Source organism: Rhinoraja longicauda, chromosome 10, assembly GCF_053455715.1.
Source record: "Rhinoraja longicauda isolate Sanriku21f chromosome 10, sRhiLon1.1, whole genome shotgun sequence".
Classification (NCBI taxonomy): Eukaryota; Metazoa; Chordata; class Chondrichthyes; order Rajiformes; family Arhynchobatidae; genus Rhinoraja; species Rhinoraja longicauda.
The window spans coordinates 38,070,112-38,142,200 of record NC_135962.1 but is presented as its reverse complement, the minus strand read 5'-3'; the positions used below and the strand labels follow the sequence as shown (position 1 = coordinate 38,142,200).

Sequence of the window (72,089 nt, the reverse complement as noted above, 5' to 3'; positions counted from 1 at the left end):
TTGTAGTGTGGGAGGAAACTGAAGATCTCGGAGAAAACCCACGCAGATCACGGGGAGAACGTACAAACTCCGTACAGGCAGTATCCGTAGTCGGGATCAAACCCAGGTCTCCGGCGCTGTAAGGCAGCAACTCTACCGCTGCGCCGCCTTCCCGCCCACAGGTATCTTTGTTTATCTTTCCAAGTATCAAAGCAAAAGTAGCTATTTACTGCAACATGTAACCAATGAAACAGCATCTTGAAGTTTATATTTTATAGAATACATGCAGCAAGTCATGTTGCAGCTTCATAGGATTTTGGCAAGAAGTCATGTTTTGAAATTTGGTCAGGGTGCATTTGGAGTATTGTATGCAGTTCTGGTCGCCTCAATGCAGGAAAGTTGTGGGTGCTTTGGAGAGGACGTAGAAGAGGTTTACCAGAAAGCTGCCTCAATTCGAGGGCATTAGCTAGAGGTTGGACAAACTTGGATTATTTTCTCTGGAGCATCAGGAGACCTGATAGAAGTATATAAAATTAGGAGAAGCAGAGATAGGGTAGACAGTGATGACCTTTTTCCAAGGATAGAAATGCCAAAGACTCAAGGGCATAGCTTTAAGGTGAAAGGCGATGTGCGGGGCATGTTTTTTACACAGAGTAGTGGGTACTCTGAGCACGCTGCCAAGGGTGGGGGTGGAGGCAGATAAGATTGTGATATTTAAGAGGCTTTTTGATAGGCACATGGATACGCAATAAATGGAAGAACATGGATCTTGTGCAGAGTGATTCGTTGAACTTGGTATCATGTTCAACATGGATATTGTGAGCCAATGGGCATGTACCTCTGCTGTACTGCTCTATGCATCTATCTATATCCTAGTCTCCTTCCAAACCATGATATTAGAACCATAAGCTGCTTGCTGCGTGATGAAGGCGAAGCTCTGTATGTTCTTGAGGAGAACAGCTGTTCCTTAAATCCTCATGCAATTTATGCTGACAAATATTTTGCTTTACATTGCTTCTCCTTATTCATTAATGCCTTGCGTGTGGATATCACTGTCAATTGTAGATGAATTGCCAACCACAGCATCAAAGGTGTCTGAATTGCTAATTCAGCAGACCAAAGGCCTGGTGGATCAAGAAAGGATCTAGATTAGAGCCCAATTTTCCCTTGCCTTAACTGGTTTATAATGTAGGTGGCAGCAAAGTGATGTCTCTCTGAGAAATTATTTGCAAAATTGGATTACTCAAGCTATATTATTATGGACTAAACTGCCAAGTGGTAAAAGTCAATATAATTGTAATTTTGCTCAATGATTAGCCTCTCTCTTTCAGGGCTAATTGTCTTTGGCAGCACATCTTCCCAGCTCGATAATGTAACAGTGCAGAGCAGCTGATTTTAATTTAAAGTTCAAGGAGCTTCAAGGCATTCAACATGTTCTTTGTGTGATGAAATACTTTGTTACTCAAAGCCTTTCCTTCCTCTAACAGACGATGCCCAGAATTGTGCATGATACTCCAGCCAAGGCAAAAAAAACACTGCAATTGACATAAAGAGAAAGTACAAGAGATGCTGTAATCTTGAGCAGAAAACTAACTGCTGGAGGAGAATTGAGGAAAAGCAATTGCTAGAATTTTGCATGAAACACAAAGTGCTCAGCAGGCCTGGTAGCACCTGTGGAGGGAGTGGATGGGTGCAGAATTGGATTGGGACTCTTCCTCAGACTTAAATGGCAGAGGACATTTTGGGTCAGGACCTTTCTTCAGTCTGAAGAAAGGTCCTGCCCAGAACTTTTCTCTGTCCATTTCTTCCATGCTGTCTGATCCATTGAGTCCCTCCAACACTTTGTGTTTATCTGCAAATTATATAACATATTCCTCTATTTATGTACTCTGTACTTCTATTTGTGAATCCTGAGATCTGAGATTGCACACGCATTGCTGCATGCTTGAAGGGACCATGGGAATTAACATATTCTATCAGCTTCAATATGTGTCCACAAATACTCCCAGTAGATCTCTTCTTGCACGTATGAATGAATGAATGAATGAATGAATGAATGAATGCATCAATGAATGATACTTTATTATCACATGTGACATATCACAGTGAAATTCTTTGTTTTGCTATGTGCCAATGTAGTCCACCTTGGCCCGACCTCCAGGGACTCCGATCTTGTTCTGCCCTGGCTTCCCTGTAGGCCGGGCGTCATCAGCCACACGGGGCACCCTGTACATATTGTGGGAGAGAACAGTTAAGTTTACAGGTGACATAAAAATGAGTGGTGATGTGGACAGTGAGGAAGCTTGTCTAAGGCTACAGGAGGATTATAGGTCAACGATTGGAAAGTTGGGTGGAGCCCTGCCAACAACTGCGAGGTGATGCATTTTGTAAAGTCAATTTTGTCGGGCACAAGGAATGTTGATGAACATTGAGATGGGTCAAAGTCCGTAAAGTGGCAACGCTGGCCAAGAATGTAGTGAAGAACCCATTCGGCATGCTTGCATTCATAGGTCAGAGCATAGAACCTTGAGCATGATGTTACAAAATACTTGTGAAGTTACACTTGCAGGACTGTGTGCAGTTCTGTTTGCCACACTACAGGAAGGAAAATTGTGCAGGAAAAAGTGCAGAGGAGATTTAACAGAATTTTGCCTAAATTGGAAAACTTTAATTATGGGGAGATATTGGACAGGCTGGGCTGGTTTTCCATGGTGAAGAAGGCTGAGGTGTGACCTGATGATTAAATGTGTATGATTACGAGAGGCAGAGATGAGGTCAAATTATTTTCCCTGTGGTGGAGGCATGAAGAACTAGGGGACATAGGTTTAAAGTGAAATGAAGGAGTTTTAAAGAGTATATTTTTTTTACATAGAGTGATTGATATCTGGAATTCACAGCCAGTGGAGATGTTGGAAACAGATACAATCCCTACCTTTAAGAGGTATTTAATCAGACAATAGGAAGGCATAGAAGGATATGGTCCAAATGCGGGCAAGTGGAATTCATGTAGACGAGCAAAAAGGTCAGAATGGACATGGTGGGATAGGTTTAGGAATTCTGGTATCAGTAGTTCTAGAGGATAGAAGCAATATATAGCTAATAGTGAAAAGCATTCAGAAGAAGGATCCCAACCCAAAACGATATCTGTCTGTTCCATCAACAGATGCCGTCTGGTTACTGAGTTCCTCCAACACCTTCTTTTTAGCCCAAGATTTCAACATCTCCAGTTTCTTGTGTCTCCATCAACATTCAGAAACCTGAACCTGAACCTGAAGATGAATATGTAACAAATCAACAATAAGTAATTGCAAGATCAACATATCTGGGTTGGACGTGAAGTAATTGTTTAGACAGGAAAATAGTTGCTCAGAGTGTTGCTAGAAGCTACAGAGAATGGTTTTAGATTACCAACACTCTGACATTAAACACCATATTTAACTTACGGTGCGCCGTGCAGATGGCTGTACTGATGAGAGCTCCAAGTCAACTCAGCAAACTTGTGTGGATTTACTTTTTACTACTTGCTCTTTTTGCACATACTGTACTATCAGTATGTTCAGTATGATCGACAAACACTTTTGGGGATAGGAATGTCAGCCAACGCGGATTTTAAGCCAGCTATTGATAACACAGACGACGGCCTCCCCTGGGTGTTTTGTCTACCTGCACGGCGGAGGAGGAAAGCAAAGAGGAAAGCAAAGAGAGGGAAGCGTGCTGGCGCTCTGTGCAGAAGCCGGCAAAGAAGTAACAAACCCCCTCTGCCCAGCATTCTGTTAGCTAATGTGCAATCCCTGGACAACAAATTAGACGAGTTGCGCGCACGGATGGAACACCATCGGGACATTAAGAACTGCTGTGTTCTGGCGTTCACGGAGACATGGCTGGAGACCAGCGTACCCGACTGCGCCGTCACTCCGGCAAGACAGAACGAAGGACTCAGGCAAGTCGAGAGGAGGGGGAGTGTGCTTTATGGTTAACTCTTCGTGGGCCATGGATGTCTGCGTTTTAACTATACACTGCTCCCCGGTTCTGGAGCTGTTGACCATTAAAGCTAGACCTTTCTACCTCCCCAGAGAGTTCAGTTCAGTCCACCTTACTGCTGCTTACATCTCCCCACAGGCTGATAAATCTCTAGCCCTGGACGAACTGTACGGGATTGTAAATGAGCTGGAGAACTCCCATCCTGAGGCTGCATTCATTGTTCTGGGAGACTTCAACAGAGCCAATATGAAGAAGGTTCTCCCAGAATACTTCCAACACATCACTTTTCCCACTAGGGAAGAGCAGACCATGGACCATTGTTACACCCCATTCAGAGACTGTTATAAGCCCCACCCTCGCCCTGCTTTTGGTAAGGCAGATCACTGGTCATCAACTCGGTGAAAGACGCTCTTTGGTCTGCCCAATCCTTGTTGACCTCCCAGTGGAGCGAGCTGTCCGTCAAGGAATGTTGCCGACTGGCCCACTGCAGACTGCAGGAGTACGTGCTGAGGGATGCACTGAAGCTCGGTGCAGCCAACGCTAAGGCCCTGTGGGGGAGGACCACAGTCTAGGGTCCTTCCGCTGCTGGACATGGGGGGCAGGGTGTGGTGGAGAGAGACGCCCCTCCAAATAAGGGATACTGGGTAAATGTCTAAATGTAAGTAAATGTCTAAGGGAATGTCTGTATCAAATGTAACCTCCGGAAATGTCGGATGGGCTTGTTTAAAAAATATGTTTTGTGAATGATATTTATTATTTGAATAAAGAATTTTTTGATTTAAAAATAAATAAATTAATTAATTAATTAAAATTTAAATTTAAAAATTTAAAAATTTAAATTAAAAAAAAGATCACTGTTCCATTCTACTGCTGCCTGCATACAGGCAGAAACTAAAACAGGTAAAACCGGTTTCCAGGGTTATATAGAAATGGAAGAATGAGGTTGATGAGGCCTTACAGGACTGCTTTGACACAACTGACTGGCAGATGTTTGAAGACACAGCAGAAGGCAATATCAACAAATACACACTCTGCCTTAAGCTACATAAGTAAGTGCATCGATGATGTGGTTCCAAAAGCCACCAACTGGGTCGGACGGGAAATCCGTGCTAAACTTAAAGCACTGACTACTGCCTTCAACTCAGGCGACCTCAACGCCTACAAGGTAGCCAGATGTGACCTCCGGAAGTCCATCAGGAAAGCCAAGCATTGTTTGATTCTTTTTACTTTTGAGTTCCATACTTCTTTTTCCTTGCTGACTGTTCACTGTCATTGCATGTGTAAAATTTGGAGGTGAATTTCATCTGCAAATGGAGTCTTAAAAGTGGAGTCTGTTAATCAAATTACTCTACTGATTCCAAAAATGAGACAGTAATTCTTACAAATGAACCCACTTGTGGAATCTTTATTTTAATTCATGTCTTTAAGTGGTGAATACATTAATGAGAAGTAGTTACGACAGCAATACTAGTTAGATAGGAATAATATGTTTATACACATGACTCTGAATCAGTCTGTGGTTTCCACCTCCTTCAAAGCATCCATCATCGTTCCTGTTCCAAAGAAACCAGTAACCTCCTGTTTAAATGACTACCGTCCTGTCGCACTGACATCAGTCATCATGAAGTGCTTCGAACAACTTGTCAAAACTCACATCTGCTCCTCTCTCCCTGACACCTTGGACCTTCTTCCATTTGCACATAGACCAAACAGGGCCACGGACGATGCCATCGCCATGGCAATACATACTGCGCTCACCCACCTGGACAAAGGAAATACATATGTGAAAATGCTCTTTAGTGGCTACAGCTCGGCATTCAACACTATTATTCCCTCAAAACTCATCCCCAAGCTCCTTGATCTTGGACTGGAGACCTCCATCTGCTGAGGGATATTCTATTTCCTGACGGGCCCCAGGTGGTGAGAATTGGCAGCCACATCTCTTCCTCAATGATCCTCAACACAGGCACACCACAGGGCTGTGTGCTCAGTCCTCTCCTGTACTCCCTGTTCACGCATGACTGCACTGTTAAGCACAGCTCAAACTGCATCCTAAACATCACAGACAACAATGAGACAGCCTACAGAGAGGAGGTAAAGGCACTAAACAGCTGGTGCCAGGAAAATAACCTCTCTCTCAATGTCAGCAAAACTAAAGAGATGATGGTGGACTACAGGAGACAGCGGGGGAGTGGACACCTCCCCTTCCACATCGGTGATGCTGAGGTTGAAAGGGTCAGCAGCTTTAAGTTCCTCGGTGTGCACATCACTGAGGACCTTTCCTGGACACTGCACATGGACACAATAATAAAGAAGGCCCGCCAGCAACTCTTTTTCCTGAGAAGACTGAGGAAGTTTGGCATGAACGCCAGCATCCTCGCAAACTTTTACAGAAGCACCATCGAGAGCCTGCTGACAGGCTGCATTACAGTCTGGTAAGGGAACAGTTCTGCCCACAGCCACAAATCACTACAGAGAGTTAGTGGTGAAGATGGCACAGCACATCACTGGCAACTGTCTCCCGGCCATTCAGGACATTTTCTACCAGCGGTGCCTGCGGAAGGCACACAGCATCATGAAGGACCACAGCCACCCAGCACGCAGGCTGTTCTCCTTGTTACCGTCAGGCAGACGATACAGGAGTATGGCTGCGCGTACCACCAGACTTAAGAACAGTTTCTACCATCAGGCCATCAGGCTTCTGAACTCATTAACACATTTCAAATCATATATGGTGATTTTTTTTAACATTGTCTTTTTACCTATTTTTAATATTGTCTTTTTACCTTATTAATGTCATTTTTTAAATCTTATTTATCCTTGGAATATTACTGCTGAGGTGACCCGTTGTCTTGTCAAATACATTTCATTGTACCAACCTACATATGACACATATATTATTATTATTATTATTATATATAGAGAGGTACAGCACGGAAACAGGTCCACTAGACCATACTGATCATCAACAGCCATTTATAACAATATTATATTAGTCCCATTTCTTATATTCTCTCTGCATTTTTCATCAGCTTGCCCCATCTACAAACACTCACCTACGAACTAGGGGTGATTTACAGCAGTTTATTGACCAACAAACCCGCACCTCTTTGGGATGTGGGAGAAAACCAGGATGAGTACCGGGAGGATACCCACACGATCAGAGGGAAACATGCAAACCCCAAATAGATAGCACCGAGGTCAGGATCAAACCCGGGTCTCCGGCACTGTGAGGCAGCAGCTCTACCAGCTGCACCCTATGTCCAGATTATCATTGGTCTATATGTACTAGAATATAGGATCTCAGCCAGGCCACAACTGCTTCAGAAGGATTTTTTTCACATGATGAGACTGCTCCTTTTAAACCTTTTCAGAGCTTGAGGACTTTCATAGCGCTGAAGTAACTTTAGTGCTGGTTCATGAGAGAGAACATCTAGAGAGGACAAATTACAATTCACCTCAGCTACCTGTTGGAATTCTTATTGCACATGCACATATTATTAATAAAAGTACAAATAAAAAAAACACAAAATAGAAATATTAAGTATAGCTATTCAATATTTCTAATTGGTGTAGTTGGTAGAGCCAGTGCTTCACAGCGCCAGAGACCCAGGTTTGATCCTGACCTCGGGTGCTGTCTATGTGGAGTTTGCATGTTCTCCCTGTAACCATGTGGATTTCCTTCTGGTGACCCAGTTTCTTCCCACATCTCAAAGATAGGTGGATCAGAAGGTTGATTGGTCTCTGTACATGGTTGGCATGGCCTCGGTGGGCCAAAGGGCCTGTTTCCTTGCTGTATCTTTCAATTCTATTCATAAGACCATAGACATAGGAGTAGAATTAGGCCATTCAGCCCATCGAGTCTGTTCCACCATTTGATTATGATTAATCTATTTTTCTCTCTCTACCCCATTCTCCTGCCATGACCCCATAACCTTTGACGCCCTTCAGATTCAGTTAATGATTGTTTCAACAGTGCATCAGCTGAACCAATAACTCGCAAGATTGCAGCTGACAGATTCAAAGAATTCACTGTGGTAATAGCCATGTTTTCTTTGAAATGCTATCATCACTAACGATCTGCCAAATGTGCTCTAATGCTGATGCTGCACAGGGCATTGGGAACATATCTGGGTGCCATCTTTCTAACTCGCGATGACTCACTGATGACTATCTGGTCACCTGTGTTCTGCTGAATGTTTGTTTTGGAATTCTCACAGGTAAAATCCCTGCAAGTGTATTTTTATATTTATTTTTAAACTGGTTCTTCTGGATGCAATTCTAAAAATGTATAAAATGACAGAACAAGCAGTGGAGATGGAGGATTCATTGGCAGGTGTTGACCAGGAGAAACCAGTGGAAGTCAGCGGAACCATCTAGGCTACACCGCTACATCGGTGAACCCATGGACGTCCCTGGCCAGGACCTGCCCCGAAGGCAGTGGATAACCCTCAATCGCTTGAGGACGGGCGTCGGACGCTATGGAGTAGCGATGAAGATGTGGGGTCTCGTGGACAGTGCCTTCTGCGAGTGTGGGGACATCGGGAGCTCCGGCAGCGGCAGCGTGTTTGCCCGCACCGGATCGCGGGGCTTGGGTCGGCCCGCCGCAGACATTTCACCGTCCGGCGCGGCCTGAAATAGGCAGTGGGATTTTTCTTTGCTCGGCGGGGGCTTCAATGTCGGCAGCCATGACCGCCCCGACGTGCAGCGGCAGCGCATTCGCCCGCCCCGGATCGCGGGGCTTGGGTCGGCCCGCTGCGGACCTTTCACCGTCCGGCGCGGCCTGGAACGTGGCAACGACACCAGCCTGACCGCAGGAGAAGACGGCAGGGGAAGAGAAAAGACAAACTGGCCTTCCATCACAGTGAGGAGGGGACTGGAGGAGACTCACTGTGATGGATGTTTCTTTTTTTTGTGTTGGTTGGGGTTGTGTAATTTGCTTATTTTACTGCTTTTATTGTTGGACTGTGGGTGACTAAATTTCGTCCAAAGAACTTGTTTTTTGGATGACAAATAAAGATATCCTGAATCCTGAACACAGACAGTGGAGCATATAGTCACTAGTTGCCCCAAATACCGGCCACCGAATGGTGAACGAGGTCTGATTGACCTGGACGATGACACGTTGGCCTGGCTCGCCTCAACGGAGCTGCGGGTCTAAAAGACATGCGACAGAAGAAGAAGAAGACTGATCACCACATCGCAGTATGAGACAGACCTCATCAACCAGTTATTCTTCCAAAAAATATTTGCATGCTTGAATGGAACAATTTGAAAGCAATGTCCAATTTTGATATTATTTAAGGTTATAAATTCATGGCAAGAACATTAAACACCATTTATCTGCTTCATAACTATTCATTAAAGAGAATGATCACAATTAAAATCAAACAGTCAGGCTGACGTGTCAAATCACAACATATTTTCCTTGACTTATTTATTGAAAGATACAGCATGGAAACAGACCCTTTGGTCCACCAAGTCCACGCCGAATATCGATCACCTGTTCACACTGGTTCTATGTTATCCCTCTTTCGCATCCTCTTCCTGCATATTAAGGGCAATTTGACAAAGCCAATTAACCTACAAATCTGCCAGACTTTGGGATGTGAGAGGAAACTGGAGCATCTGGAAGAAACCCACGCAGTCACAGGGAGAACATGCAAACTTCGCACAGACAGCACCCGAACCAGGGTCTGTGATGGTGTGTGGCAGGGGCTCTACCAGCTGCGTCACTGTGCTGTCCTGATATTTTATCCAATATCATTACATATTGGAAGGCTGAAGATGCAATATGAACTGCTGTTTCTGTCCTCTTTTCAAAAGAATATATTGATTATTTTTGACATACACTTCCTTGGTCAGTTGAGTATCGCGTAATGAAATGCATAGATGCAATAGCTATCTGCATAGATTTCCCGGCTTGATGGGACTGTGGTGGTTAAAGATTCCACATGGTGGTAGCAAATTACCTCGAATTGCCGGAGGTTTTTTTACGCAAAGTCCAGAAATCTGTAATATTTTTACAATTCTCCACCTGACCTACTTCAAAAGATTGAGAAATCGCCAAGAAAACTTTACTCAGAAAACTCATGTATTTTAATAATATCATATGCTGATGCACAATTATTTTTCTTGGGTGTTGGGTGCCTGGGATGAGCTCCCAGGGGTGGTAGTGGAGGCAGATATGGCAGTGGCGTTTCAGAGGTGTTTAGATGGGCACATGCATATACAGGGAGTGGAGGGTTATGGATCATGTGCAGGCAGAGTGATTAGTTTATCATGTTTTGTACAGATATTGTGGGGCAAAAGGGCTGTACCTGTGCTATGCTGTTCTATGTCCTATGCTTGCTGCAGCCGATTGGACTGAAATGTCTGAACACAATGTCAAGCATTTTATTCGTGACTGGCAAAAATATTCCCTTATTGGAGGCAGCATCTCTGGAGAAAAGGAACAGGTGACATTTTATAGACAATAGACAATAGACAATAGACAATAGGTGCAGGAGTAGGCCATTCAGCCCTTCGAGCCAGCACCGCCATTCAATGCGATCATGGCTGATCACTCTCAATCAGTACCCCGTTCCTGCCTTCTCCCCATACCCCCTCACTCCGCTATCCTTAAGAGCTCTATCCAGCTCTCTCTCGAAAGCATCCAACGAACTGGCCTCCACTGCCTTCTGAGGCAGAGAATTCCACACATTCACCACTCTCTGACTGAAAAAGTTCTTCCTCATCTCCATTCTAAATGGCCTACCCCTTATTCTTAAACTGTGGCCTCTTGTTCTGGACTCCCCCAACATTGGGAACATGTTTCCTGCCTCTAATGTGTCCAATCCCCTAATTATCTTATATGTTTCAATAAGATCCCCCCTCATCCTTCTAAATTCCAGTGTATACAAGCCTAATTGCTCCAGCCTTTCAACATACGACAGTCCCGCCATTCCGGGAATTAACCTAGTGAACCTACGCTGCACGCCCATTTTGGGTCGGAACCCTTCATCAGACTGAAAGTAGAGGGGAGGGAACTGGAGGTAAGAAAAGGCCAGAACAAATGAGTTGCTCCAGAACTTTGTGTCTATCCATGGTCATGTTAGGGAGTCCTCCAATAAGGGAATATGTTTGCTAGTTATGGATAAAATGCTTGACATTGTGTTCAGATATTTCAGTCCAATTGGCTGCAGCAAGCATAGGACATAGAACAGCATATTTTCTATGTTATGGGCAAGATAGAACTTCATCAAAGGCTCTCTGTAGGAGAGAAATAAGCTTCAAAGTTGATTTAAATGCAAAAAATGCCTCGAGATTACTTTAGAGTAACCTGGAAAACAGATGACGTGACCAAAGTGTGCAGCAACCCATTGTTGAGATCGATTTATCTCCTTTTTCGAATGTCCATACATTACAAAGCTTTGTCAACTTCTCCATGGAGGACAGACCTTACACAAATACTCTCAAGACCAAGATTGACACAAAATGCTGGAGTAACTCGGCGGGGCAAGCAGCATCTCTGAAGAGAAGGAATGGATGAAGTTTTGGGTTGAGACCCTCCTTTAGACCACACCCCACCCATACAATAGTCATCATGCCCCCTCCTCTGGGAACATCCACCATCCCCCCTGAGGACCTTGACTCAACCTCCGTCCACTCCCCAGCCCTCCTCTAACCCCAACCCCCAACCTTGTCGTGTCTTCACCATCCCCCCTGAATAAATGTTAAAATAACATTCCTTCGCTCCAGAGATGCTGCCTTTCCTGCTGAGCTACTCCAGCATTTTGTGTCTATCTTTGGTTTATATCGGTTTAAAGTTCCTTCCTACACTTCTCAAGACCAAAGCTCTTCACCCATGCTTTATCACCTAATATCACACCCTGAGAAGATCTTGGTAAATAAGGAGAATTAAACATATTTTTAAGAACTAACTTTAGCTTAAGGGTAGATATTGAAAACAAAATCCACTTTCTCTCAGCACAACACCACAACCTTCATCCAACTGCAGGAAAGGGTGTTTAAAGACAATGACTTCAGACACAACACCACCAGTAGTCATAAGAAATCACGTTGAGCTAGTTCCTCCATTCATCAATGTCCTGGCTTATCATTAGCACATTACAGCACACCACCTCAGCACATTATCCTGCATTATTACAATACCCCTTGATTGTCAATGTGAACGCAGCTTTTCTCCAGGATTTTACGGATGTCTATCATAGTCATACAGTCATGAAGCTGAAAACCACAGAAATGGACCCTTTAACCCACCTTGCCAATGCTCACCAAGTTGGCATGGGCCAGTCCCATTTGCCTTCATTTCGTCCTTAGCCCTCTAAATTCTTCCTATCCATTTATCTGTCCAAAAGTCTTTAAAAAACTGTAATTGTATCTGCTTCTATAGTTTTCTCTGGCAGCTCATTCCAATGTAGACAACCCTCTGAGTGAAAAAGCTGCCTCAGCCATCCTTCTTAAATTTCTTCCCTCTCATCTTAAGCCTTCGAATTTTAGAATCCTCTACCCTGAGAAAAACACTTTGACTGTTTGCTTTATCCATGCCTCTCGTGATCTTGTACACCTTAATCAGGTCACCCCCTCAGCCTCCTACATTCCAAAGAAAAAAGTCCCAGCCTGTCTCTATAACTCAAGCCCCCAAGCCCAGGTGACACCTTGGTGAATCTCTTCAGCACCCTTTCCAAATTAATGACACCCTTGTAGTGGCCTGGCGGAGGCCAGAGAAAAGGCAAGACGCCAGGCAGTGTTTAGTAAGATTCTTTTATTAGGCTGTGAGCTCCTGCCCACAGCGTAGTTCTCCTAGGGATGAGATACGCCTTCCCTTGGTCTGGCTTTTAACCCCTTTCGCCTGTCCGTCACGTAACGAGGGGGCTGACCCAAGGAGTGGCCTGATCCGCCACAGGACCCCCCCCAAGAACCGGAGGTACAAAACGGACAGGAGGGCGCACGAGGCGACCAGCCCGGGTGCGCACCATGACCGGCGCAGGGACCGGCGACTGACCAACAGGTGGAGGGGTCGTAGCAGACACTGGAGGGGGTAGCTTGGACGGGGGGCGACCGCGCGGGCGGGGCTGTGCAACCGGCACCGGCCGATCAATGTCCACGTGTGCCGGCTTCAGCCGTGCGACCGAAACAGTCTCTCTGCGACCCCCCATGTCCAGAACGAATGTGGCCGAGCCGTGTTGCAGGACCCGGAAGGGGCCCTCGTACGGCCGCTGGAGAAGTGATCGGTGTGCGTCCCTGCGCAGGAACACAAACTGGCAGTCCTCCAGAGCGGCAGGGACGTGTGGCTGGAATGTCCCATGACGTGACGTGGGCACAGGTGCCAGCCTGCCCACCGTCTGCCGAAGACGTTGCAGGGCGTCAGAAGGCTGCTCCACTCGACCCTGCGCTGGTGGGATGAACTCCCCGGGAACCGTCAAGGGGGCCCCGTACACCAACTCGGCGGAGGAGGAGGCCAAGTCCTCTTTGGGTGCGGTGCGGATCCCCAGCAAAACCCACGGCAGGGCGTCCACCCAGTCTGGGCCCGTGAGCCGAGCCTTCAGGGCAGCTTTCAGCTGGCGGTGAAAGCGTTCCACCAACCCGTTCGACTGTGGATGGTACGCCGTAGTGTGGTGTAGGCTGACACCCAAGAGTCTTGCCATGGCTGACCACAGTTCCGAAGTGAACTGTGGCCCCCGGTCGGATGTAATGTCCAGTGGCACCCCGAACCGGGCGATCCAGTGCGCCGCCAAGGCCCGCGCGCAGGTGGCCGTCGAGGTGTCTGCCAACGGAATGGCCTCCGGCCACCGCGTGAAGCGATCTACCACAGTGAAGAGGTGGGTCATGCCCCGGGACGGCGGCAGCGGCCCCACGATGTCCACATGAATGTGGTCGAAGCGCTGCCGAGGGACACGAAACTCTTGCAGAGGCGCACGCACGTGTCGCTGGATTTTTGAAGTTTGGCACGGGATGCAGGTGCGTGCCCAGTGTGCGACCTGCTTATGCAGCCTGATCCGCCACACCCTTCCTTTAGCTAGATGACCAGTTTCGAAAGAACTCCATGAGTGAGTCTTCGAAGATTTCCCGGATAGAGAATTTCTGAGGTTCACCATCCATTTGATCAAGATCACCACCCAAACTCTCTACGTTTAAAACAACATTTTCTGCTATTCCTTCCCTTCTATGGCTGTCAAAGCCATGGGTAATCTTTAGTGGCCACTTCAAAGTATTGGATAAATACCACCAACACTGTCTTCCCGAATCCTCCAAATTCTCTGGCCAGATGGGAAACCAATGTCAGCATCTTCTCCCAAACTAACATCTCCAGCACTGGAGTTCAGATCAGCTTCAATGGGCCATGTTGCCCACATCTCTCTCACCAGTCTCCTAACGCAAGAACTCTATTCAAAATTCAGTCACAGCAAATGACTACACAGAGTGCAGTGAAAACTTATAAAAATCTCTTCCCTCGACGGAGATGCGTTTTTTCCCATATCGTATCTCTGTCCGTACTGCGGCCTAACATTGTGGAGCTGGCAGCCTCTTGCTGGGGACCGACTTCTGGAGCTCCAACTGCGGGAGCCGGCAGGACTTAACATTGTGGAGCTGGCAGTCCCTGTCGGTGATCAACCTTGGAGATCCAACCGGGAGCCTGCAGACTTTAACATCGTGGAGCTTGCGGTCCCTGCTTAGTGACCGACCTCGGGAGCTCCAACCGCAGGAGCTTCGACCGCCCCGATCGCGGGAGCTTCGACCACCCCGAAGTGGGGGGGCTTCGATCGCTCTGACGAGGGAGCTTCGTTCACCGGCTGCGGAAGGTTCGATCGCCCCGATTGCGGATGGTTAGATTCCCCCGACCGTGGGAGAATAAAGAGGGAAGCAGATTAGACTTTATTACCTTCTATCACAGTGGGGAATCCGCTGTGGTGGATGTTTATGCTTACTTTTATATAGTTGTGTGTCTGGTTGCTTTTTTTTTGTATGGCTGTATGGTAATCGAGTTTCACTGCACCTTAATTGGTACACGTGACAATAATCAGACCTTTGAAACCTTTGATCTATCACAGGAAACTGAATAAAGTAAGGAAAGTAAGGGAAAAGAAAAATGCTGGGGCCATGACAGAGATCTGCATATCCTCTTAAAATATAGGGTCCCACGATTGCTCATGCTAGCAGAGGAACTCAGGTAATTAACAGGGTTAAAAGTAGGTAATGTCCTTGGCGGATAGTATTAAGGAAGACCCCCAAGGCATTGTATAAAAATGTTAGAAGCAAGGGAATAGCTCAGGAAAGGGTAGATCCACTCAAGTAGATTTATGCATGAAATCGGAGAACATGGGTGCAGTCTAAATGATACTTTGTTTCAGTGGCAACAAAGGAGAAGGTCAAGGATGATGATGAGATTACAGTGGGTTACACTGATTTTATCAAGTGTGTCAGAATTAATAAGGAGGTGCTTTTGTCTTGAGAAACATTAAGGTGGTTAAGTTCTCAGGACCAGACGGGATCTATCCCAGGATACTGAGGGAAGTAAGGGAAAAAACAATGCTGAGTACGCAGCAAAGATCTTTGCATTCTTTTAAGCCACAGGCAAAGTGACATGAACATTGTTGGCTTATGATTAACGAGGAAGGTTAATAAGGCTACAGCAAGGTATGGATCAGATAGAAAATGGGCCCAAGCATTGGCAGATGGAATTTAAATGCTGATAAGTGTAAGGTGAGACATTTTCAGAAGTCAAGTAGGGCTCGGATGTACAAGTCAATAGTTGCTTGAAAGTGGCAACACAGACCTGTAGGATGGTGATGGTGGCATGTGGCATGGTAGTCTTATAGGCATAGGTTATAAACATTGGGATGTTACATTGCAAACTTTATAAAACACTGTTTGGGTCACCCTTGGAGTATTGTGTGCAAATTTGGTTGCCAAAATATTGGAAGGATCTGATTGCACTGGATGATTGCACTCAGAAAATTCACCAGGATTTTGCCTCGATGAGAGGATTTTACTTATGGGGAAAGATTGAATAGGATGAGAATTTTTTTCTCTGGAACAAAGGAGGCTAATAGAAGTACATAAGATTAGGAGATGCATCATCAGTGTACATGTAAAAATCTTTTTTTCCCAGATCCTTTCTACACCTTGGCAACCAGAATCATGCAGGAATAAAACATCAAGAGGGCACAGGTTTGTGGTGAGAGGAAGGAATGTTGAAAGGGTTCTAAGAAATAAGATTTATTTTACACCAACAGTGGATATTTGGAAAACACAGCCAGAGAAGGCGGTGGATTCAGATACAATTACTGTGATTAAGAGATATTTAGATAGACACTCAAATAGGCAAGGCATTAAAAAAATGTACGCAAACTTTATTATGTAGCAGGACAAAAGAAGGTCAGAATGGAATTGTGGGTCAAAGGGCCTACATCAGTGCTGTGTGACTATGACTTTATTTTCCTGCATCTCTGGTATCTTTTCTTCGGCCAACTTTCAAAGTTGGAATGTTGTTTTTGCAACAGCCCTGTGCTTGGTTTCATTGCATACACACCAGGACATGTATATCAGTTTATGCCAGAATGGATTCTGGTGGGAGAATCTTGTTATGTGTTGCAGATGTCAGTATATGGTTAAAGTGTGTCGGCGTGAGTACACAGACCCACTGGGCAGCTATCATGTGATTAACTTTTAAATGTTCACAAAGTCAGCATGGACTGGAAACATTTGAAATATGAATGGATTTGCCCATGATCACTGTTTATCATTTACTGGCTCAATCAATCGTGAAAATACTGCATTGCGTAAGTCAGCTATAAGTTTAATAATCGTAATGAATTTTTAACAGCATTTGTCAGTCTCTGTAACGAGGAATTGTAATGAAGAAATTACACGTCTTTAACATTGGATTCTTATTTTTTCCACTGTTTTCCAGGCAACTGTAATTCAGTAACAACTTTGCATTTAAATTTATTTTTATTTATTTATCTATTTATTTATCTATTTATTTATTTACTCATTAATTAATTAATTGATTAATTAATTAATTGATTAATCAATTAATCAATTAATCAATTAATGAGTAAATAAATAAATAGATAAATAGATTAATTAATTAATTAATTGATTTGTTTTCCGGTCAATACAATACAACAGATTGATCATACAGTTGTGAAAGTTAAATAGTTATTGTATTAAAAATAAAACAATATAATCACACATGATATTTTCTGACTGAAAAAAAGGTGTAGGCAGAAGCCAAAGCTTATTGTGCCTTCCCTGATTTAATGTTTGTATTTGATGAATAAATACTTTTCTGAATACCAACAAGAAGTTATATTTGGTAGTTATGAATTCTGTTTGTGATTACAAACTAACTGAGTGGATAATACGTAATCTTGAGGAATAAATTCTTAAATTCATAAGTGATAGGAGCAGAATTTGGCCATTCGGCCCATCAACACTTCTCCGTCATTCAATCATGGCTGATCTATCTCTCCCTCCTAACCCCATTCCCCTGCCTTCTCCCCATAACCCCTGACACCCGTACTATTAAATATTAAAGTACATTTTATAAACGGTAGGTGCTGGACATCAGAAACAAAATCAGAAAATGTTGGGAACACTCAGTACGTCAGGCAGCTTCGGTGGAGAGAGCAGATAATGTTTCAGGTGGAAATAAAATCCCTTTTGGACATACTTCTTAAATCTTGTTTTGTAAGTGGCACAGATATTTTTTATTTCAAAAATAAACTTTATTCAGAATGTTTTTAAAGGACATATAAAACAAAAGCGTTGCAAAAATTCCATATATTCTTGGTGCCTATACATTTAATAGTGTCAGGCTCAGTAATGCTTGCATCTGTTACGCAGACACCATGGACCTGCTTAGTAGATCACCAACATTAATCTGTTTGTGAACGTCGACTTTGCACTGTGAATTTGGGATGACAATATACTTGGGATAGGCATGGTTGAAATGTAACGAATGCGGATATAATAATCTTGATAAGATTACAACACGCGATTCTTAGGAAGGAAGAATAAACCAATCACACGGAGAAGTCGACTTATCACGGGTGTCCCTGTGCGCAAGGTTTGGTTTAAAGATGGGACGCCGCCTTGCACTTTCTTCATCAGAGGGATCGGGGAACAGGACATCACCACCAGGACTGCGCTCCTGAGACCAGCTGGGGTTTGAGACTGAGGCGCATTTGCGTTTGCAACAAGCAGGGTGCTCTCCAACGCGCTTTTTTTGCGCCAGTGTTAATTTTGGCTCAACGCCTTCCTCAACTGAAGTATCCGAGCGGAGACCCGCCGTTCCCGGAGCTGAAACTGCTGCAGACTGCGGGTCCAGCTCACAACTAACATCTCTCGGGGCGGCTGCACCGGCCAGGAGATTGGAGGTGGCGAGAGTCACCCTTGGGTGGCATTCCCTTGGCCACGCTGCCCCTGGGCGGTCAGAGAGGAGGGGAGGGGAGGAGGGGGGTAAGAGAGGGTCGAGGGGCTGCCAGGGATGGCACCTTGCGAGAACGCCACCACCGTGCACTCGGGCGGCAAAGTGTTGAGCAGCACGTTGCTCTTCACCGCTGGGCTGATCGGTAACATTATCGCGCTGGCCATCCTGTACAAGCACAAGAAGGAGTCGCGCCAAGTGACGGTCTTCTACATTCTGGTGACCGGGCTGGTGGTGACCGACCTCATGGGCAAGTGTCTGATCAGCCCGGTGGTCTTCGTGTCCTACGCCACCAACCTCACCTTGAAAGCCCTGCCCCAGCACGACGGGCTCTGCAACTATTTCTCCTTCAGCATGTCCTTCTTCGGCCTGGCCTCGATGTTCTTCTTGTTCACCATGGCCCTGGAGTGCTGGCTGTCCATCAGCCACCCTTTCTTTTACGAGCAGCACTTCACCAGGCGCCGGGTGGTCATCGTCTTCCCCGCCGTGTACCTGTGCAGCCTGTTGATCTGCTCCCTGCCCTTCATGGGTCTGGGCACCACCAAGCAGTACTGCCCCGGCACCTGGTGCTTTTTCAACATGGCCAGGGACGGGCGGAACTCGGTCTCCTTCTCGGTGCTGTACGCCACGCTGATGGCCGTCCTCATCGGAGCCGTGCTGGTGTGCAACACCTCGGCGGCTGTCAACTTGACCAAGATGTTCAAGCGGCAGAGGCAACGGAGCAACTCCAACCTCAGCGGCAGCCGGACCAGGCGCTTCGCACACTACCAGGAGCTGGACAACCTCATCCTGCTCGTCCTCATGAATGTCATCTTCCTCATCTGCTCCCTGCCTCTCACAGTAAGTTGCCCCACACGCATTTGTTGAGGTGTGCATGTCTGAGGAAGGGCCCCGGCCCGAAACGTCGCCGATCTATGTCCTCCAGTGATACCGCCTGACCCGCTGAGTTACTCCCAAACACTTTGTGTTCGACGCAAGATCATGAGGGGCATGGATAAAGTGAACGCTCACATCCGTATTGCCAGGACAGAGGATTCTAAAACCTGAGGGCACAGGCTTAAGGTGAGAGGGGAGAGATTGGTGTATGGGGAGAAGGCAGGAACGGGGTACTGATTGAGAATGATCAGATCTCAATGATCAGAGAATGATTGAGAATGATCAGCCATGATCACATTGAATGGCGGTGCTGGCTCGAAGGGCCGAATGGCCTCCTCCTGCACCTATTGTCTATTGTCTAGTGTCTATTATTGAAGAGGGGTCTCGGGGGCATCGTTTTCTACAGCGGGTGAGAGCCCTATCGAGAATGAGCTGCCAGAGGAAGTTATAGGAGCGATTATAATTATGGCTTTAAAAAAGAATTGGACAGATATATGGATAGGAAAGGTTTAGAGGCCGATGGGTTAGATGCGGGCAAATGGGACTGGCCCAGTATGCCGACTTGGTCAGCATGGATTAGGTGGACTGACGGGTCTGTTTTGGTGCTACGACTCAATGACTCTAAATGAGAGTAAATCAGTGCAGACGGACTCAGGATGACAACAAAAGCCTAAAATATTTAACACCATAATTTGCGAAGATCTGAATCATTGTGATGGAAAGAGTTAAATAAGAACATTGCGTAATTTTCAAACAGATGGATTAAGATTTGAAGGGAGAAATTTGCAGTTAAATTGGCAGCACTGGCTAATATTAACATCGAATGTCATAACGTTTACACTTCTTCCTGCATATGTTTTCAATTTGTAATGTGTGTGCACGCTAAGATGACTCTACAGTCCTGAGTGCTTGTTAGTGCTGTAGCATTTGTATTATTTGCGTAACGCGTGGTGGGTACTTTATCCTGGACTAGCAGGTACATTGTGTCAACAGTGTGCAGCATATCAATAATCGGAACAGGTGTACTTACAAAACTTGCCAACATCGCTGTACTCAGGCAAATGCAGCAAGAATTTAGAGTCTTGATTGGTTATTTTATGAATTGGAACAGTGAAATTCTTACTTGCTGCAGCTTTACAGACACATTCGATGCAATAACAATACTAAATATAGAACAAAATTATCAGTTATTCCAAGTAAACTAGATAATTATGGTGCAAAAACCAAAGTGATACAACATGGAAACAGGCCGTTCGGCCCACTGAGACCACGCCGACCAATGGTCATCCACATACTAGTTCAATCGTATACGCTCGGGACAATTTACAGAAGCCAATTAACCTACAAACCTGCACGTCTTTGGAATGTGGGGGTAAACTGGAGCACCGAGAGAAACCCAACGCAGTCACAGGGAGAATGTACAAACTGAATACAGACAGCACCTATGGTCAGGATTGAACTCGGGCCTCTTGCGCTATAAGGCAGCAACTCTACTGCTGTGCCATTGTGCTGCCCGACTAAAACAACAGTAGTAATGTGTAGTCCATGGTGGTTTAGAGCTGAGGTAGGATTGTGATTGGGGTTGTGCAGATGGTTCCCAGAGACTGTTGGTTGCTGGGAAGAAGCTGTTCCTGAACATGGAGGTCACGGTTTTCAGGCTCCTGTACCTTCTTCCGATTGTAGTCACAAAATGACAGCATGGCAAAGGGTGGAGTGGGTCTTCGGTGATATTGGTAGCCTTCTTGATGCTGTGTTTCCTGTAGATCCTTTCGATGGTGAGGAGGTCAGTACTTGTGATGGACCGGGCAGTATCTAGCACTGTGGTTTCCTTCATTCTTGGTCATTCGAATTTCCAAACCAGGTTGTGATGTAATCTATCAGTACGGTCTCCATTATTCACTTGTTGAAGTTCAACACCGACAGGAATGTTTTAAGAGGGCTTCCTCAAGAAGGATCATCTGACGTTGCCCTCAGAGACTGCACTGTCACAGTTGTCAAGAATTTGTCTGAGCATTCAGTTTAGTTTAGAAGTCTCTTTGCATTCTCAGTGGCCTTCTGGAAGTCACACCGGGACCTCTTGCATGAGTGTGGATCATTTGACTTGAACGCTGCGGATCCAGTCTTCAGTAGATTGTGATCTCCTGGTCATCCAAGGCTTCCAGTGACGGAACATTTGGATGATCATTGTAATCGCTCTTCCAAGTATTTGTGGTCAGGTTTTCAGATGACACCAACATAGGCGGAAGGGCTATTGGTGTGGAGGAAGCACAGAGTCTGCAGAAGGACTTGGACAGGTTGGGAGAGTGGGCAAAGAAGTGGCAGACTGAATACAACATAGCAAATTGTATGGTCATACACTTCAGTAACAGGAATAAAACTGTGGGCTATTTTCTAAATGGGGAGTGGATTCAGAAATTAGAGGTGCAAAGAGACTTGGGAGTGCTGGTGCAGGATTCCCAAAAGGTTAATTTGTAAGATCAGTAAGGAAGGTAAATGTATTGTTAGCATTCATTTTGAAAGGACTAGAATATAAAGGCAAGGATGTAATGCTAAGGCTTTAAAAGGCACTCGTCAGGCCACATTTGGAATATTCCGAGCAGTTTTGGGCCCCTTATCTGAGGAATTATGTTCTGGCATTGGAGAGAGTCCGGGTGAGGTTTATGAGATTGATCCCAGGGATGATTGGGTTAACGTATGAAGAACATTTGATGGCTTTGGGACTGTACAATAAAACTGGTCAGAAATCAGCAGAAGTACATCAGGCAACTAACTTTATGAAAGGTTTCATGGCAGAGCAAGTTTACTAACTATGAAAAGTTGTAATTATTCTAAGCCCAGGGCTATGCAAATTATTTTCATGAAAACATTGGTTAAGTGACGAATTAATAGAGACATGCAAAGGATCTTGAAAGGGTTATTACTGGGGAACGGTTTTCTGTAATGAAAAGGTGCCCCTTTGCAGGGGCAACATTTTCACACTGAGGGTAGTCTGTACTGGAATGAGCTGCCGAGGAAACAATAGACATGGATACAAGTGAATACAATTGCTAAGCTTAAAGGACAGTTCGACAGATATATGGATAGGAAGGATTTAGAGAGAAATAGGCCAAATATAGGCAAATGAAACTAGCCCAGTATGCCAACTTGGTCAGTATGGACAATGTGTGCCAAATTTTCCATTTCAGTGCTGTACCCACTAAGACCTAGTGATTATAAATAAAAGTAATCAGAGCAGACAGGCTTAGGATGACCACATAAGGCCAAAAGATTTTAAAGCCATAATTTGCTACGGTTTGAATCACTGTGACGGAAAGAGTATTTTGTAACTTTTTAATAGAAGATGAATGAAGATTTGAAGGGGGGGAAATGTGCAGTTAAACGGGCAACATTCATTAATATTATTAAGATCAAATGTTATAAACTTCACACTTCTTTTTGCAAATGTTCTTCAATCTGAATTATGTGTGCTAGCTAATAGAATGACCAACCTTAAGAAGAAAACTAATCAAGTTCAATTTTCTGGATTTCATTATTCACAAGAAAAACTTCAAAATTTATTTTAGTTATCTTTTTGCTAATTTTGTTTAATGAACTGATTGAAAATATCTGGCTTTTTTATTATCTAAAAATAAAGGGAAGTTCTCATTTTCCACCCATACAAACATTGTTAAACTCTTTAACAGAACGAACATAGAAGAGAACATAGAACAGTACATAATTTCTATCCCTCTATTCCTTGCAAATCCATCCAACTATCTAAAAGTCTCTTAAATGCCACTATCTTATTCATCTCCACCACCACCCCTGGCAGTGCAAAAAACGTCCCCGAAAATCTCCTTTAAACTTTGCCCCTCTCACCTTAAAGATTTTCCCTCCAATCTTTGACATTTTCATCCTGGGCAATGTCAAAGACTAGAGGGCATACCTTTAAGGTGAATTTGGTCTCTGGTTTGGAACCAAATAGACACAGGTACATTAATACTGTAACATTTCTCCGGTACATGGAAGGGAAAGGTTTAGAGGGATATGGGTCATATGGGTAAATTGGACAAGCTTAGATTGGGCATCCTGGATGGCATGGATACGTTGGGCTGAACAGCACCTTTCCACACCTTATGGCTATGACTTGATGACTTTTTTTCCAAAGTCAAACACAGTGCTTGCACATACACAATAAAACTTTCCAATAAATGGTTAGGAATTTCACTGAAGTCATTGCAAATCAATAGTTGGAGGCAAAGTGCAATGTTGACAATGTTGACATAAATCTGCAGCCTGTTCTGCACTTCTCACTGGAAACAATTTATTAGCAGTACGTGCCTATACTCCTCACTCTATTTTATTGCATACTTTTCCATTTGATAGGGGGGGGGGGGGATGGGATGTTTTACTAATCATTCCATAAATACACACTGTTTTGATAAGCAAAAGTGTAATTGGTAAATCGACACAAACAAATTATCTGATGAATACCCTTACAAACAGGAAGCAATTTACTGTTAACGTTGGAAATCAGAAACAAAACCTCCCTGGTTTGAATGTGAGTGACAGAAATTTACTGGACGCAGAAATAACTATGATAGACGTTGAAGAGACCATTAAATCCATGAAAAATGGGAAGACTCCTGGCCCTGACGGCTTAAATAATGAATTTTATTTTAAAAATTGTGATTTGATCTCTCCACGTTTGCAAACTGTATATAGTCACGCCTTTAAACAACAAACTCTGACTGAATCAACAATAATACTTATTCCTAAAAAAGATAAGGATTCTGAAGACCCTGGTTCGTACAGAGCGATAGCTCTTTTAAATATTGATCAGAAGATATTAGCGAAAATCTTAGCTCATAGATTGTCTAGTTATAGATAAATTGATACACCCCGATCAGTCAGGCTTTATAGCTAAACGATATTCATTTTTCAATTTGAGACGCTTGTTCAATATAATATATTCAAATAGACTATTAAACGAAGATTTAGCAATCATTTCGCTAGATGCTGAAAAAGCATTTGATCAAGTAGAATGGCCCTATCTTTTCTCAGTGATGGAAAAATTTCAATTAGGTGAAAATTTTTGTTCATGGGTGAAACTTTTATATACATCCCCAACAGCTAGAATATTAACTAACCAAATGCTGTCATCCAAATTTCATTTATTTAGGAGTTGTAGACAAGGATGCCCACTATCTCCGCTTCTATTTGCCCTTGTTATAGAACCACTTGCTGAGAGTATTAGATCAAATTCAGATATTCACGGTTATAACACTAAACATACAACCAATAAAATTTCTTTATATGCGGATGATGTATTAATATACATTACAAATCTAGAAATTAGCATTCCGAATTTATTAAATCTCATAACTCAATTTGGTTCATTTTCAGGTTATAGAATTAACTGGTACAAAAGTGAAATTATGCCAATAATGGAGCATAATCCGGCCATACTTCAACAATTTCCTTTTAAAATTGCCTATGAAAAGTTTAAATATCTTGGAATTTACGTGACTAGGAAATATACTTCTTTATTTAAATTAAATTTTCCTCCTTTACTTACTAAATTACACAGAAATATCCAATTTTGGAAAACACTTCCTATATCATTAGTTGGTCGTAGTAATGCTATAAAGATGATCTTTCTTCCACAGCTACTATACTTATTTCAAGCAATTCCGATCTATCTTCCAAAAAAAGTTTTTTTTAAAAATCGATTCAATTATTACTAATTTTATTTGGGACTACAAGACTCATAGAATAAATAAAAGACATCTATGTAAGTCTAAAACTAATGGAGGAATTGCCTTACCTAACTTCTTATTTTATTACTGGGCGGTTAATATTAGAAATATAACCTGCTGGTTGGATGACACTGATCAACAACCGGATTGGTTAAAGATGGAGAAAGAGGATTGTTTACCATTTGACATTGGTGCGATCCTCTTAGCTCCAATAAATTTAAATAAAAAAACATATGGAGGTAATCCGATTATACACAGTGTTATTCGTACCTGGAAACAATTAAAACTTACTTTAAAACTGAGTAAATTATCTGCTTTCCTCCCTATTGCGAATAATCCTTCTTTTAAACCGTCTGTTTTAGATAGAGGATTTGCTCAATGGAAAAGTTATGGAATTAAAAGGGTGGGAGACCTTTATCATAAGGGAACTTTTCTTTCTTTTCAGGATTTACAGCAGAAGTACGGATTACATGTTAATAATTATTTTAGATATTTACAACTTTAGGATTATCAGAACATACTACAAACTTTACAACAAGTCAGGTACATTTTCTTGATTACAGTCTAATAACTGCGAAAAAATTAATACTTAAATTTTGGAAAAAACCAATAACCCCCACAATTAAAATGTGGACTACGGAAATGACAGAGACCCTGCATTTGGAAAAAAATAAGATTTGCCTTAATTCACAAACCTGATTTATTTTTTAAAATATGGTCTCCATTTATTGAATTTTTAGAAAAGTAAATGGGTTTGACACAGGACTAAAATAAAAATTTTAAATTAAAAGTTGAAACTTGAGTTTAGGGTTGGATGTACAACTGTGGTTATTGTCTCCCGGATTTACCCCCTTTAATTTTTACAGTTATATCTTTTTTTTAATTTTTATTATTCTCTCTTCCCAATAGTTTATAGTTTTTTTTTTCTTTCTTTTTTATTTTTTATTTTCTCTCTTTAAAAATTTAAAAATTGAAGCTATGTAATAACTTTGTAACAAATTTGTCTTTTATTTCTATCTGTACACATGCTTTTCAAAAATAAAATATTAAAAATAAAAGAAAATTTAAAAAAATTGAAGCTAAATCCAAACCACAATGATGCCATTTACAATGGACTTGCAGTACATCCAACGATAGACACAAACTGCTGGAGTAATTCAGCGGGCCAGGCAGCATGTTGTTGCATTGAATCTGCACACAGATCTGCACACATTTAAACCAAGTGTTACAATCGCCACCCTAACAGCTGTCATGGTCTAATACATGAATTGCTTTCAGGCATGTCCATGTAGAAAGTCCATGTAGCCTTTCTACCCATTTCACTCTTTCTGTTCATATAGATCTTTTAAACATTTTATCTGTAAACTGTAATGCTAAAATGCTGAAAAACTATATTCTTCGCTCCGGTATTTTTTTCTTCACTCTTTCTGCTGTACTTGTGAATGGCCTGATTGTATTCATGTATAGGATGGTCTGATTTGGCTGGGCAACACGCAAACAAAGGCTTTTTACTGTAGCTGGTGTCAATAATAAACAAATACTAGATCTATCAATATATGTTACTTATTCAAAATTTAAATCCTTTAAGCAAAGGTCCTTTTAACAGAGCATCTTTGAGGCTTTCCTATGGTTTCAATATTCTCCCATTGTTTCAGAGTGACAACATTAGATGCAGTATACAAATTACATCGAACCAAATTATTGCACAATACTAGAGATCTTTTCTGTTTATTCTTATTGGTCCAGTAATGCATCCTATTGTGAGCGCACATGTGAAAAAACTTGTAACTCAACTATCCTTCTCCTGCTCAGCGAATCTTAAAAAGGGTGGGGAAAATAGATTTGAAAATTATTATGCAAATTGCGAGGAGCATCCTTTACTCTGTCATTATGTTATTAGGAAGAAAGTGACAAAGCAATTCAATAAATATGGACTCATCAGGGAGAATGTGAGAGAGGAAGTGAGTGTGGGTGTATGAAAGGAAAATTGAGTTTTTAAGTGAATCTTGGTTCCCACGCAATCTGGGATCCCACTGCTTTGACAATTTATGAAGTTTGCCTTACTCTCATGTTCCATTAATCATTTCATGACATGCTGATGTAAAATTAGAATGCTTGACTGAAACTAATTTTCCAGTGTAAATCATCGTGCATTTCTGCACGTTCCGACTTCTTTCCTTATCCATAACATTTCGGCACAGAATCACGCCATACCACCTATCATCCCATACCACCTATTCTCCAGCTCCCAGTGTGATCTGATCCAAAACATCAAGGAAAGTCAGAACGATTTTTGCTTCATTTTCCATGTCCAAATATGGATGGGGCGCACAAAATAAAGTCTCCTTAAAACGTTCAAAGGCATGTGGACAATTGTCCAAGAGAAAGCTACAGTATGATTGAACTAATCCAGGATCTGCTTTCATGTGTGAGGGGTGCAAATCTGCTTCCCCTTGCAATGACCCACACTCTTCCAGTGTATCCATATCTGTGAGGATGAACAGAGGCTGGTGGAGGAGATCTACATTGAGAAGGGGTTCCTTTGGGGGATGGGTGGAAGTCTTGGCCTTGTGGACTGGTGGATATTGATACATTTTAAAAGAGATCAAAGTTAGCCTTGATGTACACAGGACAATAATAAACTAAACTAAACAAAACTAAACTAAACTAAACCATTACTTAGTCTGAAGAAGGGTTTCGACCCGAAATGTCACCCATTCCTTCTCTCCAGAGATGCTGCCTGTCCCGCTGAGTTACTCCAGCATTTTGTCTACCATCACTTAATTAAAGTTGGTTTTGAGGGAGCAGTCGGACGGATTGTTAATTAGCCCTGGTGATAGTTTCGATGGAATAGAAGTGGCAGTTTGGTTTCAACTTTATTGTTCACAAGCGTGTATCAATATGTTCTTGGGTGAGAGGTCTTAAATTTGTTGGGACAAATCAAACTGAACCACGTTGCAACCTTTACCTTTACACATATGTAACTTGCATGTGGAGGATCAAGAATTAAGAGTCAAGTCAAGAGTGTTTAATTGTCATGTACCAACAATAGAGCAATGGAATTCTTCTTTGCTGCGGCTTAAAAGTTCCGCTAACTCAATTGCAGACAGATAAAGATGTAATAATCAATAATACGATAAATTAATAACTGTAATACTAGGTAACTATTATAGTGCCGAAACAATGTCCATCGTGCAACCAAAGACACAGTCCATAGTTGATCATAGTTGCTGAAATTAGTGTTGTGCAGTGTTCAAGAGTCTGATGGTTGTTGGGAAGAAGTTGTTCTTGCACCTGGTGGTCATGGTTTTCAGGCTCCTGTACCTTCATTCCGATGGCAGAAGTGAGATGAGAGTGTGGCCAGGAGGGTGTGGGTCTGTGAAGATATTAGCTGCTTTTTTGAGATAGCGCCTCCTACAGATTGTCTCAATGGTGGGGAGATCAATACCTGTGATGGACCGGAGAGTATTTACCATTCTCTATAGTCTTCTTCATTCCTTGTTCAAAATAAATCAAGCACACAAGTTATTAACAGAAGTCACCTCAATGTAAACCCAAGAATGGAGGTCGGGCACCATTACTGGTGAGACAGAGTTAGCGTTTTAGGTCATCAAAACAAGAAAAGTTTAGAAAACAAGCATGCCTTAAAAGTTACAGAGAAGAGAGAGAGGTGGGAAGAGCAATGAGAATTCCTGTGATTGAGTGAGAACAGGGGATACTGAATCACACAGTCAGATCAGCTGCAAGAATCAACCCTTCACCATCTTCTCTCAGGCAGCATCATTTCCACTTCTGTCATCAGTGTCACTGCCCTACGGAAGACATTCCCTTTGTTATCTCAACCACCATCCACCCGAACTTCTCTGCAATTTAAAATATCCTTAATTTATAACTTTTTCTTGTCATTGATTTGAAAAGGCCAACTTTGTTCCTTCCCACACAGATATTGCCTTCTCAATACTTCCAACATTTTATATTTTTATTTAGGATTTCTACCATCACCATATCTTTGCTAAGTAAACCCTGATATGTATGCCTTACGACAGTTGCATTTTTGCAATCTCTCTTGTTAAAAACCCAAGTAATGCACAAAACAAACACATGACAATAATAAACCAATATCAAGACCAAGAATAAAGAAATCAATGATCCTCTGTCACTGGCAGAGACGAAAGCTTATTTTCAATAATGGTTTTGCAAGTTCTCTTTAATGAAAAGTTGCACTGGCTGACAGCATTTCAGGTTAATGATAGGTCAGAAGTTGGCAAGACTTTCTGTCCTCTTATAGGCCAGCAATGATCAGCAATGGTCAGCAAAGCTCAGTGTGAAGAAAGGTCTTAATCCGAAACATCCCCTCTCCATTTCCTCTACAGATGCTGCCGGACCCGCTGAGTTACTCCAGCACTTAGTTTTTTGCTCTAAATTCCAGCATCTGCAGTTCCTTGTGTCTCCAGTGATGGTCTTTTCCTCTACATGGACTTTCCCTTGATGTCTGAAAATCACAGTGGGATTAACTATTCTTACATTGACCTATTATTCAGAGTTGCAGTATGAGAAGAATAGATTTGACACTGTGATAAGAAACTCAAATGTAAAATAACTTCAGCTACAGGGACGTTAAAATGATAATGAGTTCATAAAAATCTATTTTAAAAGTTGTGCATGTGTACTGACATGTATATGTCACATACATGCTCAAAACATTATCACAACATTGTCTGTTGCTGAGTTCTGAATATCTGGCACCCTCCCATCCTCTCATCTAGGAGTAACAAAAAAAATTAAGAACAGAAAAATTATCAGAATATTTCTAGTTTGCATAAAGTAAAATTAGTAAACAACTGTCTTAGAACTTAAAATTAGATTAGACAATAGACAATAGACAATAGGTGCAGGAGTAGGCCATTCAGCCCTTCTAGCCATTCAATGTGATCATGGCTGATCATTCACAATCAGTACCCCGTTCCTGCCTTCTCCCCATACCCCCTGACTCCGCTATCTTTAAGTGCTTTATCTAGCTCTCTCTTGAAAGCATCCAGAGAATTGGCCTCAACTGACTTCTGAGGCAGGGAATTCCACAGATTTACAACTCTCTGACTGCTAAAAGATTCTTAGAAACAATGTTTACTTATTGTGTATGTTTACCACAAATAAATGACACACTTATCATCAATGGCTAGGATGTTCCTGTACTCCTGTGACAAGCTTCTCAAACGGAGGTTCAATTTCCTTCTCCAAAGCAACCCGCATTACCGAATCAACAACCTGAAGCGAATTGCGTTTTTTGGATTTCAATTCTACCACGGTCGAAAATCCTTGTTCAGACAGGAAAGTTGTTGTCATCATTACTAGTGGTTGAAGGGCCTTCAAGGCAATTGATATGTATTGAGGGAAAGCAAGTAATCCAATCCAATAGTCTCCATAGTAGGATCACATCTCAAAAGATGATTTTTGAGTGAAGTCATAATGAAGCTCCATTAACACTTCTGACATTTTCCCAAAATTTGCTCGCGTGATGTGGCTGGCGATAAAAGGATTAACTATCCACATCTGATTTTCCAATCCTGCAGATGTTTCTGAGGAAAATATGTTTCTAAATTTTTAGACAGCAACTGCAGATGTTCGGAAATGATGTCCTTCAGTGTTTTCTCCAGATCAGGTTGCTTTTCTTCCCACTCACTTTGAGGAAGCTTTCCAAATGTGGGAAATTGGAGAAATTGCCTTTACGAAAGTTAACATGGTGATCTTCATTTTATGGCTTCCATTTTCCCAAGGACATCGAAGCTGTCACCTCCTTTACCTTGAAGTGACAAGTTGAGCCGATTCAAATGTACAAAAATAGAAGTCACGTAACCCAATTTGGCCAGCCAAAAATCATTGTTGAAATGGATTGCTTTCTCGTCACCTCGCTCAGTAAAAAATAGACAGTTCATTCTTCAGGGGCAGTACTCTTTCAAGGACTCTTCCAATGCGATAACCATTGAACCTCAGAATGCAGGAGAATCATGTGATCTGCAGACATATCCTTGCATAGTTCTGAAAATAGCCGACATTTGTTTGTTTGTGGGCGAATAGCATTGACAATTTCCACCACAATGTTGCAACAATTCTTCCAGCTAATTTTTCTGGTCATTGCAACAAGTATTCAGTTTCTTGGCAGCCAGTGCTTCCTGTTGTAAACAACAATGTACAAAATGTGCAATGATGGGATTTTTTTTTGATGCGAGCGGTGGCGCCTCTATGTTTCCCCATCATGGCTGCAGCACCGTCTGTAGTCACAGCAACACATTTGCTCCAAGATCAATTTTAATTTTCCATTCATTCGTCAAGCTTGGAGAAAATAAATTCACCTGTAGTTTGCTCTCCCACTAGGAAGTAAAGGAGATAATGCTCAACAATTTTTCCCAAACTTTGATCCGGGATCGACAATACCCAATGAGTTGTGCATCGTTTTTAATGTCTGTAGTTTCATCAAACTGCAGAGCGAAAAATGGTGCTTCCAACAGTTTCGCCATCAGCTGATGCTTCAGATCTTCAGCAATCGTAGTAGATCAAAGTTTCATTGTGTCATTGGACAAAGGAATTTGCACTACTTTATCCACTGCTTGCTTTCCACCATGTAGTAGATTGGCAACAATTTTCAAATACGGTTTGACAACTTTCTCAGCCTCTGTGTATGGCTCTTTTTACTTTCATGAGCACATGTGCTATTTGAAGAGAGGCAAGAACCAGAGGTTTTTTAGTCGCAGTGTCATTCTTTACCATCAACTGGAAGAAATTCTGCTGCTTCCACAAATACTCACGAGTGTTTTTGAAAAACTGTATGGACTTGTTTTGATGATTGCTATGCTTTGTTCTTAAATGAGTCTGTAATTTTGAAGGAGCCAGGCACTGGTTGTTATATTTTACACTGCAAAACATGCACTTGAGTTGAGGGAGTAGGGCTTGTTAGTTCATCTTGGGGAAGGAAAAAGCCAAACTTGATATATTCTTCATTCCACTTTCTTTTCTTGAGTTTTGAGGAGAGGGTACTTTGGTCCTGGCATTTTCTCTTGAGATTAAGTTTTTCCTTGCCCGTATCATTAACAGAGTCATCATCTGTAACATACGTAAGTGCATTTTTAAGTTCATTATCCTCAGTTTCCTTGTCACCCTTCACAAGTGACTTATCTCCTGAACATACCTCCTCTTGAGTCCTGTTTGTTTCACTTTCTTTCAGAAATGAACTACTTCTTCCTGCACACTCTTCCTCTAGAGCTGGTTTCTTTAGGTACTTCAACAAAGACATAGTGTCTTAATCTGCAAATCAAACTCACAAAATACTGAAATCGCTAGAATAGAAAATGCAGAATATCACTGCAAGAAAATGGCACAATCTAACTTTAGATTGCCTAAAAACGGGGCTCAAATCTCCTTAATATAGCTAGAATTCATGTTGCTTGATGCAAATAAGTGCTGGTGGATTGAAGTACAGTAAATATATATAGATTTCTAGTTCTCGCAGAAAAGTAGCTAAATTGGCAACACAAAGTAAAGTTACAGTTCAACAGATCACCTACGGCAATCCTCCAGTGTTGCCATTTATAAATTTATGATCCCACTAACTCGTCTGGTTTTCCTAAAAGGTTATATTACAGTACATTTGGGAAATATCCTGCTACTTTGAAATTAGAAAACCATAGGTGGACAGAAAAAACATATCAAAATTCCAGCTTCACTGCCATTAAAACCAATAAGAGCTTTCTAACAACTTTAATGACAATGCCTTTTTTAAGTCTAGAATTTAAAAAATATATATATCTGAATAAATTAAGTTATTCACCCTTCATTCAACCCTCTAGTTTCATTCACCCCCAAAATAATTTCATTCACCCTTGGTTGAACCATTCACCAGTTTAAGAAGCGCTGCCTTAAATGATTCCATTCATAGAATCATAGAGCTGTATAGCTCAGAAACAGGCCCAGCGGCCCACCTTGTACTTACCAACCAAGTTGTCAAATGTAGCCATTTGCCTGCATTTGCCCATATCTTTCTAAACTCGTCCTATGCATTTATCTGTCCAAATAGGGTCAAGGAAAGAGCGTTCACATCGCGGCCCTGTTTCCACCAATCTATCCACCACTCCACACAAGAAGCACAAGACGCCATTGTATGCAGATGCAGAGAAGTGTGTTCAGCTCTGGCTGAACAATTTCTAATCTTGTGATATGGACTTGATAAGAAGAAGATATGACCAAATGTCTTTTGTGCCATAATTGTATCTGCTGCTACAGCTTCCCCTGGCAACTCATCCCAGATACAGACTACGCCCTGAGGTTCCTCTTAAATCTCTCCCTTCTCACATTAAGCCTGCTCCCTGCAATTTTAGAATCCTCTACCCTGGGAAAAACATTGTGAGGATTCATCGTGCCCCTCATGATTCTGTACACCTCAATAAGGTCACCCCTCAGCTTCCCACATTTCAAAGAGAAAAGTCCCAGTTTATCCAAGCCCTCCTTATAACTCAAGCTTGTGAGCTTTGGTAACAAACTGGCAAATCTCTTCTACACCCTTTCCATCTTAATGACATCCTTTCTAGAGCTTTTCAACCAAAACTGCACACAGTGCTCCAAGTATAATCTCACCAACGACTTGGAAAGCTGCCGCACGATGTCCGAACTCTCGTAATCAATCTTTTAGGATTGCTCCAGAAGATTAAATGTAATATCTTATTGCAACAGAGTTCGATTTTTTTAAAGTTTCAGAAAGAGGTTGTTTGTAATGAAACTTTGCTGGCTGATTTTGTTAACGGTCTTGGTAATCACCTACCTTTGTTAATTTCCATCCAATATTTCCTTTAGACAGTGAACTATGGAGGTAATGAGAAATGATATTAGAAATGTTGGTTGATGAAGTTATAAAAGTTAAAAACTGTGCTTAAATCAGGATAATTTACAGCGGCAGTTTACAGCGGCCAACCAACCTAAACATCCGCATGTCTGTGGGGCGTGGAAGGAAACCAGAGCACCCGGTGGAAACCCACGTGTTCACAGGGGGAAAATGCGAACTCCACACAAACTCTGCCAGTTGTGCTGCCGCAGTGGTGGGGCACAATAAAAGATATATAACCACCTGAAATGCTGGATTTACAAGTAAATTGGCTAAAGAATAAAAACAGTGAAAGGAAATGTTTACTCTCTAAATTGAGATGATGATGGTAGATAAACCACAGTAAATAAAACTAAACATGTTATTATTTCTTCTTGGTTATAAAGGTAGAGACCTGTACCATAGAATAAAGACCTCAAATGAGATCCCAGAGTGTGTATGAGGTCGAGACATAGAGTATGCAGCATGGAAACAGGCCCTTCAGCCCACATGCCCATGCTGACCAAGATATCCCATCTACATTTGTCACACTTCCCCATGTTTGGTCCATGCCCCTCAAAACCTTTCCTATCCATGTATCTGTCCAAATATCTTTAAAATGTTGTTATAGTGCACCTCTCAACTACATCCTCGGGCATATCGTTCCATACATCTACCATTTTCTGTGTGAAAAAGTTGCCCCTCAGATCTCTATTATATCTTTTCCCTCTCATCTAAAGCTATGTCCACTGGTTCTTGATTCCCCTACTCTGGGTAAAAGATTATGTGTATTAACCCTATCCATTCCCCTCATGATCTGATGTAGCTCTGTAAGATCAACCCTCATCCTCCTGCACACTAAGGAATAAAGTCCTAGCCTGGCCTACCCCTTCCCTAAACTAAACTAATCATCTTCATAAATCTTCTCTGTACTCTTTCCAGTTTAACAACCTTCCTGTAACAGGGTGACCAAAAGTGAACACAATACTCCAAATGTGGCCTCACCAACATCTTGTACAACTGTAACATAACATCGCAACTTCTCTACATAATATAGAAACAAGGAACTGCAGATGCTGATATACAAAATAAGTCACAAAGTGTTGTAGTAACTCAACTGGACAAGCAGCATCATTGGAGAACATGGATAGGTGACATTTTGGGCGCCACCTGCCTAGCATGATATCGACTGTCTTGATTATTTTCACGTCATATTATCATTTTGCCTTGAGGGGCGGCACAGTGGTGCAGCGGTAGCGTTACTGTCTTACAGCACCAGAGATCCGGGTTTGATTCTGACTATGGGTACTGTCTGTATGGAATTTGTACGTTCTCCCCGTGACTGTGTGGGTTTTCTCTGGGTGCTCTGGTTTCGTCCCACACTCCAAAGACCTGCGGGTTTGTCGGCTAAATGGCTCCGGTAAAAATTGTAAATTGTCCCTAGTGTGGAGGGTAGTGCTGGCGTTCAGGGCGTGATCGCTGGTCAGTGCGGACTCAGCGGGTTCGAAGGGCCTATTTCCCCACTGTATCTCTAAAGTCTAAAGTAACTGAACAAGGGAGATACCAAGGCCTTTCTATGTTCTGATCCACTTGAGATTCATGTTCAACAACGATATGGATGACTCTCGACCCATTCATGGTAACTGGGGTTGGCAACACCCATCAGGGTTACCAAAACGCACAATCCAAGAATAAACAAAAGATGATTTTTTATTTGCCACTTATCTCAACTCTTTCATAAATGTGAATGATTTAACTAGATTGGCATTGTACTTCAATAAATGAGCTATTTAGTTTTGTGAGGATGAGCATCAGTGAGTGTAGCATTTAAGAGATTATGAAACCTCTCACCCAGTTCTGCAATAAATTATTATGTTTGACTTTGGTTCAGCTGGAACACACTCAGCTCAAAAGAGACAGGCAAAACAGATTGTGTTATTACTGTGCAGCTGTTAAAAACGGAAGTGGCCAGCTATCGCAAGAGTGAATATTCCTCCCCTGCACTTGTGAAGAAGAACATAACACCACCACCAGTCATAACTTCCCGTGCCCACCCCTTTCCACTTTCTGTAGAAACTTCTCCCTCTGTAACCCTCTGGTTTGTGCATCTTTTCCCAGCTAACCCGCCCCCTCCACAGGCACTTTCCCCTGCAACCACACACAGGGGAAGTACCACCCATCCCTCCACCTCCTTCCTCACATCCATCCTGGGATCCCAGCAGCCCTTCCAAGTGAGGCAGAGGTTCACATGCACCTCTCCTAACCATGTCTGTTGCATTCGCTGCCCCCAATGTAAACTCTTTTACATCGACGAGACCAAGTGTAGACCAAGTGAGACCCAATTGACCATGTTGCCACCACCGTCATGCCCTGGTTGCTAACCATTTGTAATTTCCATTCCCATACCAACCTTTCTGTCCTGGGCCTCGTCCATTGCCAGAGTTCGGCCATATGCAAACTGGAGGAACAATAGACAATAGACAATAGGTGCAGGAATAGGCCATTACGGCCCTTCGAGCCAGCTCCACCAATCAATGTGATCATGGCTGATCATTCTCAATCAGTACCCCGTTCCTGCCTTCTCCCCATACCCCCTGACTCCGCTATCCTTAAGAGCTCTATCTAGCTCTCTCTTGAATGCATTCAGAGAATTGGCCTCCACTGCCTTCTGAGGCAGTGAATTCCACAGATTTACAACTCTCTGACTGAAAAAGTTTTTCCTCATCTCCGTTCTAAATGGCCTAAGCCTTATTTTTAAACTGTGGCCCCTTGTTCTGGACTCTCCCAACATTGGGAACATGTTTCCTGCCTCTAACATGTCCAACCCCTTAATAATCTTATATGTTTCGATAAGATCCCCTAATTCTTCTAAATTCCAGTGTATACAAGCCTAGCCGCTCCAGTCTTTCAACATACGACAGTCCTGCTATTCCGGGAATTAACCTAGTAAACCTACGCTGCATGCCTTCAATAGCAAGAATATTCTTCCTCAAATTTGGAGACCAAAACTGCACACAGTACTCCAGGTGCGGTCTCACTAGGGCCCTATACAACTGCAGAAGGACCTCTTTGCTCCTATACACAACTCCTCTTGTTATGAAGGCCAACATTCCATTGGCTTTCTTCACAGCCTGCTGTACCTGCATGCTTCCCTTCAGTGACTGATGCACTAGGACACCAAGATCTCATTGTACGTCCCCTTTTCCTAACTTGACACCATTCAGATAATAATCTGCCTTATTCTTACCACCAAAGTGAATAACCTCACACTTATCCACATTAAACTGCATCTGCTATGCATCTGCCCACTCACACAACCTGTCCAAGTCACCCTGCAACCTCATAGCATCTTCCTCACAGCTCACACTATCACCCAGTTTTGTATCATCTGCAAATTTGCTAGTGGTACTTTTAATCCCTTCATCCAAGTCACCTCATATTCGCTTTGGGAGTTTAAACCCACCGAACATTGAATTCTCCAATTTTACACCCCCTCTCCTACCTCCCTTTCCTCTACCCCATCCCCACCCCAGTGCACACACATTTACCACACCATCTTCCACCACCCCAGTCACCTTGTTCCTCCCCCCCCCCCCCCTGAACACTCATCTCTCATCCCGGGTACCATATTTCCCATTTATTCCTCTTCTCTTCCCTCCTCGGTATCCCCTTCCACCCATCTCCCTTCCTCTACTTTAGATTTTACTCCTCCTCATTTCTCTTTCTCTGACATCTTTTTGTCCCCTTTTCATCTCTAACCTTTGTCACTATCTCTGCCAATCTACCAATAACCCCACCCCCCACTTGTATCCACTAGGTTTTGTCCTGCCCGCAATACTCTTTTCCGGCTTTCTTCCTCTTTCTCCTTCAGTCTAATGAAGGGTCCCGGCCAAAAACTTTGTCTGTTCATTCCTGCCACAGATGCTGCCTGATCTGTTGAGTTCCCCCAGCATTTTGTGTTGAGCTCATGATGTACACCGCTCATATAGGAAATGGAGCAGTATTGTAGTAGGCAACCGGAGGCAACCTTCCCATCTTAATCCACTGCTGATGTGACTACATGTTCCCACATCATTTGAATGACAATCTCCACTTTGAAACCTATAAAGATCAAATATGATGTCGATATGTAAATTCTTTGTTTAACAAAAGAAGGCTTTCAGGCAGATAGAATCAGTACGATCATGGAGCTCTACGTTCAAATGCAAATAATTGATAATCACATCACACTGCTGTGACTCAGCAGTAAAGAACTTTAAAATTGCACTCCAGCTAACTGGAGGAACGTCTACAATAACAAATGTGGTGGTATTACAAAACATTTAACAAGAGAAAACAAATAAAAAATATATACTATATTAAATATTATTATTCTAAGAATAAAATAGTCAGATTTGATGTGGCTGTACAGTGGCGCAGCTGGTAGAGCTGATGCCTCACAGTGTCAGAGACCCGGGTTCAATCCTGACTTGGGGTGGTGTTCGTGTGTGAAGTTTGCACATTCTCCCAGTGACCTAAACGTGGGTTTCGACACGGTGCTCCAATTTCCTCCCACGTACCAAAAATGTGCGGGTTTGTAGGTTAATTGGTCACAGAAGGGTGTAGGGAGTGGAAGAGGGAGTGGAATAACATAGAATCAATGTGAACAGATTAGCGTGGACGGGGCGGGGCAGAGGGGCTTTTTTCATGCTATACCTTTCATTCAATCAATTAAACAAACTTAAGGAATTGAAGCAGGAGGAGGCTAAACAGTTCCGCATTCCTACTCCAGCAATTGATAAAATCATGGCTCATCTAACCTTGGCCTCAACAGTACTCTCCGGCTCTCCCCTTTGACAACCTTGTGGTTCAATTGCCTCTGAATCTCTGTGTTGAGTATATTCAATGACTCCATCCTCTCAGTTCCTGAGTTCAATTAACCTGCAAACCTGCATGTCTTTGGAGTGTGGGAGGAAACCAGATCACCTGGGGAAAACCCACGCGGTCGCAGGGAGGACTCCGTACAGACAGCACCCGTAGTCAGGATTAAACCCGGGTCTCTGGCGCTGTAAGGCAGCAGCTCGACCGCTGCATCACCGTGCCTCCCGATTCTGTTCTAACTCCATTTACAGGCTTGCAGATGAACCGCTGCAGTAGCCCCATCTCGAACAATGACAAGACCAAGTCCAGGAAGGAGATAGAGATCATGGTGTGAAAACAACTACTCCGTCAAAATCAACAAGATGAAACAGCTAGACATTGACATCAGCAAATGGGAGGTGTACACCCCAGTCAGCATCAACTGTGCTGAAGTAATAGAGGGGGATTTTTACTTTCCAAATATCGACTAGGGCTAGTATTGTGGTTAGGGGTTGGATGGGAAGGAGTTTAAATGTGTTCTGGAAAATGTTCTCAGTCAATATGTAGATAGCCCAACGAGAGAAGAAGCAATACAACCTCTTCTTGGGAAATAAGGCAGAGCAGGTAACTTCAATGTTAGTGGGAAACATTTTTTGACCAGTGACCATATTTTGTTTGGTTTTAAACGTTATTGAAAAGGATGGAACCGGTCCAAAAGTCCTAAATTGAAACAAGGTCCATTTTGATGATATTAAACTTTCAGAAGTTGACTGGGGGGTCTGTTTACAGATAAAGGAACATTTGTTAAGTGAGAGTTTTTAAACATGGGATAGCAAGAATTCAGGGGAATATGTTCCTGTCAGGGTGAAGGGTAAGGCTGGCAGGTGTAGGGAATCCGAGATGATGAGATATTGAGTCGCTGGTCAAGAAAAAGGCATGGGTGGAGGATAGGCAGCTGAAAGCAAATGAATCCCATGAGGAACAGGGTAAGAGTACACTTAAGAATGAAAGCTGGGGTGCAAAAGGAAAACAAGAGATATCTTTGACAGAGAAGGTAAAAGTGAACCCAGCGAAATTCTACAAGTATATTAAGGACAACTAGGGAGAGCATAAAGCCCCTTAAAGGTCAATGAGATTGTTTATGTGTGAAGCCGCAGGAGATGGGTGAAGTGTTTAATGAATATTACTCCTGTATTTACCATGGAGACAGACGTGAAGGCTAGGGAACTCAAGGAAGTTAATAGTGATGTCTTGAAGAGTCCACATTACAGGAGGCACTGAGGTCTTAAAACAGAAAGTAGATAAATCCCCAAGACTAGATCAAGTAAGCCATTGTGGGAAGCTAGGGAAGAAATTGCAAATACATTTGTGTCTTCAATAGCCATGGGTAAGGTGCTAGCAGAATGCCAACGTGCCTCTATTTAAGAAAGGCTGCAATGCAAAGCCTGGAACAGTCGATCAATGAGCCTGAAGTCAGTGATATGTAGTTTAATGGAAGGAATTCTGAGTGAAAGGATTTTCAAGCATTTGGAAAGCCAAGGACTAATTATGGTTAGTCAGCATGGCTTTGTGCAGTGGAAATCAGTCTCACCAGTTTGAGTTTTTTGAAGAGGAGACCAAGATCAACGAGAGCAGTGTGGTCGATGTTGTCTTTGGCAAGGTACCACATGGAAGAGCTGGCCATTGAAGGGAGGAAACGGTGATGGTGGAAGGTTGTTGTTCAGACTGGAGGCTTATAGCAAATTACATACCACAGGAATCGGTGCTAGGTTCCCAGTTGTTCATTATATATTTTAACGATTTGGATGTGAATGTGGGTGGCAAGGTTAATCGTTTTGCAGAAAACGCTAACATTGGTCGTATAGTGGATAATGGCAAAGGTTATCAATGATTACAACAGGATCTCAATCATCTGCGCCAATGGGCTGAGGAAAGCAGGTGATGTTTAATGCAGATAAATGCGTGGTGCATTTTGGTAGGATCAATCGGGGCAAGACTTACTCTGTAAATGACAGAGCCCTATGGAGTGTAGTAGAACAGATAGACCTAGATGTCCAGTTAAATAATTCCCTGAAAGTGGTAACATAGGTGGACAGGTTGATGAATATGACATTTGGCTTGCTTGCCTTCATTGGTCAGGGTATCATATCATCATATCATATATATACAGCCGGAAACAGGCCTTTTCGGCCCACCAAGTCCGTGCCGCCCAGTGATCCCCGCACATTAACACTATCCTACACCCACTAGGGACAATTAAAAAAAATTTTTTTTTTACATTTACCCAGCCAATTAACCTACATACCTGTACGTCTTTGGAGTGTGGGAGGAAACCGAAGATCTCGGAGAAAACCCACGCAGGTCACGGGGAGAACGTACAAACTCCTTACAGTGCAGCACCCGTAGTCAGGATCGAACCTGAGTCTCCGGCGCTGCATTCGCTGTAAAGCAGCAACTCTACCGCTGCGCTACCGTGCCGGTGTACAGGTGTTAAGTACAGGTGTTGGGACATCATGTTGCAACTGCCAAGACAATGGGAAAGCCACATTTGGAATAGTGTGAACAGCTCTGGTAAACCTGTTACATAAAGGATGTCATTAAGCTGCAAAGGATACAAAATAGATTTATGAACATGTTAATGGATCTGGTGGTTTTGAATTATAAAGATGGGCTGGGCAGGCTGGACCTTCTTTCCCTGGAGAAGGCTAAGGGCCCTTATAGAGGACGTGCTGCCTCAAAAAGGCAGCAAACATCATCAAGGACCCACACTACCCTGGCCATGCTCTCATTTCACTCTTGCCATTGGGAAGAAGGTATTAGAGTCTGAAAACCATGACCTCCCTGTTCAAGAACAGCTTCTTACCGACAACCCTCAGGCTCTAGAACATTACTATGAATTACGGACTGTCTTGGTTACATGAAAGACTTTGGGCTTTTTGCAATAATATTCTTTTTTTTAATTGATTTTTTCGTTTTTGTTAATAAACTAAAAAAATCAATTAAAAACCCCCCAATATTATTGCAAAAAGCCCAAAGTCATTCATGTAACCAAGACAGTCTGTAGTTCATAGTAATGTGCAAGACCATGATATCTATGATTACTGTGTTTACAGGCCAGTTATGTTCCTCAAGCAAGAATTTCATTGTTCCATTTTCAGTACTTATGACAATTAAACACTCTTGACTGTTAATTGTTACTGAGACCAGCTCTTTTTAAATTATTGCTTCAATCAATTGTTATAGTTTGAATTCCTATACAACCTGGATATGATATTAGTAACTTTCATGATATAAAAAAGCTATGGACTGTGTCTTTGATTGCACTGCGGACTTTGTTTTTTTGCATGATTATAGTTAACTAGTATTATGGTTATTAATTGATGTGTTCATATCATATCATATCATATCATATACATACAGCCGGAAACAGGCCTTTTCGGCCCTCCAAGTCCGTGCCGCCCAGTGATCCCCGTACATTAAAACTATCCTACACCCACTAGGGACAATTTTTACATTTACCCAGCCAATTAACCTACATACCTGTACGCCTTTGGAGTGTGGGAGGAAACCGAAGTTCACATGGCTTATGATATTGTTGCTCTCCATACAGCTTTTGCTTTGTTGATTTATTAAAAAGTAATGCAAACCTTTAAAATTCGGACAAAATAGCAAAGCATTTGGATCACTCAGAGTAAAATAAATTACTTTCTTGGAAGAGGGTGTGGTATGAAATGTAGCTTGCTAGCGTTGGTGCGCACAAGAAGAATGAACCCTGGCATTTGTTTTCTTAAACAAATTAATCATCTGACTTTCGATCAGGAAATGCACTGTTTTTCTGCAGGGTGAAAAACTCTCTTCTCTCAGAGCAAAAAATAAAATGCTAGAAGAACTCAGCAGCTCAAGCAGCATCTGTGGAGGCAGAGGGAATCTCTTGATGGTTGATGTTTCTGGTTGAGACCCTACCTAAGGTCCTACTATAAATTTTCCTCCAGTTTCCAGCATGTGCAGTCTCTTGTGTCCCTATTCTTGCACATCTCTGCTGTTGCACTGTTTCTAAGTCCACTTTCTGAGCGACAGACAGTGAAATAAATAGGTGTGTAGGTTGGCGTTTTTATCATTTTTCCCTCTGTTAGTGGGAAGTGGAGTAGAAACCATGGGAATTGGACGAAGAGACTTTTGAATGAATCCTCACATAAATATTCCCAACATTGGCGCAGTGGAAGAGTTGCTGCCTTACAGCACCAGAAACCCGGGTTTGATCCTGACTACGGGTGCTATGGGTCAGTACGGAGTTTGTACATTCTCCCCGTATCCTGCATGGGTTTTCTTTGGGAGCTCTGGTTTCCTCCCACACTTCAAAGATGTACAGGTTTGTACGTTAATTGGCTTGATATAATTGTAAATTGTCCCTAGTGTGTGTATGATTGCGCTAGTGTGCTGGGTTCACTGGTTGGCGTGGACTTGGTGGGCCTGAGGGCCTGTTTCTGCACTGTGTCTCTGAACTAAACTAAACTATTAACGGCCAAAGACTAGAAAGTGAAATTACAACGCAGATTAGCCATGGTATCATTGAATGATGAAGCTCTTAGCTACAGTCATACAGCAAGGAAACAGCTCCTCCATGCTAACCAAGATGCCGCAGCTAAACCAGTCCCGTTTACCTGCATTTGGCCCTTAACCCTCTAAACCTTTCCTATCCATATACCTGCCCCACTATCTTTTAAATGTTGTTATTGTATCTGCCTCAATTACTTTCTGAGACTGCTCGTTCCATATACACAATAATGCGAATGTCTGAAATCGATCAATCTCTTTAAATATTTTAGATTCGCGCATATATTGGTGCATTTGCTCCTGACAACAGAGATGAAGATGACTTGACTGCCCTAAAGTTTGCTTCGGTGAATTCCATCGTTGATCCATGGGTTTTCATCATTTTCAGGACATCCTTCTTCCGGAGACTTGTTTTTGCATGTTGCAAAGATTCTGCCCAATCGTGAACTTAGAATCAGTGTCTGTTATTGAAAATTAATACTTGACAAATGAAATATTTAACTGCCTTGCTATTTAATTTCGTAAAATAGAAAAAAAAATGCTTCATTTTCAGCAAGGAAGAATCAACAAAATTCAATAATAATAGCATTGCATTTAGCATGGTAAAGACATGCACAATAATTTGAAAAGCTTTTAAGGTTCTGAAAGATCCTATTCTTTCTCAAAATGGAGCAAAGGAAGCCAAGATTAAGATTCATATGCTTGTAACATGTTATTCAGAAGTTTCAAACTATGATCACATGTTTTCATGTTTGTGTATATTCCTGTGGTTTGTATGCTCACTAATGATTGCCAATGCCTCCATGATGAAGCTGTACAATTTCAAGAATAATACATTCAATGGACAACTTTCATCTATGTACTTAATTGGATGGCATTGCTTTAGACCTGCATGAATCTCGACGTCAACTTGTTTACTTCAGCTCATGTATTTCATTTTCCGCATGAGAAAGATAATTGAAGCTTTTACTGGTTCTAATTGGAGATTTGTGTGGAATTGAGAAGAGATTTAATGGGCTGCTAAAAGCGGTGGAAATCCAGCAACGCATGTTCTGCAGGATTTCCCAGATATTGTGGTCAAAACTGGACATCAATGCAGTGCTGTGGAGCTTTAACATCGCCACAGTCTTTCACGTTGTGGACTGGAATATCCCTCACCATACCATTGCTAACAAGTCAGGGGATCAATGAATGCGCAAGGCATGCCTGAAGCAGTACCAGGCATAACTAAACAAAAATGTGGTGCGATCGTGAAGATGCAATGCAGGACAATATGCATGCTAAGTAGCAAAAAAATGGCATGCGATGGACAGAGCAAATCAATACCATGTGCGATGGATCAAATGAAAGTCTGCAGACCTACCACATCTAACCACGAACAATTAAACACCCAGGGGGAGGAGGAGGAGGAGCAACTACAAATATTTCCATCCTCTATAATGCCAGGGCCCACCCTTCAAATGTTATTTGCAAGCCAGAAGTGACGTGGAACTTTGTCAAGTGTTTCCCGTTCACAAAAGCAGATGAAATCAAAGCCGGCTATTTCTAGACTAATCAGTCCAATCAGCAATTTAATGGATGGTTTTATTGATCATGATGTCTAGTTGCACTTACTTTCCAATAATCTGTCCATTCACACCCCATCAAGGCATTTCATTGAGACTGCTTGCCTCCAACCTTTGTTCAAACATAGATCACCACATTTAATTCCAGAGATGAGATGAGTGAATGTTCTTGAACATCAAGACAGCATTTGACCAAGTGTAGCTTTACAAAGCCCAGGTCAAACTGAAACCCAAGAACATGAAGTCATTGAATGTCGAGGGAAAAACAGTTCAACTGTTAGAGTTATCCTTCTCTAAGAATATGGTTGTGGAGTTTGGAGGTCCATCATGCTGGCCCCAAAATATCAATGCAGGAGGAATTCTGGGCAATGTCCAAGGCCCAACAATCTTCAGCTTTTTCATCAATGACTTTCTTTTCCATCAGTCAGAAGTGGGGATATCCATTGTCGATGGCACAGACCTCAAATACATCCTCAACTCTTCAGAAAATGAACTAATCTACACACAGCGAGATAGAAAAACATGGACCAAAGTGTGGCAAGTAATATTCCTGCCACGAACATGCAGGCAATGACTACCTCCAACAAAAGAGAGTCTAATCATCAATCCTTGCAAAACAATATCCTGGGGGTCATCACTGACCACAAATTTGATTGGACCAGTCACACAAATATTGTGTCTACAAAAGTAGGTCATGGGTATTAGTAAGTCACCCTTCAACAGACACTCTAAAGCTTTTCAAACATCTACAAGATACAAGTCAGGAGCATAGTGGAGTACTCTCCTGCACCCAAGAATCTCAACACTAGTTGCTGATCTGTGCCTCATCTACAGCCTTAAACATTCCTCCACTGCCAGGGTACTGTTACAGCTGTGTGCACAAAAAGCACAACAGTTTCTTGTGTAAATTATACTGACGGCATCTTCCTCATATTCAGGCCGTGCCTTCAAGAAGGACAAGGGCAGGAGCCGGATGGAAAAGCTACCAGTGAGTCCTTCTTATAGTTGCACAGCACCCTGACTTAGAAAGATATCAACGTTTTTCCTTTGTGGCTGTGTCTAATTCCTGGAACTCAGTACTAAACAATACTGGAGAGGTGCCTTCACCTGAAGGACTACAACGGTTCAAGATGAATACTCCTCCCCATCCTCCCCACCCCCATTTTGTCACGGATAATTCAGGAAGGCCCATACATTATGGCCATGTCGACAATCCTGATAAATGATTTGTTTTTTTAATATAATGCCCCATATCAGGGAATAGAGGCACTGAGTACTGTCACCACTAGTTTGGTTGGACTCCAGAACTCCAATTTTTCACGGGGACAGTTGGTACTAACTGTTTTAAAACTGTAATGTTCAAAATGTTTACAACAGTGGACATATTAATGAATGAACTGACTGTGGATTTATGTTCAATTTTGTTACGATATCCTGTGTGTTGATGACAATGAAGTCCTTTGCATGTGGTTTAAAAAAATCTATATATTTCTCAAAATATTTTATATTATGCATATGGTTACTGTGATTATGTGTTTGTGTTCTGCCTCGAAATTCCCCCTCCCTCTGAAGATGTTATGTTGTATTGTGTGAACTCTTACATTAGCTTGCCAGCAAGGCCATTCTTTACGTACTAGCTCAAATGCTTGATCATTTATTGTAAGGGGATCAGAGCACAAGCAAAACCTGTCCTTACCCAACAGCGACGTTATTCAGGAGGGTACTGTGATGTGGTTACAAGACTTAATTTTCTCATCTGAGCCGATGTGTTGGGAGATTTACTGGAACATCTTCACTCTTACTCTCACTGAAGTAGCCTAAGAAGTCATGAAGACCAACTACTCAGTCTCAATGAATTAGAAAGCAGTGAAGATAAAACACTGAGTTATTTGAGAGCTTGCAAAGTGGACAGTTCTAAACTGAGGCACATGAGATTGCAGATACTGGAATCTGAAGCACAAAAAACAACAGTGCTGCAGAAAGAGCTCTGCGGGTCAGGCTGCATCTGTGGAAGGAAATGGACACCTCAGAATAAAAGGACGTACCTTTGGAAAGGAGATGAGGAAGAATTTATTTAGTCCGAGGATGTTGAATCTGTGGAATTCATTGCCACAGACAGCTGTGGAGGCCTCGTCATTGGGTATTTTTAAGGTGGAGATTGACAGATTCTTGATTAGTATGGAGGTCAGGGATTCTGGGGGGAAGGCAGGAGAATGGGGTTGAGAAGGAAAGATAGATCAGTCATGATTGAATAGCGGAGTAGACTTGATGAGGTGCATGGCATAATTCTGCTCCTAACACTTATGACCTTATGACCTTATAATTGTCAACGTTTTGGCTCACGATCCATTTCCTTCCACAGATGCTGCCTGACCCTCAGATCTCTTCCAACTGCTCTTCTTTTTTTTGCCATTTTTAAACTGAAACCTGAGCAGAATGTTGTGAAGGGCATAACTGAGTTTATAATGCATGAATTGCCATGTAATATGCACAATGCAAAACTTGGCCTCACTTCAAAATGTGCTTAGTTCATATCACGCTTCAATGCTAAAGTGATGGCAATTGTACCAAAATGTAAATGTTGTGAGTTTTTGTCAGAGATATGTATGATTTATGTGATAAAAATGAACTATGAACTCATCTGCAGAGTGACTGGTGGCTGTAAATATAATGTATATTGCACATATAAATCATGTTGTGATTGGTGTAATAAAAACATTATCATTCAGAATTTAATTTGCTGCTAAATTTAGCAAACCTGAATTGATGAACAAACAAATAATGATGTGCACTCATAACTATGAATAGGCTTACAGGTGTGTGAAGATGACCCCAAGTGTGTAACACTGAAGCACAACGCAAAGTTCCTGGTGAGAGCAAGGGGCAAGGTAATGATGAGGGTGTTCAGTTTGAGCTGCTTGTTAATACTGCAGAACGTTCTATTGATTTTTAACTTCAGAGCTTCCAGTGCAGTGCTCAAGCATCAGATAACTTCTGCTTATGCAAGAGAAAGAGGACCGTCAGCCATCATACATGACCTGGTGGTTGGATCTAACCAACATTATTATGAGGACGGTCAAGAGGTGTTGGCCAAAGACAGATTCAAGGTAGATGCTAGGTTATGTTCCTTGAAACTTCACAGACTTTCAGGCAAGCATGCATTCGGCCCAAACATCTTATTGTATGTGACCATCTTCCCCTCCAAATTGCCCCATTGTGGACTGCACCTGAATCCTCTGGAGAGGAACTCATGTAAGACCATTTTGAAACCTGTCCACCTTTATCCTGTCCCAGTTATAAGTGACGTGTCCAGTGAAGCTGCAAGTCAGCATCTTGAGGAACCTGCAGCATGACTCTCCAAATTCATCCTCCGCACTTGCCTCAGGCCCATCAGCTGTTGTGTGGCTTCACCACCTTTCAACTCAACTGTTTTCAATGCTCTCAAGGCTCCATGGACTTCAGTTCATCCATAATCGGCAGCACAGCAGCACAACTAGTAGAGCCGCTGTCTCGCAGAGCCAGAGACCCAGGCTCAACACAACTCGGGGCTGTCTCTGTGGAGTTTGTACATTCTCCCTGTGACTGCATGGGTTTCCTCTGGGTGCTCCAGTTCTCTCCAAAGTCCCAAAGACATGCGAGTTTGTAGATTAATTGGTGTCTGTGAATTGCCCCTAGTGTGTAGGGAATGGGTGAAAAGTTGGGAGAACATAGAACTAGTGGGAACAGGTGATTGATGATCAGCGTGGACTCAGTAGGCCGAAGGACCTCTTTCCACGCTGTATATTTCATTCAATTCAATCAAAACTGCTAACCATATAATAACTCCATCAAGCATTTTTCAGCCATCACTCCTATGCTTGCTGACTCCAGGTTTGAACAAACCTAAAATTTAATTGACTCCGTAGGTAGTTCAGAGGCTTATAATTTAACCTCCGGTGCTGGATGAGTGTTTTGAATGTTAGGTTGCACTTGGTGTATTTTAATTTGGAACATTATTTAAATTGGCCAGTTCTCTTTTAGAACGGTTCAGTCACTGTGGCTGGATTGGTCTTCAAGGCCTTCCCACTGGCACTTTGCTCTCAGGCCCTTCAATAAAGTTGTAAACCATCATGCCTATGTCCCTGCAACTTCTCCATTTTGAATAGTCATGGACCAGAGATACTGAGGAATGCATTTTATTCCTGGACGCTTGGAAAATATCCTTGAATCATTTTTCTCTATCCATCTGATGGTTTAGAAGGATGTGGGCCAAACACAGGCAGGTGGGACTAGTGTAGATGGGAAATGTTGGTCGGTCTTGGAGAGTTGGGCTAAAAGGCCTGTTTTCACGCTGTGTGACTATCTGTAATATCTTCCCATGAATGAGCTGAAAACAGCTTAAACAAGTTGAAGCTGGATGCTGAAAAGACATTTGGACAGGTCCGTGGAGAGGAAAGGTTTAGAGGGATAGAGGCCAAACCCAGGCAGGTGGGACTATCATAGATGGCACATTTTGGTCGGCATGGACATGTTGGACCGAAAGGCCTGTTTCCATGCTGTTTGACTCTATGCCTCTTTATCAACTATCTGGTGTAATATCAGGCCAGCATGAGGAATTGAATTGGAGGCATGGGAGGGGGATGAGGATGATGTCTTTGGTCTTCCTAATATATATCCAGATGAAATTGTAACTCGACTAGATACAGACAAGTAATGTATCAATAGATTGTGGAGGCGTCGAATGAAAAGTGGTTGATACAGTTATTACTGAGAAGAGTCCAAAATAACATTCAATTTGAAATGGATACATACTTTCAGACCACTGGACCACATTTCTCATATAATTTGATTCTACTAATTGACCATAATGACTTAAAAGACTTTATTGTAACCTTTTAAAGAATATCAGCTCTAAAAATGCATTTCTCCATCAGTATCATCACTAAGATTTCCCTGACCATTAATCCGAGAAGCACTTTGAAGTTCTCAAATGTAGGATTCATAATCTACATACTAAAACTCTCGTTTGCTGGTTTGTTCCTGAACTACAGCCAAAGTGGTACATGATAGCGCGACAATTTTAGGCCCACCTTACCGTCGTCCCGTGGTCCTATGGAAGAAGTTTCATTGAAATTGGTGTTATATTTTTAATGTTATTCACATTTTAAAGTTTAAAAAACCACGCATGCGCAGTTGGGACTCCGTTGATCTGGTACTTATGTAAGATAACCGCAGCATCCATGCATGCACAGAACAAACGCGTGCGAGCCTGCGCGCCTGCGCAGTTGGAGCCCTCGGGGCTCGGCTGCCTGTCTCTTGGGGGCGGGTTTCCCGGCTCCGAAGCGGCGGGAAAGCCAGGCCTGGTGCTGGGGGAAGCAGCCGGAGCCTGGCCCTGGGCCCGGACGTGACCGGGTAACCGCGAGCCTGAGGTGGACCAAGGGGACAGGCGGCAGTAGCGGTGGTGAGGCCAGCCGTTAGTGGAGGTGGAGGCCGAGGCCTGGCGCTGGGCCTACCCTCGGCTACCCCGAACTCTCTCCTCTCCCCGGCTGGCTCAGTGCCTCCCCACGCTGCCCATAGTCCAACGGCATTAGTGGCCGGGAGGCGGGGGGGGGGAAAGAGTACAGTGGCATCGACCCGAGGGCCGACAGTGGGAGAGGCTCTGCCGTCTACTCACCGCACTGAACCCCCGCTCCAGGATGGGACGAAACATGACGCTCCACATCCCCCCCCACCCACCCCCGCTTCACTAATGGCGTCTGCCCGGGTGGGAGGCGGGTTGCTACGCTCCGTTAGGCAGCGTCCAGACGAGGGGGGGAAGGGAGGAGGGAGGGGGGGAAGGGAGGAGGGAGGGGGGGAAGGGAGGAGGGAGGGGGGGAAGGGAGGAGGGAGGGGGGAAGGGAGGAGGGAGGGGGGAAGGGAGGAGGGGGTGGAGAGAGGAGATGAGGGGAGGGTGGGGGAAAGGGAGGATGGGGTGGAGAGAGGAGAAGGGGTGGAGAGAGGGAGAAGAGGGGGGAGCAGAGGGGGGAGGGAGAGGAGAGGGGGGAGGGAGAGGAGAGGGGGGAGGGAGAGGAGAGGGGGGAGGGAGAGGAGGGGGGAGGGAGAGGAGAGGGGGGGAGAGGGGTAGGGGAGGGGGGAGGAGAGAGTGCTGCACCAATGCAGGAAAGGTTTGGGCCCAACGGGTCCACTTGGTCTAGTAAACTTTAAAACATTACAACAAAAAAGTACATTTGATTTAAATAAATTTTAGAATTTGATTGAAAATCGATACATTTCTCCAAAATGGTGTCCCTTTTCTCTGTCCCAACAACTAGCTCCTTTTCTAACCTTGGCCTCTAGAGGGTGTGGAAGAATTATGTTGCATAAACATTCTTTCGTGTTATACTGACCTCAACCAGATGCGTGGCTGCAGATTTTCAGCTTCCAAATTTACCCCATTTAAACATGATCAGAATAAAGAAATCAGCATACATTAATTCATAAAGTAATTGGCGGATTTCAATTCTCAAGAGAGTCAAGAGTCAAAGGTGTTTAATTGTCATATGTACTAACGACAGAGCAATGAAATTCGTACTTGCATCAGCATAATAGAACAATAAACACAACACTCACAGATAACATATAATAAACAAACAAAAATCAATAAATTAATAATCCCAAAACGTGCAAAAAAAATTGACGTCCTTAGTGTGCTAAAGGCATTCCATAGGTCACAGTTTAGTTAGTGTTTTATAGTGTTCAAGAGCCAGATGGTTGTTGTGACATTGCTCTATAGACCATCCCTGGGTAATGAATCGGTTCCATTTTTACAGATGTCCAATGTCGATTTTGTCTGGAAGTCAGAAAATACACACAAATCTCTCAATACGATAACCAAACTTCCACAGTGATGTAATGAATGGCATCAAATTACAAAAAGTGGAGGCAAGGAGGAAACTAGCTCTAGACTAAATGGACTTTTGAATTTAAATAATATTATGGGAGTTTGTTCATATGTACAGATCTCTGCCACAGAAGGCAGTGGAGGCCAATTCACTGGATGAATTTAAAAGAGAGTTAGATGGAGCTCTTGGGGCTAGCGGAATTAAGGGATATGGGGAGAAGGTATGCACGGTTTACTGATTGTGGATGATCAGCCATGATCACAATGAATGGCGGTGCTGGCTCAAAGGGCCAAATGGCCTCCTGCACCTATTTTCGATGTTTCTCTGTTTCTCTGTTTCTCTCAGTCGATAGTTTGTCCCATGTGATGCAGACAGGGAGCTCCAGAAAGGGGAGAGAGGCATCAGACATAGTATTTCCTTATCTCACCTTTTGTCTTTTCATCTCTGGCCTGTGTCCAACCATCTGCCCATCAAAAACCCCCTTATCTGTATCCATCTGACTAGCCAGGCTTTGTCCTGTCCCTCCCTCTTTCCCAGCTTATCCCCACCATAATCAGTCTGAAGAAGCGTCCCGGACCCGAAACGCCACCCATCCATGTTCTCCAGGGATGTTACCTGACCCACTGAGTTACTCCACCACTTTGTGCTTTTTATTGTAAACCAGTATCTGCAGTTCCCTATTTCTTCAGCAAAACGCCGACATGAGATCGGTCATGTGAAGCTTTTGATTTCAAAATCTTGGCATAATAAATGTTTATGCGTTTTGCAATCCAGTTTCATTTCTTCTGCATACGCCCAGCCAGTCATTCTATAATCTATATACTAAAACTCTCGTCTGTTTGTTTATTTGTGATCGAACTACAGCCAAAACGGTACATGATAGCCTGACAATTTTAGGCCCACCTTACTCACCGTCATCGCTTTAATGGTAAAGCAAGTAGTTTTATTGAAATCGGTGTTATATTTTTAAAGTTATTCACATTTTAAAGTTTAAATCTATCTCCTAGGGAGGGAGGGAGGAGGAGAGAGGTGGGGGGAGGGAGGGAGGGAGGAGGAAGGTGGATAAGGGGGGTTGAGGGGGATGGAGAGAGGGAAGGGGAAGTGGGGAGGGGGAGGGGGGTAGGAGAGGGTGCTGCACCAATGCAGGAGAGGTTTGGGCCCAACGGGTCCACCTGGTCTAGTAGATAATAAAAGACTAATTCAACAAATACTGCATCATTATTCAAATGGTGAGCAATTCTAGATTAAAGGTCTAAATTTAAACACGTTTAGGCAAATCTTTTTGTTCACCAGGATCTTAGTAAGTAAAAACACTGAGATAATTGAAGAAATGCAAAGCACTAACTGCAAATACAGCACCTCCAACACTGTAGCCTTTTAATCTACAACTTACAACATGTCATCCTGCTGGGAATATAAACAATCCAAATTCTCATCCTTCTAATTCTCACTGTACACGCAGACATAATCTTCAATGTCATAGAATCACGGAGTCATGCCGCATGGAAATGGACACTTTGGCCCAACACACCATGCCAACCAAGGTACCCCTTCTACATTGGTCCCACTTGCCATTGTTTGACCCATATCCCTCTAAAGCTTTCCCATTCATGTATCTGTCTAAATGTCTTCTTGTTTATAGCTCACAAACAGCAGAGGTCCCAGCATTGATCCATGCGATATACCACTGGTCATTGACCTCCAGCTGGAATAATGCCTTTCCACCACTACCCTCTGTCTTCTCTGGGGAAGCCAGTTCTGAGCCCAAACTACCAAGCCACTGTGGATGCCATGCATCTTAATCCTCTGGATCAGCCGTCCAGGACAGAATTTATAAAATGCCTTGGCAAAATCTATGCAGCCAACATCCACTGCAACACCTTCATCAATCATCTTTGTCATCCCCTCAAAAAACTCAATCAAATTAGTAAGACATGACCTGCCGTGGACAAAGCCATGCTGACTGTCCTTAATTATCACATTCTCTTCCAAATGCAAGTAAATCCTATACCAAAGAAACCTCTCCTACCACAGTGGTGAGGCTCATCTGAATATAATTTCCTGGATTACCTTCCTAAACAAGGGAAGTAGAGATCCTTTCCAATTCTCTTGGACCTCACCTGTGGCTAGTGAGATACAAAGATCAATGTCATGGCCCACAACACAATCACATCGCTCTGCTCAAATCCCACACAGCTCGTTTGGCAAAAGTAATAATAGTTAACAACAGAGATCTATGAGGGATAAAAGAGTCGAGAAGATTGCTCTCTGAACACTTCATTCTCTCAAAATTAATTGAAAAGATCACATTGGTTAAAATTTACCTTACAGGAGATATACTTGTACAAGATCATCACTGGCCCGATTGAAAATAGTCTCCTACTTTCCGCTGAATGAAAAACAGTGAATTCAGCGTATGCTAGAGATGATTGGTGTCAAAACAAAAAATACAGAGACAGCTTTTGGGATCGTTCAAAAATGTACAATAGCTTGAGAAATGAGGAGTGTTAGGACTGTGTTTGCTTTGCATTTCTTTAACTCATGTGTGAACTTTAAAAAACTTAGAAAGCTGCACAACCTGACTTAAGGTTATAGCATTGTGTCCTTTGTCATTACAAACCACATAATTTTCAAAGTATTCTTGATGAACGGATGACATCCTGTTCTCAAAATATTGCAAAGCAAACTTGCAAAATGCAGATTACTGTAAGGATGGGCTTAATAATGTAGACAGGTCCTAAAGTGTTTATGGAGTACATAATAACTCGTTTGCATTGGCAAATGAACAAAACACAAAGTGCTGGAGGAACTCAGCGGGTCAGGCAGCATCTGCGGAGGGAATGGGTGTATGATGTTTATGGTCATGAACCGTCTTCAGACTGATGGATGAGAGGGAGTGAAAGCTGGAAAAGAGAAATGGGGATGCAACATAGCCTGGCAAGTGAAGTAACCCCCCCACCCCACCCCACACCTTTGTCCACAAATCCTCCAAGCTTTGCCACACATTGCCACCATTTGAACAATCATATTTCCATACAGTACAATACTGGATGGCATGGTGGTGCAGCAGTAGAGATGCTGCCTTTCAGCGCCAGGTACCCGGGTTCGATCCTGACCATGGTGGCTGTCTGTATGGAGTTTGTACGTTCTCCTCGTGACCTGCATGGGTTTCTCCGGGAACTCCAGTTTCCTCCCACACTCCAAAGACGTAGGCTTGGTAAAATTGTAAATGATCCCTAGTTTGTGTAGGATAGTGTTAGTGTGCAGGCATCGCTGGTCGAAATGGACTCTGTGGGCCTAAGTGCCTGCTTCCACGCTATATCTCTAAACTAAACAATTAGAATGTTTCAATATTTTTTATAAATCATGGTTTTAGAAAGCTTGTAACATAACCAGATAATTTTGTATGTAATTGGTTTCATAAACTACTTTCCCCCTGCTTCTTTATAATATTTGAGCTATTTTTCATCACTGTCAAGCTCTAATGTAGTTAGTCTCCTTCCTTTCTTTTCATTTTGTAGAAATTCTTAATGGAATTAATCATCAGACATTATTTCCATCGTGCCTTTAAATAGTTTTCCTACTGGCAAATATATCTTTTATCTCTACTTTGACTGACGTTGTATACCAGCTTGAACCAAACTTGATTGGTATAAAGCCAGAAGGCCATAAGGAATAGGAGTAGAATTAGGCCATTCGGCCCATCAAGTCTACTCCGCCATTCAATCAAGGCTGATCTATCTTTCCCTCCTAACCCCATTCTCCTGCCTTTTCCCTATAACCTCTGACACCAGTAATAATCAAGAATCTATCTACAGTATCTCTGCCTTAAAAATATCCACTGACTCGGTCTCCACAGTCTTCTGTGGCAAAGACTTCCACAGATTCCACCCTCTATCTAAACAAATTTTACCTCATCTCCTTCCTAAAAGAACGTCCTTTAATTCTAAGGCTATGACATCCAGTCCTAGACTCTCCCAATAGTAGAAACATCCTTTCCACATCTACCCTATCCAAGCCTTTCACTATTCCGAATGTTTCAATTCACCTAAACTTCAGCGAGTACAGGCCCAGTGCCGACAAACGCTCATCATAGGTTAATCTACTCATTCCTGGGATCATTCTTGTGTCTGTTTTTGAATTTTGAGCCAAAGTTGGGGAACTGTGGAATTTCTCCACAGTGTTGCTTAGTTGAAAGTCTAATAGAGACCCAATGTGAACCATTAATGGGTTTTCTGTCACACCTGGAGGAGATCATGGCAAGGCAAAGCACCTGTGGACTATCACACACTTGGTTCTGTCCTGGATATCCTTTACAATTACAATATTGACCATTTTATGACTGAACCGTAATCATATTAAAAGAGACATAGCAAAGATTGCAATTCTGCAAGTGCTTACCTGGGGCAGGTCAGCAGATGAGGAAGCAGGAAGATAGTTGCACAACTAAGTTCAGAGTAGTAAGGGTGTATCAGAAGTTTGGAACTCAAGAAGAGTGCTATATGAAAGGAGACTGCAAATGAGTTAGGACGCAAGGTGAGGAGATTTGAACAGGAAGTGTGTTGTAAATGGATGGATGGATGTTGGGAAATTGAGCCTTGGGAAGGGTCACTACTGATATGAGATGGTTGAGGAAATAGATAAGGAGAAGAGTGGATGGGGATGGGGATGGGGAATGGAGAGTCTCAGGGAGTGAGGAAAAGTGACACATGAAACTGTAGATGCTGGAATATTGAGCAAAACACAAAGTGCTGGAGGAACAGCATCTGTCGAGGGAACGGACAGACACCATTTTAAGTTTAGGTTTTTAGATTTAGAGATACAGCGCGGAAACGGGCCCTTCGGCCCACCGGGTCCGCGCCGCTCAGCGATCCCCGCACATTAACACTATCCTACACATACTAGGGACAATTTTTACATTTATCCAGTCAATTAACTTACAAACCTGTACGTTTTTGGAGTGTGGGAGGAAACCGAAGATCTCGGAGAAAACCCATGCTGGTCACGGAGAGAACGTACAAACTCCATACAGATGGCGCCCATAGTCAGGATTGAACCCGAGTCTCCGGCACTGCATTCGCTGTAAGGCAGCAACTCTACCGCTGCGCCTGGATTGCCTGGATATAATTTCCTGGATTACCTTCCTAAACAAGTTGGGGCCTTCCTCAGGTTTATTCCCTCCACAAATGTCCATCCCCTCCACAGAGGCTGTCTGACTCGCTGAGTTCCTCCAGCACTTTGCAATTTGCAGTGAGGAGAGGTGCGAGGGGAGAAAGGGAACAACATTCAATTCAACAATGGCCCACCATGGGCGGCATGGTGGCGCAGCGGTGGAGTTTCTGTCTTACAGTGCTTGTAGGGTCAGAGACCTGGTGCCCTCTGTATGGCATTTGTACATTCTCACCGTGACCACATGGGTTTTCTCCGAGATCTTCGGTTTCCTCCCACACTTCAAAGACCTACAGACAGGTATGTAGGTTAATTGGCTTGGCAAAAGTGTAAATTGTCCCTCGTGTGTTTAGGATAGTGTTAATGTGCGGGGATTGCTGGTCAGTGCAGACTCGGTGGGCCCACGGGCCTGTTTTCACGCTGTGTCTCGAAACTAAACTAAACTAAAATAGAATAACATTCCTTCATGTAAAATTACTTGTATTTCTCAGTCAATCTGCGTGGAAAATCTCTCTTCCCTTTAACCACTTACAGAGTGATTATTTTGTTGGAAAAATGGACTACTTGGTGGCTGGGAGAGTACAGTGGTTATACTATTTTTAATCAGTCCTGACCATATAAGTGCAAGGACATAATAAACCAAATAAGGATGTAATTCCTGAGATTCTTTCAAACTAAGGTCTTCAAAAAGTTGCCTTTCACATGGTTGTTGGAATTCTGGGCTCCAGATTCCCAATATAATGTGTATATTGTGTATACTGTGTATGTATGTGTACATATGTGTATATATATGTGTATATATATACTGTGTATATTGTGATGTCTTGAGAGGTCGGGAGCTTTTCTCTTGAAGGTTGGGAGGTGTGGGTGCCGGAAATGAAGACAGAAGTTTTCAAACTTAAATTCCATATATTTAGTCTTTTCCAAAAACAGGTAAACTTAATTGTTTGCAGACAGGTACACAAAACCAAAACAGGGAGTTAAATCAAAACTGTAGCTTGCTGCCTTCTTACAAAATATAACTCAAATACTGCTTCTCTCCCTCTCTGCTCCCGTCGTTCTCTCCCTCTCTGCTCCCGTCGTTCTCTCCCTCTCTGCTCCCGTCGTTCTCTCCCTCTCTGCTCCCGTCGTTCTCTCCCTCTCTGCTCCCGTCGTTCTCTCCCTCTCTGCTCCCGTCGTTCTCTCCCTCTCTGCTCCCGTCGTTCTCTCCCTCTCTGCTCCCGTCGTTCTCTCCCTCTCTGCTCCCGTCGTTGTCTCTCTCTCAAATACACTGCTTCCCTTCCCTTTTAGCTCTCTCACTGAGGCAATCAGCTCATCTGGTTCAGCTGGGCAGCAATCAGTGTCAGCAGCAATCAGTGTCAGCAGCAATCAGTGTCACAGTATGTGTATATATATACTGTGTATACTGTGTCACACAGTGTGAAATAACCTCAAATTATATACTACACCAGAGTTACACATTTTAAAGACCTCCTAGTAGGCTCTAACAATTCAATCAAATGGATTTTGTACGACAGGCAGCACAAGTGCATTTGTAAATAAACTATAAATATCAGTAAACTTGCACATGATCTGGCATTTCTCAGTACTGCCTTCCTGCATTTAGTCAATACCATTCTGTTTATTCTGTTGGCCACTGTTCTCTATTATGGAAACTTCACTGAGTGCAACTACATAGGACTGACAGCCCAAACTTTGCAGAAACTAGCACCATCGCAATGACAGAATTTACTCCTATGTATTAATGGATTCCATGATTTTGGTTCTCTGGACAATCAGCCAACAAGAGGATGGTTAATAGATCTGGAATCCAAATTAGTCCAAGAGTCATAGAGCTGTACAGCATGGAACAAGGCCTTTCAGTCCACCTTGTCTATGCTGCCCAGTTGGCATTCCAATTGTGAGCTGGATTTGGCCCATATTCCTCAAAACCCTTCCTAACTATGCATCTGTCCAAATATCTTCTAAAATCGTATTTGTATCTGCTTCTATAACTTCCTCTAGCAGCTCATTCCAAATAGTGACTACCCCCTAAGGCCCCTCTTAAATCTCTCCCCTCTCACATTAAGCCTATGCCTTTTAGCTTTAGAAAAAGACTGAACATTCACTTTATCAATGCCCCTCACGATCTAGTACACATCAATAAGGTTCCCCCTTAGCCTCTTACGTTCCAAAGAAAAAAGTCCCAGCATATCCAACTTCTCCTTATAACTCAAGCCTAGAAGCTCAGACAAGATCCTGGTGAATCTCTTCTGCACCCTTTTGAACAATTCAATCCACTGATCTGTTCACGAAGCAGTCCTGTAATATTGCCTCAGGATCAGAATGCTGAGATCCTGCCAAAGCAACATAATACAAATAATGGGCGGCACATGGCACAGCGGTAGAGTTGCTGCCTTACAGCACCAGAGAACCTGGTTCAATCCTGAGTACAGCTTCTGTCTGCGTGGGTTTTCTCCCGGTGCTCTGGTTTCCTGCCACACTCCAAAGATGTATAGGTTTGTAGGTTAATTGTCTTCTGTAAAAATCGTTAATTGTCCCTAATGTGTAGGTGTATGGCGATCGCTGGTTAGCATGGACTCAGTGGGCCAAAGGGCCTGTTTCCGCACTGTATCTTTAAACTAAATTAAACTAAACTAAACTTGAAAAATAAAATAAAACAAAAAATGGTGGAAATCTTCTTACTTCCAGCATTTTTGTGTTAAAATATAGTCGTTTCATGAGAAGATAAGCTATTGTGGACACTGAAAGACTACCCTTTGACATCAAAATATCCCCAGTTGTGATTTTTCAAAGACTCAAATCCATTTATAATTGAATTGCTATTGATGCACATTTTTGCTGATGCATTTACTGAGTCTCAATTGTAGGTCTTATTTAATTTCTCTCTTCTTGCCTCTTTCTTTTTACATTTTCACCTTTTGCCATGATCAGCACATCTGAGACCTCTGTTCAAGTGGGGTCAAGCATGGATATCCAAATCAACCTGACAATCAGATTCTACTGCATCTGATTGTCCACTCCACAGTTAGATTTACTATTGAGACCAACAGCAGAGCAGTTACATATTACAGAAAGACTCCAAGAGTAATTGGTAGTGCCTACCAATCTTTGCCAGGGATCAATAAAGCCAAATTTGACCATGCCAACTGGGATGTCCCAACGAAGAAAGTCCCATTGCCCATATTAGGTCCCCTGGATGGGGGCCGACATCGGGAGCAGCGGCAGCGTGTTCGCCCGTCCCGAATCACGGGGCTTGGGTCGGCCCGCCGCGGACCTTTCACCGTCCGGCACGGCCTGAAATAGGCCGCGGGATTTTCACCACCCGGCGGGGGCTTCAATGTCGGGAGCCCCGACCGCCCCGACGTGGCAACGACAACAGCCTGACCGCGGGAGAAGACGGCAGGGGAAGAGAAAAGACATTGTGGCCTTCCATCACAGTGGGGAGGGACTGGAGGAGACTCACTGTGATGGATGTTTCTTTTTGTTTGGTGTTAGTTTGTGATTGTATGTGTTATTGCATTTTTATTGATTATTCTTATTGGTCTTATTGTTCAACTGCGGGTAATGTTTCATTTCACTACGCATTTATGTGTATGTGACAAATAAACGACTATTGACTATTGACATCCCTCTAAACCTTTCCTGTCCACATTTACCTGTCCAAATGTCCCTTAAGTGTTGTTATTGTACCTGCCTCAACCACTTCCTCTGGCAGCTCGTTCCATATACCCACCTCCCTCTGTGTGTTATAAGAAAATAACTGCAGATGCTGGTACAAATCGGTGTTTATTCACAAAATGCTGGAGTAACTCAGCACATCAGGCAGCATCTCAGGAGAGAAGGAATGGGTGACGTTTCGGGTCGATCTCAGGAGAGAAGGAATGGGTGATGTTTCGGATCTGTGTGTTCCTTAGTTTCCTACTAACCCTCACCTTAAACATTTGCCCTCTCGATCTGGATTCCCCTACTCTTGTTAAGACTGTGCATTCACCCTATCTATTCCCCTAATGTTTTTATACACCTCTCTAAGGTCACCCTTCAGTATCCTGCACTCCAAGGAATAAAGTCCAAGCCTTCATACCAATCTCTCCCTACAGTTCAGGCCCTTGAGTTCTGGCAAATATCTGTACTTGGAGCATCCTTGTAAATCTCTGCACTCTTTCCAGCTTAAAATCTTCTCCGCACTCTTTCCAGTTTTAATGTTGAATAATTTACATTGTCTGCATTAGAGATATTTAAAAACTGTTGAAAGGACATGATACCCCTACTATTTAGCAGAATGATGATGTGTAGCTTGTAAGCAAATGGCAGGAATATTATATTACCGAGAAAAAGTTTCTATGTGAATACTTTGTGTTTTTATTACCCTATGTTCATGCAAGTCCAAACCAGTTGAGGTTTGTATAAACGTAGGGTCCAAAGGAATGCCATCGTAATGACTCACTGTCCCCAGAAACTTGTTTAAACATTCAGCAGCAGGCATTATATAGACAGCCTGCAATACAGGCTGCAATAATAAATGGAAACTGGTAAAGGAAGAATCAGACCAGACTCCAGCCATATATATTAATGTAAAAGATGTTCTTAGTCCAAATGTTTGCAATTTACATCGGAATTAAAACTTTTATTTTCTTTATACTTCTATGCTGAATTACTGCCCAACAGTTCTTGGAAGACTGGAGAGTATCCAATGCTGTTCCTTTGTTGCAGAAAGCAAATGGGAATAATCTAGGAGATTATAGGCCAGTGAGGCTCACCTCAGAAGATACTATTGGAAAGGATTCTCAGGGATGGGATTTACTCATATTTGTAGGAGAATGATGACAGTTATAGACAGTGAGCATGTGGTCGACCCGAAACATCACCCATTCCTTATCTCCAGAGATGCTGCCTGTCCCGTTGAGTTACTCCAGCATTTTATGGCTATCTATGGCTTTCTATGAGGCAGGTCATGGTTTACAAACTTGATTAGATTTTTTGAAGAGGTGACAAAGGTGATTGTGGATATTGGGACTGTGGACTGTGGATATTGGGACTGTGGATATTGTCCACATGGACTTTAGTAAGGCACTTGACAAAGCCACTCATGATATGCTGTTTGTTCCAGAAGATTAAAATGTGTGGGATCGACCATGACTTTGTATTTTGGATTCAGGACTGGCTTACCCATAGAAGACAGAGGATAGTGGTGGACGGGTCTATTACTGGTGACAGGTCAGTGACCAGCCGTATTCCGGAGGGATCCATGCTGGGACTTCTGTTGTTTGTGAAATAAAACTTGGACAAAAATGTAAATGGGTTGCTTAGTAAGTTTGAAGACATCACAAAAAGCGGTAGAGTTGCAGACAGTGAAGAAGATGGTCAAAGGATACAACAGGAAATAGATCAGTTACAGATATGGGCGGAGAAATTGTACCAAGTGTACTTTGGGAGATCAAATATCAGGGAAAAGTATACAATTAATGCAGGACCCTTAACCACACTGATCTACAGAGAGATCTTAGAGTTCAAGAACATAGCTCCCTGAAAGTTACAAAACAATTAAATAGAGTGGTAAAGAAGGCGTGTGGTGGGCTTGACTTCATCAGTCGTGACATTAAGTATAAGAGTCAGGAAGTCATGTTGCAGCTTTATAAAACTTAGATAAGGTCACATTTGGTGTAATGTGTACTGCTCTGGTTACAGAGAGGATGTGAATGCTTTGGAGAGGGCACAGAAGATATTTATCAGGATGCTGCCTGGATTAGAGGGTGTAAACCACGAGGAGAGGTTGAATGAAATTAGTTTCTTTTCTCTGGAGAATCGGAGGTTGAGGGGGTCCGAACTTTTGTCCCCAGGGTGGAAACATCAAATACAAGAGGTCATAGCTTTAAGGTGATATGGGGAAAGATTAAAAGAGATGTGTAGGAGAAGTTTCTCACAGAGAGAATGGTGGGTGCATGGAACGCACTGCCCAGGATGGTGATGGAAATAAATACAATAGTGGCATTTAAGAGGTTTTTAGATAGGCACATCCATATGCAGGGAATGAGGGATATGAATCCCATGCAGGCAGAAGGGATTAGTTTAATATTGCACCATGTTCCGCACAAACACCCTGGGCTGCAAAGTTTGTTCCTACGCTATTAGAACGTTAGAACAACGTACATTAGAACAACGTTCTCTTCTATGTTGCAAATGTTTACCATTTCCAACATTTAGCTCCAGAAATAAAATATAAACTGAAGCGAACATTTTTCTTTAACTTAGAATGTTACATTTTGATGTGGCAGTTTTATCTCAAGCATCATTGCCACCGCCAGTGGGTTTCTCAATGCAAATATTTCACTTTGACTCACTCAGAAGACCTTTGCTGTCTGTTGCTATGGGACAATATAAACTTGGCAGGGTTATGTGGTAGCAGTAGATTCAAGTTAAATCCTGCCTTCAAATATTGGCAATCATCCCTCTATGTGCACATGAGACATGAAGGGTGTGGGGGTGGGAGGGTGAGGTGAGGTGGCGGGGGGGGAGGGGGGGGGGGGGGAGCGAGAACAATGGACCCGGCGTGGAGGAACTGTCATGAGGAGGGTTGGGGTGAGGGGGGGGACAAAGGAGGACCTGGCGCCCTTTACATGGCAACCTCTGAGTGTGCAAGCAAAGAATTTCACATGTGACAATACAGTATTCAATTCAATTCAAGATGGTATCATGAAGTTGCACTGTGGCTAATTGTCCTTGTTACATCTATGTTAGCTGTCAAACAAAACAATAGGGACTGGGCGGCTCCCTCAATTGCAAGCACTCTCATGCTTGTGCAATGAGTTTCCTTTGTGTTCAGTGTTGTGCCTTCACAAATATCCCCATTTCGAAAGACTCAAATCTTAGTTTTCTTTTTCAATTCAGCCACTTACATAGGACATAGAAAAGTACAAGATTTATTTTACTAAATTGCTTTAATTTAAAATTTTAATTCTTAAAAGTTAAAATACAAATATTAGAATCATAGTGCCACGTGTCCTTCGATCCATTAAAAGTGCACATCTCAAATTTGAACTAATTCTATTTTAGAATCATTTTTTATTTTCCCCGTATTTCCCCCAGATTCTACCACTCGCCTACCCACTGGGGGCAATTTACAGCAGCCATTTTGCTGACCAACCCCCAAGTTTTTGAGCACTGGGAGAAACCCCACATCATCGCAGTGAGAATGGCAAACTCCTCATTAGCACCATCTGAGTTCAAGTTCGAGCCCACGTCTCTGAAACTATGAGGCAGACGCTCTACTACCTGTGTTGCCTTGATACATTATTTGTTACAATAAATAACCATGAAATACTGGGAGAGGTAAAAGTGGGCAAAGCTCATTGATCAGTAGTCAAAAAGCAGCCAATATCATCAAAGACCTATACCACCCTGACAGCTACATTCTTACGACCATGTCCTTCACATGAGTAAGCTTGTTCTCATATTTTATAATTGCTCCAGCAAGTCGAGTTTCCAGTATTGTCAGATGCACAGGTACGGTGAGGTGCAAGTACAATGAAAATCTTCCAGTGTCATCACAGGCACATAGACTCAGACAAACACACAACATAAATTACACATATAATCTCCAAAAAAACAAGACATTAGTGCAAAGATAATTGGAAAAATAACAAGTCCACAGTAGACCATGGTGTTTATTGCCAAGGTTCAGTTAGGGTTGTACAGACTGGTTCATGAACCTAATAGTTGTAGTAAAGTAGCTGTCCTGAATCTGATGGTGCGAGACTTCAGTCCTCTGTACCTCCTGTCTGACGGTAGGAGTAAGAAGACGGCATGGTCTGGACTCCAAAGCAAAGGAACAGCTATGGGGAACCATGTAGACCAAAGCCGCGTTTCTGTCTACATAGGATGCATCAAATGATCCTTCTTTCAGTCCTGCTCAGGCCTCTCTCTCACCTCTGCATTCAGTATATTGACAACAACATTCTACCCATGCACCAAACCTTCAGTGTCATTACCTTTGCAGCCAACTTCTATCCTGTTCTCACTCTCACATGAACTATTTCTGACTCTTCCTTTCTCTATTTTGGCATCCCTCCCTCCGTCGCAGTAGATAGGTTAGAAACCATCACCCATGCAGACTTGGATATCTGGTCTACAATGTGGTCCCTGGGATATCTCCATTGCATTCACCAAGATTCTCTGTCTCTCTCGTTTCTGATGATAACACCATCCACACTGTTGCTTCAAAGTGTTTTCTTTTCCCCAAGATGCAACTTTTCCACAATTTCACGGCACTTCTGCTCCCATCTCCTCTCCTCCCAACCAGAACAAGAACAGCATTTCCCCTGATCCTCCTTTCTCATCTCATCAACTACAACATTCGATGGGTCATCCTCCATAATTAGTTCCCATCCAGGCTTAGGAATTGATAAACATCAATGGAATTGCATACGTCCTCTGGATCCAAAGGCCAGTGTTTCAGCTTTTTCGATTATTTTCTGTACATGGCAGTAACATTTTGGTCTGCCTTTTAGCAAAATCATACATAACTGGACTAAACATTTCTGTGTATAATTCATCCTAATGTTATCCACTGTGAGACGTGGATGTAATGATATACCTTCTTCTAATCATACTTACATTCATAACTCAGATTTATATAGCTAGTGAAGAGCACCAATGGACCACAATATACAACAGAGCAGCCTGCATTTCTCTATGAATTATCATCCATTTGGTGTCAGACAGTGCAAAAAACAAACTAGATTATGACAGTATTTCCACCTCAGGATCGACCCATTTTCTTCCTTTCACCCTTCCCCCTTTCACTGCGGATGTAAGCTTGTATTATTTCTAATTCTTCTTATATTCATGTTAACCAGATGTATTTTGCATCTAGCCCCTCCTTACAGGATGCAAAGCTCCATTCCAATTATAGAAAGGTACTTGCAAAGTCCCATTCACCACATATGATAGTGCCCAACCCAAGCGAATCTTAGCATGCTAGCCACAGAAGCATATCTACAATCACTCCACATTTTTACATCTCTATACACTGTAAATTGCTCAATTGTAATCACGTATTGTCTTTCCGCTGACTGTTTAGCACGCTTTTCACTGTACCTCGGTACACGACAATAAACTAAACTGAAACTGAAAAATGACCAGATGAAGTCATTAACCCTTCAATACTGCAATCCTTTATCTACCTGCTGCCATAGGCTCTGTTCATTGCAGTTACCTCTTGCCAAGTTGTCTTCACCCTGTACATCCATATACTGATCAGAGAAAGCATTTCAGTGTTCTGCCACACTTGCTATGGATGTGCATCTAAAAATTACAGTTGTAAAATTGAGTCCTTGACCTTTGTAACATTAATGACAAGCTTCCAATTAAAACTGTGTGGCTTCTGGTTTATTGTCACGAATATAAACAAAGTCATAAAATGGACAAGAGACCATTTAAGTTATATCTGAAAGAAACTAATGATATTAAATGAGACAGAATTAAAAATAGTGTGGATTAAACTGTCTTTTGGACGGCTTCATTCTTTAATGGATTATGCGGATTAAAAGCACCTGCTCTAGCCATTGTTTTATAATGGACTGAATGGACTGAAATGGAAAGCCATATAATTTTTTGGCTAATTGCCATTGAGGAATTGCAGAACACTCTTCCTGAACCATTCACAACTATAAATAATGAACAATTATACAGTTATGCAGGAAGCACAACAGGGGCAAACCAGGGAACCACAGGCCGGTGAGCCCAGCGTCAGTAGCGGAAAAGTTGTTGGAGGGGATTCTGAGGGATAGGGTTTAAAAGGAAATTACATAGGCATGGGATGATTTGTTTAGTTTAGTTTGGTATAGTTTAGAGACACAGTGTGGAAACAGGCCCTTCAACCCACCGAGTCGGCACCGAGCAGTGATAACCCCGTACACTAGCACTATTCTGCACCCTAGAGACAATTTACAATTTTTGCCAAAGCCAATTAACATACAAACCTGTACGTTTTTGGAGTGTGGGAGGAATCAGGAGCACCCGGAGAAAACCCTCGCGGTCACAGGAAGAACGTATCAACTGTGTAGAGATAGATTTATAAGAATATTTAAAATACTATATGATAAAAATTGTCCAATGAAACAATATTGTAGAGAAATAAGGTATAAAGTATAAAGATAATCATTGGATGTCAAAAGGATTGCTAAATGCCTGCAAAAAGAAAAACACACTATACAGAGAATTCATTAAACATAGAACTATAGAAGCAGAAAATAAATATAAGAAATATAAAAACAAGTTAACTAATATCATGAGAAATTGTAAGAAAGAATATTATAATAAACTATTAGAAAACAATAAACACAACATTAAGGGTATATGGAATATATTAAACAGCATAATTAGAAATAACTCTAGACAGATTAATTACCCGCAGTATTTTATAGAAAATGATAAGACAATAAATAACATGGATGACGTGGTTAATAAATTTAATAATTTTTTTGTAAGTGTTGGACCTAATTTAGCAGAAAAAATCCCAGATCCGGTGACATCTAATGATAATCTTATAGAAACGAATCCAAGTACAATGTTTCTTAAACTGGTAGAAGAAATGGAGATTGTAGATATTGTTAATAAATGCAAGAATAAAACATCCACTGATTATAATGAGACAGATATGAAAATAGTTTTAAAAAAAGGTAATTGATGGGATTTCTAAACCACTAACACACATTTTTAACTTATCATTACAAACCGGTCAATTTCCCAATAATATGAAAATAGCTAAAGTTATTCCGCTGTATAAAACTGGAGATAAACACCACTTCACAAATTACAGACCTGTTTCTCTTCTCCCACAGTTCTCTAAAATTCTGGAAAAACTTTTCGTCAACAGATTAGACAATTTCATAGATAAGCACAATTTACTCTCTAATGGTCAATATGGATTCAGAAGTAACCTGTCAACATCACTAGCTTTAACTGAACTCATTGAACAAATCACAAATTCTATAGATAAAAAGAAATATGCTGTTGGGGTATTCATTGATCTAAAAAAAGCATTCGATACAATAAATCATGAAATATTAATCAATAAATTGGAACTATATGGGATTAAGGGGTTGGTTTTAGAGTGGGTTAGAAGTTATTTAAAGAACAGGAAACAATTCGTGAAGATGGGAGAATATCAGTCTGGATGTTTGGACATTGTGTGTGGAGTCCCCCAGGGGTCAGTGTTGGGTCCTAAACTCTTCATCATCTACATCAATGATATATGTAAATTATCAAAAATATTGAAATTCATCCTATTTGCTGATGACACTAACATTCTTGGTTCTGGTGAAAATTTACAGCAACTTTTGGACAGTATCACCTCAGAATTTTGCAAAATTAAAAAATGGTTTGACATTAACAAATTATCACTAAACTTGAGCAAAACAAAAATTATGATATTTGGGAACAGTAAAATAAACAATCAAGCACAGGTACAGATAGAGGGTGTCAACATAGAAAGAGTAAATGAAACTAAATTCCTTGGGGTGATAATAGATGAAAAAATTTGCTGGAAATCTCACATTAAACATATCCACAGTAAAGTATCTAGAAGCATTTCAGGTCTGGCCAAAGCAAAACATTTCCTAGATAACAAATCACTTCGCATTCTGTTCTGTTCACTAGTTTCACCTCATTTAAGTTACTGTATAGAGGTGTGGGGAAGTACATATATGAGTTCACTACAACCACTATTCATACTGCAAAAAAGAGCCATTAGAATAATTCATAATGTCGGTTTTTGTGAACACACCAACTCATTATTTATAAAGTCTAAAATAATCAAATTTTATGACATTGTGGAATATCAAACAGCTCAATTCATGTACAAAGTGAGAAACAATTTGCTACCAAGTAACTTACAGGAAATGTTTTATGAAAGAGAGGGGGGGGGGGTATAATTTAAGGGGAACATTAAATTTCAAGATTCGCAATACTCGAACAACAATGAAAAGATTTTCTATATGAATCAGTGGAGTAAAGCTATGGAACAGAATGAATGCGGAATTAAAACAATGTTCAAACATCATCCAGTTTAAAAACAAATATAAACACATGATTTTTTCTAGGTACAGTGAGGAGGGGGGATTAACAGTCACCAGGGGTCTACATATAATAACACATCATTATTTAAATAAGTATATCTATATGAACATATAAGTGTGTATGAGTATTTTTGTATTAATATCTGATACTTGATAAATATTGATTAGGGAATGGGGGTAGGATTAAATAAGTTCACACTTCTTCCTACTCCTTTTCGCACATGTTAAGTAATGGATGAAATTCCTTGTATTTCTTCTGTTTTTTTGTTTATTTTGTTTTTTAATTGATGTCTTTTAACATGTTCGAAATAAAATAAAATGAAATGAAATGAAATGAAATGAAATAGCACCTGTAAACAGGATCGAACGAGGTTCTCTGACTCTGTATGGCAGCAACTCTACCACTGAGCTACCCCTGTCCTAGTGTCTTTTCAATGTTGTTATTGTACCTGCCACAACCACTCCCTCTGGCAGCTTGTTCCATGTACCCACCAGCCTCTGTGTGAAAAAGCATGCCAAATTGGATGATGACCTCATTAGTTTTACATTATGTTCCATCGTCCATGTTCTCCAACATGCACTCAGCTAGTGCATATCTTCTTGAACCCACTTTAATTTCCTCTTGCATATTTGGTAGTTTCGCATTGTCAGCAAATTTAATTGTGACATTTGGTTCCTTTAGCCAAATCGTTGATGCAGATTGTGAAAGGATGTGACGTACTATGGCAGCAAGGTGCGTGGGTTCAACTGGATTCAATGGGCATCAGGAAGAAAGCACTCCAATGGCTGGAATCATATCTTACACAAAGGAAAATATTTATGGGAGTATCACCTTGATAACCCTGGCATGAATAGTGAATCTGCAGATGGCACTAAAATAGATGGAATCATAGAGAGTGTAGGTGGTTATCAAGAATTACAGCGGGGCATTGTCCAGTTGGGTAATTGGGTTGAGGTATGGCAAATGGAGTTTAATTCAAATAAGGGTAGCATGGTGACACAGCGGTAGTATTGTTGCCTTACAGCGCCAGAGTTCAATCCTGACTACGGGAGCTGTCGATACGGAGATTATATGTTCTCCCCGTGACCTGCATGGGTTTTCTCTGGGAGCTCCAGTTTCCTCCCACATTCCAAAGACATACAGGTTAGAAACATAGAAAATAGGTGCAGGAGTAGGCCATTCGGCCCTTTGAGCCTGCACCGCCATTCAATATGATCATGGCTGATCATCCAACTCAGTATCCCATACCTGCCTTCTCTCCATACCCCCTGATCCCTTTAGCCACAAGGGCCACATCTAACTCCCTCTTAAATATAGCCAATGAACTGGCCTCAACTACCTTCTGTGGCAGAGAATTCCACAGATTCACCACTCTCTGTGTGAAAAAAAACGTTCTCATCTCGGTCCTAAAAGACTTCCCCCTTATCCTTAAACTGTGACCCCTTGTTCTGGACTTCCCCAACATCGGGAACAATCTTCCTGCATCTAGCCTGTCCAACCCCTTAAGAATTTTGTAAGTTTCTATAAGATCCCCCCTCAATCTTCTAAATTCCAGCGAGGTTTATTGACTTCTGTAAATTGTAAATTGCCCTTAATTTGTAGGATAGTGCTAGTGTACGGGAAATCGCTGATTGGCACGGACTCGGTGGGCCGAAGGGCCTGTTTTCACACTGTATCCCAAAACTAAACTAAACTGAACTAAAGTATGAGTTGTTGCATTTTGGGAAGGCAGACCAGAGCAGGAACTTCACAGGGCCCTCGGGAATGTTGTAGAGCAGAAGGAATAGGAGTACAGGTACATAGTTCCCTGAAAGTGGCATCGCGGGTAGCTAGGGTGGAGAAGAAGGCATTTAGCACATTGGCTTTCATCCATCAGGGAATGAGTATGGAAGTTGAGACATTATATTGCATTTATACAAGATGTTGGTGAGACTGCACTTGGAATATTGTGCTCACATTTTGTCACCTGCTATAGGAAAGATGCCATGAAGTTGAAAAGAGTGCAGAGAAGATTTACGAGGATTTTGCCAGGACTCAAGGACCTTAGCTGCAAGGAAATGTTGGGCAGGCAAGAACTTTATTCTATGGTTTGCAGGAGGCTAAGGGATGAACGTTTGATGGTGTATAAAATCATGAGGGGAATAGATAGGGTATAGAAATCAAGAACTCGAGGGCACAGGTTTAAGGTAAAAAGGGAAAGATTTAATAGGAACCAGAAGGGCAACTTTTTCAAACAGAAAGTGGTGGGTTTATGGAACAAGCTGCCAGAGGAAGTAGTTTAGGCAGATACGACAAAAATATTTAAAAGACATTTGGACAGGTACTTGGATAGGAAAGGGTTAGAGGGATAGGAGCCAAGCACGATAAAATGGGACTAACTTAAGTAGGGCGTCTTGGTCAGCATAGACGAGTTGCTCCAAAGGGCCAGTTTCCAAGCTATATGGTTCTTTGACCTCACCTTATCAGAAATACACCTTTTGAATATCAAACGTTCCCCTGCCATCTCAATGACTGAAAGCCAGCTTGTTTCTTACTTTTCTAGCTCAGATGGTTTCTTCAATCTGAAACGCAAACACTATTTCGCCTTCCAGCTGAGTGTTTCCTGCACATTCTGCTTTCACTGCAATGTATGCAAGACCACTCTGATGTTCAGACGCTGGACAGAGTGTCCCATTGCCACTGACCCAGCTGATCTCCCATCAAAGCAGACGTTAAGGCCATACCTCAGTTATAGGGTTATCACTTTCACTTATAGGGTAGTCCGTATCAGAAACGAGCTGCCAGAGGAAGCTATAAAAATAGATACAATTCACGACATTTAAAAGACATTTGGACAGACACATGGATAGTATGGGTTTAGAGGGATATAGACCAAACGAGGGCAAATGGGACTTGTCCAGTATTTCAACTTAGTCAACATGGACATGGTGCACCGAAGGGCCTGTTTCTGTGCTCTACAGCTCTATGACTGAATGCAAATTGCTTCAGGTTCATTCCTCTTTTCAGGAGGGGATTTCTAAGTTTTTATTTGGGCTAGTCATTTTATGTGATACAGTTATAGCCATACAACAAAGAAGCAGGCTCTTTGCCCCAAATAGGCCATGTCAACCATGATACCCCATCTAAGCAAATCCCATTTGCCCATGTTTGGCCCCTATCCCTTTA

General features: G+C 42.4%; 1 protein-coding gene across 1 annotated transcript; it reads left to right on the top strand.

The window, feature by feature from the left end:
• The first annotated feature begins 18,457 nt into the window (after positions 1-18,457).
• On the top strand, positions 18,458-43,746 carry LOC144597382 (prostaglandin D2 receptor-like). The gene is made up of 2 exons (XM_078406695.1): positions 18,458-19,237; positions 43,525-43,746. The coding sequence occupies exons 1-2, from the start codon at positions 18,458-18,460 to the stop codon at positions 43,696-43,698; spliced, it is 954 nt and encodes a 317-aa protein (XP_078262821.1). The 3' UTR covers positions 43,699-43,746.
• Positions 43,747-72,089: the final 28,343 nt, after the last annotated feature.

Coding starts and splice junctions, on each gene's coding strand:
- LOC144597382 (XM_078406695.1), top strand. CDS start 18,458: ATGGCACCTTGCGAGAACGCCACCACCGTGCACTCGGGCGGCAAAGTG. Junction 19,238..43,524: donor TCTGCTCCCTGCCTCTCACA/GTAAGTTGCCCC, acceptor TAAATATTTTAG/ATTCGCGCATATATTGGTGC.